At 34.0% G+C, this 72,089-nt stretch overlaps 2 protein-coding genes across 2 annotated transcripts in view; both read left to right on the top strand.

The window, feature by feature from the left end:
* The first annotated feature begins 22,787 nt into the window (after positions 1-22,787).
* LOC140437635 (maltase 1-like) lies at positions 22,788-41,640 on the top strand. The gene is made up of 7 exons (XM_072527257.1): positions 22,788-22,853; positions 22,911-23,437; positions 26,299-26,424; positions 28,048-28,289; positions 32,521-32,722; positions 36,063-36,655; positions 41,492-41,640. The coding sequence occupies exons 2-7, from the start codon at positions 22,940-22,942 to the stop codon at positions 41,556-41,558; spliced, it is 1,728 nt and encodes a 575-aa protein (XP_072383358.1). The 5' UTR covers positions 22,788-22,853; positions 22,911-22,939; the 3' UTR covers positions 41,559-41,640.
* Positions 41,641-64,960: 23,320 nt separating this feature from the next.
* LOC140437634 (maltase A2-like) overlaps positions 64,961-72,089 on the top strand; it is a 21,981-nt gene continuing 14,852 nt past the window's right edge. Inside the window, exons 1-2 of the mRNA XM_072527256.1 lie at positions 64,961-65,326; positions 71,753-72,084. Coding sequence (XP_072383357.1) covers positions 65,164-65,326; positions 71,753-72,084 — 495 coding nt within the window. The 5' untranslated portion in view covers positions 64,961-65,163. The remainder of the gene's footprint in view (positions 65,327-71,752; positions 72,085-72,089) is intronic.

Raw genomic sequence — 72,089 nt, forward strand, 5'->3', positions numbered from 1 at the left:
ACGCCACATTCAATCACTTCTCTATTAGAATACAGTAAACATGAAACCTCAAGCCTTCTCATAAGGCAACACTTCGAAGAAATTATAAGCAAGAACCAATTCCAAAAAATTCTTAATACAGATGTCTCCAAAAGCGAAGCAGGCATTGGATGTGCCGTGACCACATATGATGAAATAGTAAAATCATCTTTTTTACCGAATTTTTGCAGCGTATACATTAGAGAACTTTATGCGACACTAAAAGCTTTTAAAAAACTAAAAACAGATGATAAAAACCAAGCAATATGCACAGACTCCCTGTCGTCACTACACTCGATAAAAAGTCTATACTCTCAGCATCCCTTAGTTCAAGAAATCCATAGGACTTACAGTGCCCTCGCTTTTCAAGGTGTAAATGTCACGATCATCTGGCTACCTTCCTACATCGGCATCCCCGGCAATGAAAACGCAGACCAAGCAGCGAAGTAAGCTTTTTGTGTAAACAGTCAATTCTCAAAAGCCCAACATATTCAAATCCGTAATGACATAAAGCAAATTTTCAAGCAACAACAGTATCATACCTGGCAAACCCACTGGAACACAATCAAGAGTGCATTACATGAGATCCGGCAGACTGTTGAAAAATTTGAACTTGAAACAATCTCTAGAAAAGAAAAAGCTGTCATCCGAAGATTAAGAATAGGGCATACCCGTTTCTCACATGAATACTTAAGGAAGTCCGAGCCGAAGCCCAACTGCCAAATCTGCTCAAGTGTATTAACTGTGAAACACATCCTGATCGAGTGTCTCATAGAGTGCAACATAAACTTAAGTCAAATATCAAAGACGTTTTAAACTCACCCGATCAAGTCTTTAACCTATTCTCCGTTCATAAATTGTTGAGAGCACGAAATGTGCCGCAAACTCATAAAAGGGTCGTAAACCATAGGCGCTCCTGAGGTGTTTATTCATTAAATAATAATAACATAATATTAATAAAAATAAGAATTTAACCATTAACAATTTTGTAAATAAGAATACCTTATTTCTTTGGATATTTCAATACTAATCTTCGCGTTTAATCACTTTACTAGAAAACCTGGAATTCATATCCGAAGGTACTATTCGTTGCAAGATAATTAGGATGGAATTCCCCAGATTTTTAATAATATAATGGGTATGCTTTGGCCACGTGCCTCGTTTGTTCAGTTTATATTCGAAACTTAACTTAAAAGGGTGAAGTCTTTACGAACGAAAACAATTTTTTTGTTTAGTACGTTTTTGATCGCATGTAATTTACGGCTCGTCGGTGTGTCCGCGTCTACGGCAGTAATTAGCGTCTCGAATATTTCTTTTGCGAATTATATACAGTGCGTGAGTGATTTTTTATTCCATATACCTACGAACATATACGTACTTTTCGCTCGTGCTCGTTTTGTTGAATTGTTTGTGATGGCTTCATCATCAACATCATCAAGTTTTACACCGGTACTGTTGCGTACAGTCAGTAAGTCTGTCTATTCACCAAGAGAGAAGACTATTCCTGAATGTCCTGAATGTTCACATGACCAGTCCTGAATGTTCACCATGCTCTGGTTTCTCAGAATCCCACAAACACTGTTCGCAACATAGTCGAAAGTTGTGCCAACATGACTGGCGTAGGAGAGTCAACTATATATATATAGGTTCCTATCAGAAAGAAAAAAGGCATTGGCAGTGAAAAAGGATTTGTTAAGCATGGTTTGTTGGAATTTTAGTCCAAAAGCACAAAAGACTATCACGAGGAGATGACAGCTGATGTTTTCGAAGAGTATTTTGAGCAGATGATTGAACACATACCACCAAATTCAATTATAGTATTAGATAATGCACCTTATCATTATTTCACGACTATTAGAAAGACTTCCAACGACTGCGTGGAAGAAACAGGATATTCTTGACTGACTGCGGAATAAGTATCTGCCTTACGAAGATGGAATGATAAAAGCAGAACTTCTAAAAATTGCCCGGCAACACAAATCTAAGTTCAAGGAATACGTAGTTGAAAAAATGGCGGAAAGGCGAAACATTACAGTCCTTAGACTTCCACCCTACCACCGCGAAATAAATCCAATTGAACTCATTTGGGCACAAATGAAAAGTTATGTGGCTAGAAAAAATACGTTATATAAAATACAAGCTGTACGTGAATTGTTATACGAGTCTTTACAACATATTACAGAACAAAACTGGAAAGATGCAGTAAGGCATGTAATAGAAGAAGAACAAAAAATGTGGGATCTTGATAACATTAATGCGACCGTAGAGACACAACCGCTAATTATTAACCCTCAAGATGACTCGGATTCCGAAGTTGATCCTATTTATTTTGAATTTGAATAGTTTTCTAATCGTAATTATATAAGGTAAGTAATAATAGTTGTAATCGTAAGGTATTAAAAGGGAAAGGCGCAAAATGTCGCCTGTCAAAATGTTCAATGTGTTATAAATGTATCCATTTTTTTTTCTAATCCTGAGAAAACTAAACAGCATTTTTGAAAAATTTAAAGGCAGAATGAAATATTTTTTAGGATAAATAAAAATGCATGTTTCTTTTGCATGCCATATTTTCAATTAAAAATTATACTATATTTTCTCTTTTATTTTCACCCCTGTTACATAACATATTAAAATAAATATTGTAGAAGTTTTCAGGGACTTTCTGCCCTGATTAATAATGTAATCTTTCATTCTGCGTTTAAATTTTTCAAAAATATTTATTAGTCTTCTCCGGATTCGAAAATAATGGATACATTTAAAACACATTGGAAATTTTGCCGGGCGACATTTGGCGCCTTTTTCCTTAATTAAATAAATGTATCTTTTACAAATGGCAAGAAACTTTTTATTTTTGAATAAAATAAATAAGTTTTATTAAAAAATACAATTTACATAAGTACAATTTAAAAAATATATTTATTTAGTTCAAATAAATGTTTTAATCATATACTCTACGACACTGGCCGTTCATCTCCAACCATTCAAAATACCCCCATAATAGGATTATAAGGTATTGTATTCCTTCAGATATAAGGTGGGAAAGTCGAAAACGTCTTAAACCGTCAGTTTTAGGTTGGTTTTTACTATTATATCGTATTACCTATCCTCTCTGTATTTCAGTTTTCTAATTAGGGTTAAACTTGTAGTGAGCTATCAACAAATTGTGAACCGACTGTAATTGGTTTCTTGAAAGACTAACTGAATGTCTGAATTCAACAGAATATGACCCCTTGTTTTCCATATTTACCTTTAACTTATAACTTAGTGATAAAACTGTTGTGTTATTTAGTCATAGGTTCTAAACTTATAGATTAAATGTAGCAATTAGTAACATGTGCTTAATGTAATTATTATTGTACACGATATTGTTTGTGTCAATGGTCATTGCAGTCGAGACCCATTAGTTTAAATAAAAAAAAATAATTTTAAGGACTGTTTTTCACCCATTAGTTTCCAAGATTAGAAAGAAAAACAAATTGTTTTTTATTGCATAGTCTGTATAGTCATTCATTTATCAAGTTAAAAGAAAATAAAAGTCCTTAGTTTTTTCATACCAAAATTTTGCGTATAGGCAACTATGGGATTTTTTAGAAAACAAAAATGTTCTTATTTAATTTTTAATTACTGTGAAATTGTTCAAAGCAATTTGGATGTAGATGGATTTTACACTCCTGTGTATAAGTGGTAAAATAGAGACATAAAATGTGTTAGTGTTGTTAGAAATCTACATAATTTTCAAGAGAAAACTCAGGTTTTGAGAACAAACAAAACCGGAAATAGAGATCAAGTACCATGCCCTCAGGCAATAGCCGATTATAACAAATATATGGGTGTAGTAGATTTATTCGATCAATTATACTAATCGCATGGAAAGTTGGTGAGTAAAAATATTTTACTCCTTTTTAGACGCAGCTAAAGTAAACAGCTATATTTTATATAAGAAGACTGGAAAAAAAAATAACTTAAGTGCTAAGCCTATGACTGCATTACAGTTTCGCAGTGAACTAGCTCATAATTTGATTAGCACTTTTATTTTCAGAGAAAAGTCTGGACCTCCATCAAACTTAACTTTGAATGCTGGTTCACATTTACCCACCAAAGGAACTTATAGGCGCTGTGCCCTTTGTGCTTTATCTAAAAAGAAACAATAGCGCAGCAATTTGATTTGTCAAGTTTGTAACATTGCTCCATGCAAAGACTGTCTGGCAACCTACCAGAGTAGATGAAAAGTTATTAGATAATAAATTTAAAATATTCCTGTATTAATTTTTTTAAATTTTTAAGATAAAGTATTTTTTTTATTAATTTTTATAATTCTTTTTACTGGTCGCTATATATACTATTGCCCATTAAGTATTAGTTGGTTGTCAAAATGAACACTGGTAGTTATATCTACCACCCTTTCCAGCCCTTCTAACAAAGAAAATTTTTTTGAAACATTTTTTGTCTGGTTAATGATGCATAATGAATTATTTTTACTATTCAAAAGTATATTTTTACAAAAAAAAAATTGTTTTGCCCGTTAAAGGTTTAAGACTTATAAAATTAATGGGAAAACCCCCGTAGTTGGCTGTATACCATCGTTTAATCTCTTTCTCTCGTTTAGTCTTAATATCTATTATGCTACTTTCTTCAACACCTATTAATGCATCAAATAAAGCAATTTTGTCTGTCAAGTTACTAAAAAGCTAACATAAAATAATGTAATTACTTTATTGTCGTACCTCGTATAATTAAAAATTAACATTTATAATCAAACCGTTGATTAGAATTGACTCTGGACTTGTTTTTCTGGTTTAAAAACAAAATGCTCGGAAATTTGTCTAAATATCGAAATCGATAGCTTTGGAAACGTTCAATTTACTTTAGAAATATCGTCACATTAATTCGATGCAACAGCATGGGCAGTGATTTTGAATAATGGTATTTCGAAGCCTGACACCCAGCGACACCGAAAAGACAATAAAGAAGATATTTTATATCTTGATATCTGAATATATAATCATGAAAGAGAATGTCCAATGGCGGAGAAGGTGTATGGCAGCAGTATTTTTAGGTGTTTTAAAATTTGATTTTAATTAAACATATCAGTCATATCATATTTAACAACATAGAGACAATCGTCTCAATCGAAGTAAACAAAAAAGGAAGAGGAAATGAAAAGATAAACGAATACCTGCATTTCTATAGTGGCGTAGAAAAGAGCGAACGAGCTAAAAGGGGAGTGTCTATAGCAATACATCAGAAACTGAAAAAATGTATTAAATCATGGCAAGAAATAGATGAAAGAATTATCCTCATGGAAATTAAGAAAAATGGCCATGAAATAGTGGTAATTGGAACATATGCACCGACGGATGACTCAAGGGTTGACAGCAAGGAAGAGTACTTTAACAAGTTAACAACTGTTCTAGCCACAATTAATAAGAAGAAAGAAATTTGGATCTTAGGTGATCTTAATGCAAGAACCGGAAAGAGCTCCAACAGTGAAATAATAGGGAGATATGGAGAAGACATTCTGAACGACTGGACGATTAATGGTCAAAGATTAATAGATTTTTGCGAGGCACATTCTTTGAAAATATTAAATGGTTTCTTCCCCCATAAGAATATACATAAATTTACATGGACGCAGCCTACCAGGAATTTAAAATCAATAATTGACTATTTCATTCATCGTAAAGATTCTAAACTAAAAACGAAGGACGTGAAGGTGTTTAGAGGGCCAGAATGTGGAAGTGACCACCATATGATTATTGCAAAAGTAATGGTGACATTTAAGAGAGAACAATCAAGTCACAAAAATGATGAAGTAACAGACATAGGAACAACCATAGAAAACATAAAATATAACCTGGAAAGCTTTAAAAGATTCGACAAAGTTCTTATATAAAATTAGAATAGCTCAGAAAATAAAAAATATAGAAACAAAGGACTTAGACCCTGAAAGTCTGTATGAGGTTATTAAAAAATATATTTATGAAGCGGCAAATGAAGCACTGGGAAAAGTTGAAAATCGGAAAAAAGAAAAACCTGAATGGTTGTCAACGGAACTAGAAGAGAAAGTTCTCAAGAAAAAACAAGCATATCACATATGGCTTCAATCCAAAGATCCTCAAGACAGAGAAATATACGCTAAATGGAATAGAGAAGTTAAAAAAGACGTGGATAAGGCGAAAAATATAAACTGGGAGGCTAAGTGTGATGAACTGGACAGATTTATGGGTGGAACAAAAGTGGCTCAAGCTTGGAAAACATTAAAACAGTTTAGGAAAAATGAGAAAAATGAAGACAACACTTATGAGAGACAACTCATAAAGTTAAATGAATGGGAAGAACATTATACGAAACTGCTGAAAGAGGATAGAGTAGAGTACAGATGGGAAAAGATAAGGGAATTAATAGACAACAGAGACGAAAGACAGGAAATCCCTATAATAACATTATCTGAATTGACGGAAACCTTAAAAGAGGTTAAAAACGGAAAAGCCGCAGGGCCTGGAGACATTCCCATAGAGCTGGTTAAATATGGGCCGACTGCACTTTTAGAATTAATAGTAGACCTTTTTAATAAATGTATGTGTGGAGACCAGGAAATTCCTAGAGATTGGAATAAATCTTATATAAGCTCCATATATAAGAGAGGGAATAAAAGAGACTGTTCCAATTATAGAGGTATTAGTGTGACGAGCTCTGTGGGCCGGTTGTACGGCAGAATATTAAAGAAGAGGGTTGAAAGACAGATACAAGATATTGAAGAACAAAGCGGCTTTCGTACCGGGAGATCCTGCCTTGATAATATATTTATCCTACGACAAATAATTGAAAAGCGTGTCGAAAGAAGTAGAGAGACCCATTTGGTATTTATAGACCTTGAGAAAGCATATGATAGTGTCCCGTTAAAGAAAATGTTTGAGGTCCTCGGTCCTCAAAAGGTCCGGATTGGATTCGACGTATATCCGAGCGATATATAAATTGTACGAAAATGCAGTTAGTTGTGTAAAAATTGTAACCAGAACCTCAAATGAATTTAAAGTCACTAAAGGCCTAAAGCAAGGATGCTGTTTGTCACCGACACTCTTTAAAATATACGTCCAAGAAGCATTGAGGAATTGGAGAAATAAATGTAGATTTATGGGCATCGAAGTGGGACAAGAAACTCTGTATACATTGTTGTTTGCAGATGATCAGGTGGTGGTTGCAACCGATGAGGAAGATATAAATTATATGAATCGAAAATTATTTGAGGAATATGCCAAATGGGGGCTTACTGTAAACATAAGCAAAACAGAATATTTAAAAATTGGAGGAAATACCACAGATCTGAGGCTTGAAAACGCAGTCATAAAAGGCTGCAACCAGTATAAATATCTAGGAAGCATCATATCAGCAGATGGCAGAGTTAAGATAGATGTACAAAACCGAATAACCCAAGGGAAAAAATGCATCCGAATACTGAATTCATTACTGTGGTCTAATAAAATAAAGATGCATACCAAACTTCGCGTATACAGAGCAATTGTAGAACCAATTACCACATATGGTGCCGAATGTTGGACGATAACAAAGAATGAACGAGATAAAGTAGACGTTGTGGAAATGGATTATCTTAGAAGGTCATGTCGAGTATCGAGAATGGAAAGAATCAGGAATGAGGAAATACGAAACCGTACAGGAATTAGAGATACTCTTTCAGATAAAATACAAGGAAGGCAATTACAATGGTATGGTCACGTGATGAGAATGGAGGAGGAGCGGTGGCCAAAGAAAGCCTTAATGTATGTTCCGCCAGAAAGAAGGAAAAGGGGAAGACCACCAAATTCCTGGAGAAGAGAAATTACAAAAACAATGCAATCTAGAGGCTTAGAAGAGGGAGATTGGAGAGATAGGAAAAGATGGAGGCTGAAATGCGAGAAGCGGCAATCGCCGTAGGACCCCCGTTATATGATGATGATGAGACAATCGTCTCTTGTTGCTGATGAAGGGAAATGGTATATTAATCGGATAAGGAAGGGTGCACCCAAATACGCTATAAAAATTTATGGATGCTTAAATCTTGTAGTCCTTTCAAATGCAGATAATACCAATAAAAAAATTAAAATAAAGACAAAATAAAATACCAACTAAAGATTATTATTATATAATTTCTAATCATTCATATATAAATTTAATATCAACACAAACCCATTTAATACAACGCATTTAATGCATCAAATGCGCCATTATTTTAGAAATAAGAAATTGTCAGTTAATGACCTTACTTTCATTCTTAGATCATATATTCAGGAAAGGGATTAAATGTTATTTAAAATAAAATTAAAATTAGAATCCGTAATTGTAGGGGAGGCTAATCTAACACGGCATACTTGGGTAAAAGGCACATTACCGGTTGTGTCACGCCAAACATTCTGATATAACAGTATGTTTATAATGAGTTGAGTAAATAGTTTTTCTTCACTTCTGTGAATGTTACGTTTTCTGATATTTTAAAGGTATGTATCCCAACAACATAGTATGAATTGTGTTTTAACAGAGATCTGTATCGTTTGTTGTTTAGTCAAAAAATGGGGTTATGTGAAAACAATGTATTCTGAATAAAGTGACACATGCCTATGTTGGGTAAAATGGCATATATACAATGCTTGTATAGATGTATGCCATTTTAGGATGATTTATGGCTTAAATATTATGTATAAATAATTACTATTTAAATGGGAATAAGCCACACTTAAAGGTTAAAGTACGTTTATTAACTTTTCAATTTCCAGATCCGAAATCGTTCTCAAAATACAAACATTAGTAAAATTTACAATTTTAATGGTAGTCAGTCTTTTAATAAGTGATCAGTCCAATATATCTACCTAGGCCAAATTCTGAAACTTGACAAGGAGAACTAAAGTGCGAAAATCACAACAAGAGCAATGTTAGATATACAACTGTCAAATATAAAGAGGGACGACTGGATAAGATCAAAACCAAAAGTGAAGAATATCACGACAAAAACTATCAAACTTGGATAAGATAAAATTATCAAGAGAAAGACCACAGATGAGATGAGTAGATGACATTAAAAACGATTTTTTGAGTGTAAATTAAAACGTCAAGACACAATATTACAAAATGTTCATTACAATCGTTGGGAGCGGTTTAAATCCCATTTAAAAATATTTGTGTTTAAAAATATCACCAAACATGCCACAATAAAATATTTTTTACATCATTAAATATTTATATATTTTTTGTCGTCGAAATATTACATGTTCAATGTAAATTGATATCGTACCACCGCTGATATTGTCCCCTAGGGCCAACGTAAGCCCATCTCCACCCATTCTAAACTTCAGCGAAGAAGTTCGCTCGTCTGCAATTAAAACAAAAAGAGATTAAAAATGATTTTCCCAAGAGACGAAGAACTTTTGACAACCCGTCATTTAGTTGATTACCTTGCACTTTAGCAATTTATTACCGGTGTAAAACACAAATTAAAAACACTGACCTCCCACAAACAGTCTCCAACGCGGCCAAAGGCTAATGGAATTACTTTGTTTATTTTTCGGTTAATTTTTGGAAAGTGCTGTGATGATTTTATTTATAATTCTTTTTGACGAAACACTTCGGCGCTGTGGTGGCGTAGGATTTAAGTATTACAACCGAGGAGACCTTGTTACACTACATAATATTTGTTCTTCGATACTTATATAGTGCAACAGTCACTCGTTTACAAGGTCGTTATAATAGTCCAATTCCCAATGTAGTCTAATAAGCATGTTATTAATCGGTTCTTATCCTAGACCAACACCTTATCATAATATAATATATCGTAAGAGAGAATATTTTGCCGGCAATATTTTCGACTGGTATGAAAGTTTGTTGACTGGCAATGTTCGTGAATTAAGTTTTGACAGTCAAATCAAGATCTAATCTAACGAAATAATCTTTATTTATTTGTTAATCCTTTGCGGCTCATTGGTTTCGCCGTGAAACCACCAATTTCATCACACCAATGTGCTCAACTGACCCACTGGATCCACTAAGTGGCCATACTAGCAGTGCCATTTATATTTCAATAGACGAACCTAGAAGTCAAAATGTTTTAGTTTCATGTATAGTGAGAATTTTTTTGGTATGATGGCGGTAGTGTCACAACACGTAAATCATATGTTTGGAGTTCTTACAATTTTGACTGTTTTTTGATAAAAAATAGCAAAAATAATTACGGGTAAGTTATTTATCATGTTGACATAGACCTGTACTCACTCTTTAGGATATAATATGTGACCAAAAATGTGTTTTTGTATCATTTTTGGTTACACCAAAAATACGGTTTCACAGTGAATCCAGTGGACAACTACAGTTTCTTTATTTCAGGTACCATGCAATGTAAGAAGTGGAGTTATAAGCAACTAGAAATGTTGTTAAAAGTGGAAATAAATCTATGAGTGTTATACTTGTCCCACCAAAGATTTTGAGAACAACTGAAAGCAGCGAAGATGAAGAGGGCAGTGACTATGATGAGAAAACACGCAAGATGCCAATAAAACTAATAAAAACGAGTGATCCGAAAAGAAAACGGACGGTAGATGAACCTGCTAAAAATACTAAGAAAACATCTAAAATGGCAGAAAAGAAAAATATATCAAAAAATCCAGGTCTTATTTGGAATAAACAATTTATTCCAAATACTCTTATTCCTTTCAATATAGAAGATGGAATATCTGTTGAGAGTACAATAGAATATCCTTATGAAATTTTTTTGCTCTTGATAAATGAAAATATACTGCAACATTTAGTGTTTCAAATGAATTTGTATGCGACCCAAGAAGGTAAACCGTTCATCTAAACATGAAATTTCACAATTTTTAGCTGTAAATATCCTTATGGGTAGCAAGTCATCACCTAGCTACAGAGATTAGTGGTCTTCACAGGATATTGTGAGAGATAACTATATTTCGAAAATAATGAACAGAAACAGGTTTAGTTGGTTACTTGGGCATATACATTTGAATGATAATTCCCTTCAGCCTGATAGAGGAACTCCTTATTACGATAAACTTTATAAAATACGTCCGATTTTAGAAGAGCTACTGGAATCTTTTCAGCAATACTACAAGCCAGAAGAGCATCAGTCTATCGATGAAAGTATGATTCGTTTCAAGGGCCGTTCCACTTTGAAGCAGTATATGCCCAAAAAACAAACCCATAAAAAGAGGGTACAAACTTTGGGTACGTGCTGATGCTGTGACTGGTTATGTGCACGAGTTATGTGCACGATATACACTGGCAAAGTAGACAACGTAAAGGTGGAAACTGGTTTAGGTAAACGTATTGTAAAAGATCTCACAAAAACTCTTGTTAGCAAGGAACACAAGGTTTATTTTGACAACTCTATTTTTCGTCGGTATCTCTTATAAAATATTTATTGGCGAAAAATATTTACGCATGTGGTACAGTACGAGCTGATCGTGCTAATTTACCACAAGATATTGTAGATGAAAAACAGATGGACCGAGGGGAAACAGATTGGCGGCAGGCTTCCAATAAAATGGTCTTCACTAGGTGGAAAGATAAGAAAGGGATCAATTTTTTGTCCAACTTTCATGATCCTATTGAAATGGTATCTGTCGAAAAAAAAAAGAAGAACGGTTCCAAAGAAACTGTCGCTGCACCAACAGTTGTAAAAGACTACAACAAATATATGGGTGAAGTGGATAAGTCGGATATGCTGAAGAGTCTATACGAAATAAATAGAAAAAGTAAGAAATGGTGGCATCCCATTTTTTCCATTTACTTGATTTAGCAGTAACTAATGCGTTTATCATATTTAAATGTAGAAGTCCAGGATGTGCAGTATCATTCAAAGAATTCCGATTAGCCGTTGTTACAAGTCTTATTGGTGCTAATACAGATACCCCAAAAAAACCCCAACATGCAGCAAATAGTTTCAAAATATATGTACCTATTGAAGTTAGACACGATAGAGTGGCTCATTTGGAAGTTTTGAAGTTGCGGTACTAGCAGCTAATCAACAGAGTAAGAAAGCGGAACATACCATTTCTTAACAACTAATTAGAATAGTGTAATCCGACTTGAAACCACACATTACAGTTTTTCTTTTTTATACAAAAAATATTCCTACAATTTGCTTGACCTTTGTTTTAAAAACACTCACATTATTATCTTAAAAATATTTACATTCTGATCGATATACCAAAGCATTATAATAATAATCTACTAGCACTAGTGGTTTGTTTATTTTTTATAAGTTGTTTTTCACTAGATTTTTTTCTAGGTGACTTTAGGTAATACTTATTAATCTTATCTGGTAAATTTGTTATGACATTTTAAGAATATTCTGAATTTTATCTAGTACTAAACCAAATTATCAGTTAAAGCAATACTTGAATAAATGAATATTTTAATGTTTTGATAATAAAGTATTTTGTTATATAGATCATAGATGTACGATTTTTTTTTAAATATGTCAATCATAAGGTATCTGAGACTTATCCAAACTCTTTCAATTTTAAGTCAGCTATTATTATTATCTCTTCCTTTATCTCTATGTGCGGTGAACTCTTTGTAGACGTTTCTCCATAAACTTCTTCCTTTTTTTGGGTTATACATCTTCCCTAGAGTCACCCACAAGTCTCATTTGGTCTTGTCCTCCCAATATTTTCAGCAACTTAGTAATTCTGCGTATTGGGTGATTATAATTTCGACATTAAACATACCCCAATTTTCTTCACCTGTTCTTTTATATTGGCATCGATTTTGTCACTCCACTCCTCCATACAAGTATTCCCATTTCAACCACATGCACTTTTTATTCTTATTGCTTTTTATATATATATTTGGGGATTCTACAGTATTCACTGCCTTCCCTCGCTCAACCGTTTCCATCTCTCTCTGTTGTTCCATTCTCCATCGTTTAGGCCTCCCTTACTCATGGCGTCGTCTACTTCGTTCCTCCGGGATTTTCGATGTCGTCCTCTTTTCCTCCTTCCTATGGGGCTCCATTCGGTTATTCTCTTTATCCATCTGCTGTCGCTAGTTCTTCTTACATGTCCATACCACTTTAATCTTATTTGTTCTATATATGTTAGTATGTCTGTTTCTATTGATGTTCTTTGCTTTATTTCGTCATTACTTCTCCTATCCATTCTTGTTACTCTGCAGCATCTTCGCAGGCATTCCATCTCTGTTGCTACTATCTTACTGCTGTTTTTCTTGTTTATGATCCAATTTTCAGCCCCATATGTCATAATACTTCGCACTAATGTTTTATAAATCTGCGTTTTTGTCTTCATATTTAGGTGTCTATCCCACCATACTGAGTTTAGTTGTCGGATTGCTCTTCTTGTTTGTCCTAATCTTTGTGTAATTTCTTCCTCTGTTGTTGCCTTTTTCGTGATTATAAACCCCAGGTATTTGAATTTATCCTTTTCTTTGATTGTTACGTTGTCATCAATCTGTAGATCTTCTATGTCTTCTTCACTTGTAGATAGGTACTCTGTTTTCGCGAGATTAATATCTAGGCCAGCCTTGGTATATTCTTCTTGTAGTTTCTTCATCATGTAGCTGAGGTCGTCTTGGTCTTGTCCAATTATTGCTTTTTAACTACCCAAAATTTAGTTATAATTAAGCTGATCTTTCTAACTTATATACGTTAATCAGGTACTTAATATAGAAGTGGAAGAATAAATCATGGAAGATGAAAGACATAAACAGATGAGAGGGAAGAGAAACGCTTCTTGAAGTTAAAAACACACATAAAAAACTAGCCCGAATACACTCAAATGCAACAAAATCGATCCATGACATATTTCCCATTTATTGCGAGTGTTAAAACTTAGGACTTATTGTATGGTATATATAATTTTAGAAAAACCCTCGTATAAGAACGATTATTAATATCTAAACAATATTTTTAAATTTTTAATGACTTTTCTTATAAACAATAGGAATTTATGTTTTTGTCAAAAATTTAAGTTCAATGTATGGCAAGAAATTAATTTGTTATTGTGCAGACCAATTTGGGATTAAAATGTTTGTGAATTCAGAATTTTTAATTGTATTAAAATTACATTAACACCAACGGATGCCCCAAGAGCCGGGGCTTAAATACTAGATGGTCATAACCAATATTATGCCAATATCTAGGTACTAGATGTAAGTCATTGTGCTGCTCAAAGCGCCATTGAGTCGTTCAATCAAAGCGGTAACTAGACTAGTTCAAGATCAGGCCATATAAGAGCAACATTTACACATGATAATCGATTTTTGGTTTCTTTATGTTTAAGAAATAGACATCTAACTTGAATTGAGCTGGCAAATCACTTGAATGAAGTCCAGAATGTGGATGTAAGTAGATGGACAGTTCGTCGGCGTCTTTATGAAGCCAATTTATTTATTATTTGTCAGTGGAACGCTGTAGAGCTCAACTTGTTTTTGCAGAGGAACATGAAAATTGAAATTGTGAAGATTGGAGTAATGTTTTAATCGGATGAGTCCAAATTTTGCTTGAGGTTACCAGACGGTAAAAGAATTTGGAGAAGATAGGATGAATATTTTGCCCAACGCAATATTGCCGAGAGAATCACCCATCGGAGAGATTTAGTTATGGTTTGGGCTAATTTTATTTTTATGTATTATAACGCGCGTCTCTACCGTGCTACAATCGTCAATGAATACTTAGAAGACATCGGGATGGTCCGTATGAATTGGCCAGCGACAAAATCTAAATACCAACATTTATGCTATATTATTTTTGCCTATATTCTTTGTATAATATTTAGAATGATTAACGGATATTAAGTTCTGCTACTTAGGATCACTGGTAGACTACAAAAATAACACATCTAACGAGATAAAAAAAAGAATATGCGTGGCTAACCGCTGTTATTTTGGCCTGGGCCCTTAACTAAGAGCGAGAAGTATGTCAATAGCAACAAAGTGCAAACTTTATAAAACAATAATACGCCCAGTGCTCACATACGGATCGGAAACATGGGCAATGACGACCCGAGATGAAGAGTTACTGCTAGTCTTTGAAAGAAAAGTATTGAGGACCATATATGGCGGAGTAAACGAACAGGGTCTGTGGAGAAGGCGATATAACTTTGAACTCTATAGACTTTTTGGTGATGCAGATATTGTGAAGACCATCAAAATAAACCGCCTAAGGTGGGTGGGCCATGTTATGCGGATGGATGAGAGTGATCCCACTAAAATAACTATGCTATACAGGCCGGTCGGAAGAAGAAGAAGGGGGTAACCTAAACTCAGATATCTGGACGATGTACAGGAAGATCTGAGGGAGATTGGAGTGAGGGGCTGGAAAAGACAGACACTCGATAGGGAAGGATAGAAGAATGGTTTGAAGCCGGCCAAGGCTCACGAAGGGCTGTAGCGCCAACTGATGATAAACGTATATTAAGTGTGTCTTCTAATAGTACTCTTATTGTATTTGACCTACTATCCTTGACCTTGATTTGAATTGTCTACTCGGCATAAACAGTGGGTGATCAAATTATTAGAGTCACCCCATAAAATTTTACTTTTCGTTTGATAATAGTACGTAAACGAGCTATAAAACATATTTAAGATTTAGAACCTTATAAAGGTTACAAACATTAAAAAAATTGGTAATTATATGAAAACACCTAAAATGAGTACTCCTGTGCCATATTGCTATTAAGATCTCGATAAATTGAGGCTTTGTGGTTATAATTGTATTAGAAATTTTTTTCTTCAACAGCTTCCAAAGATGTTCTATTGGATTTAGATCTAGCGAATTGCCACTCCAGTTAAGCACCTTTATCTAATTGTTAGCAAGGAATTTTTAAACAGTTTTTGCCTTGTGACAAGGTGCCGAGTCATGCATAAACGTAAATGCTCCCATGTCTTTTCCTCACAAAATCGTGGACAAAGTGATCAAATGTAAACTACATAAAAGAAAAACAATGTTAAGTCATGTTATTTACCTGATTCTAATCATCAATGGTCTAATTTTTTTAGTTTTTAGCCCACTGAAGCCTTTTTTCTTCGTAGCTGGTGTGACTAGCGGTTTTTTTTTGTTTGGTTGAAAACCCTAGATCCTTTATTCACCGACGAACTGTCATTGGTGAAATATTGATGCCAGACTCTTGCATTATTTTCGTTAAAATCCTTCGAGGTTGTTTTCTGTTTTCCAAGACAATATCTCAAATTTTTCTTTCATCTTGTGGTATTGTAATTTTTTTTCGACAACGTTTTTGTTTGCGCCGCGCGGCCAAATCCAAATAGTCTTCAAGTTTTTTCTTTATACGATCCACAGTTACCATTGAAACTTAAAAAATAATGCTATTTTGCTGTTAGAGTGATTAGTGTTCAATAATAAAGTTTTTATTTCTGCTATTTTCTTTCGTAATATGTCTTTGGCTTTTCCCATGATCTTCTGGTACCACTCGTGAAATGAACATGCAATGTTTGATAAATTTCCAAAAAATAGTATACGACTGTCAGAATATCACTAGAAAGCAATCGAAACTGTGTTATAACATCAAGAATAAAAAATAATATGTACTTTCATAAAGTGTTACCAAGATAATGGAAACAAATGCATTAAGATATCATACTGCTCAGTTATATACCTACCATTTTTGTAAAAAAAATTTAATTTTACTGGGTGGCTCTAATAATTTGATCTCCCACTGTATTTCTAATTTATTTTTACCTTATTTTCGCTTTGTCATAGCTGCTAATATTTTTAGACTATTTATCCTGGCATATCAAATTATACTGTCTGGTTTCAAGGTCTGGTCTTTGTTTCAAGACGTGTATTATCTATTCTATTCCGTTTCAGCTCTATAAGTTTCAGCTGTCATGTAAATATTTTTTGTTTCTTCCTTCCTCTCCGTTGCTTTCTCCCTCTATCTCCATTTCTCTCTATATCTTTACACCTTCTCTCCAGTGTTTTCTGAACCTTTCTTTATTTTTACTTTATGATATTGAATACATACAACTTCTCTGAATACGAAAGTGTAAGGATTTGGTCTGTGTTAGCTTTAGTAGAATAAAAATCATCTTATTTTAGTTTGATTCGATAAGTCAGGTTGGATAGTTCAACAAAAATATTCTATTGGTTTTGATTTTCACGTTTTTATATTTATATTATATTACACCATTAAATATAAATAACTAATAATGTTTTTTCTTAAACTCTAGGGTCAACAAAGGAATTATATATTGGTTGGATGTTCTATATTTATCTAATATTCCATGATATTTGAACTAGATTAGTAAAAAATATTTGTTTTTATATTTACATTACCTTACATTAAATCAATAATATTATTTCTATACAGGGTAAGTTCGCTCATTACAACATAATTATAAAACTGCATAGATTTTTACTGTTCTATTATTATATCCTGCTTGCTTTCAACAAAATACAATATTTTGACTAATTCAGCCTAAAGTTTCTCCTATTGTTACTTGGAAATTCTTTATTTAGGCCAAACAAATCGTAGAATCCAAAATAAGATTTATGAACATTCTCCATTCCAACACCATCTTCATATAGGTCACAACATTGATTTTAAAAACTCCAGAACCATAGCCCCCATCCGCTTCTATAAACCAAGAATTATCCAAGAAGCCATAGAAGTCGAAAAACACCAAATTTTCTCAACAAAAGGGATGGTACAAATGTTTATATGGAAAGGCTGTATAACCGCCAAGATTGTTGACAAGATTATGTCATGCCAACAAAATTGGAGGTTGGACAGCGTACAGATTCTTGATAAATCGATTTTTTCTGTTTTTCCTCTCGGAAGCCGAGGGTTAAGAGTGGTAAACTAATTTGTATCTTTTTTGAGGTCCCAAAATTGACATTTTCGGCAAAATTCAGCTTGTTATTATGATTTGTTAAGGTTCAGTGGCATTTTCGTCTCTGACGACTGGAGCATTTTGGTAGTAAAGACTTTATTTCTTTTGTAAGTTGTGGGAGTTTTTATTTGTTCATAATATATTGGATTGCATACATAAGCCTCGATAGACACTGGTCTTCCGTACTGTACGATTACATTCGAAGGCAAGTATATTGCGATAAAAAAACTATGAACTTTAATAACGCTATATTGCAATGACACAAAAATTTTATACTCGAAAATGATTAATGGCAAATCTAAATTATCAGTTAGTTTCAAAACTAATGTTGTAATACTAGTAAGATAGTCTGTTTAATCAAAAAAATGTATTTTGAAAGCTATCGATATGGGATTCGAAATTTAATAAATACAATAAACTTTATCAACAAAATATTTGAATTAAACAGCACCAGACTAAATCAAACGTCATACAAAACAGTTACATAAAAATATCAAAAATAAGGTCTGCATCCATTTAACTGCTTTTTTAATAATTTGTCCAACTTCTATATTGTTGTTTATCTATGCTGGTAGATTCTCTTTATTTATAGATTTATTCTAATTACATAATATGATTTTTAAATATTTGTTATGTCTAATTGATAGGTAAATGTTTTGAGTTAATGGTTGGAAGACATAACACCTTATGAATATTCAATTCAAGCCGTTCATATCATTCACTATACAGAGTAATTCTACTAGAGAACGAAATAAAGATTTATGCGTAAAAATAAAATTTTCTAACTTAAAGTTTCTGTCGTATATATATATATATATATATATATATATATATATATATATATATATTTATATATATATATATATATATATATATATATGTATATACATGTATATATGAAAGTAGACGATTACATTTTCTTTTCCTTCAATTCAAATTCCACCATTGTTCTACACGTGTTTCGAGTTATTCAACTCTCATCAGGAAACACATATATCAGACTATCAAACGATAGCCCCTATCCGCATCTATAAATGAAGAATTTTTCGAGAAGCCCTAGAGATTGAAAAACGACTGAACTGTCTCAACAAAAGAGATGACGGCAGTCGGTTATTTCCCTTGCCTCTATCTGTAGGTTTCCTTAGTTTTCTATCCACTCTTACTTCCATATTCCTGTTTTGAAAGACCTTTTTAATAGTTTTTATAATATTCAAAATAACTTTACTATTCTACGAAAGGTAAATTACATTCTTCAACCTTCCTTAGCGAAATAATTTCTTCAATTCAATCAGATAGAGAATTTTTATTTGCTTTAGGACGTATGCTGCATTGGTATACGACCTTTTAGTACAAGAACACCTTGTTCATCTGCTAAGTAAAAATATTTTCTGAACAATCTGGTTTAAATTGATACATTTTTGGTAACTGAACTAAGACACAATTAAAAATAGTGAACTAGCAGCATTTTATTTTAAACCGAATCACATTAAAATTATTACCTGATTGATATTATGCTTTGTTCACTGAAAACAGCCCCAACTGTCTAGTAAATTTAATAATTATTTTTGCAAAGTTAGTTACATTTTAGCAAAATACAAGTGGCTCGAAATTACTATACAACCCAGCACATGTGCTAATTGCCAATAGTAATTATTTTAAGAAAAATTAACAAATATTCACACGCAGAGGTTATGAATAAAATAAAACTGCATCAATTAAAATAAAGGTATAACTGTTTTTTTATATAGTATGTATAACTTTATAGCCGTTTATAGCTTAGTATCTAAAAATAAACAGCTTTTAATCAAAATTAATGAATATTATTTATACTATTCACGAATATTTTACTTTTTAAAGAAAAAAAAACGAATTAATTATTTATTATAATTATTTAAATCGGATCCAGTGACGTAATATTAAAAATGGAGAACGATATTTTGTGGCATAGCTTTAAAAGCAAATGGCAAGTATTATACCAATCGAAATCGCCGAGAATCGGTTATAATTAAGGTAAATATTTTGAGGTTTCTGAACTGAAAGTGGCAATGATCGAATTTTTTCAAATAGCACCCTATCCTATTTAAAATATCTTTCCAAAATGATTTAATTGCGATATATATTTGAAATTGAAAAAGGTCAAATTATCTCAATAAAAGATGACTGCATACGGTTACCTTCGACTTGGAGACCTCTCGTAAAGAAAATACTGTCCGCTCCACCCGTCAATCTGAGTCCTACTCTCAGAAATGTTCGCGCCAACCGCTGCGGTGATCCCCGCGCCAAAGCCCACGCCTACCACCACCCAAACCACGTCACCATCGATAGTATAAATAAACCGTTCTCCGTTCCCAGTGGCAGTAGTGAATTAATTGTTGATCAGTGTAGTAGTGTCTGGGGGCTCGAGAGACTGAGATTTTTTTTTTTTTATACTTGTAATTTTTCGGGGTCACTTAAAATACTTTGACACTTACATTAGAACTCTAATCTAGCTCCGTAGCGAAGTCCTCGTCTTCCGGTTCCGGGTCATCACTTCCAGCTGTCACAACACTCCTCTACATCCTCTGCACTGCACTCGGAACATCCGGGAATGCTTACGATGATATTTCTGATTTTTTCGACCGTTACCTCGTCATTTTTCTCCTCTCTCCCTTCCTCTTCTTTTTAGTGCTGCTTCTCTTAGTTCTCTTTCTGTAACTCCTTCTTTGTTGAAATTCACCACTATATAGGAGCAATCTTTTAAATTAATTTTTTTGTGATGAGCGACAATGCCTTCTTCATTTTCATTTTCTAACAACATTTTCCTAATCAATTGCCTCCTGTAATGAAGCTTCATTGTTTCAATAATCGACTGATCCTTCGGCTGCAACAAACTCGTTACGTTTAGTGGCAAAAACATTGCTCGAAATCTTCCATCTTCTCTTTTTAGCAGGTTTTCAGGGGGATGGGTGGATGCATTGTCAAGAAGTTGCACCTTGCTGCCTTCTTTTCCCAATGTCTTTTGATGTTTTTTGACTTCAGGTATGAACACTTCATCAAACTACTTTATAAATAAAGCAGCAGTCATCCAAGCCTTTTGTTTTGTCCACCGGAAGTTTTTTTACATTCTTAAATGCACTGGGATTTTTGGATTTTTCTATCATGAGTAGGGGTAATCTATGATTTCTGATTGCGTTAGCACAATTAAGGGTAGTCACGCGCTCTTTGCTTACTTTGTGATCAGGAGCACTTGATTCTCTTTTGGAAGCCAATGTAGTTTTTGGCAAGGCTTTCCAGTTTAGGCCCGTTTCATCAGCATTGTATACAAACTCAGGGTCATAAGAATCTGATTCAACTTTAAAAGTTTCAATGAAGTTTTTAGCAGCTTTAGGGTTAGCTGAAAGCTTCTCTCCACTTAGTCCAACTCCCGGATTCCGTGCCTGGCATTAAAATTTCGTAGTCACCCATTACTTGCTTTAAATGAACCCACAATGTCCATTTTCTCGGCAAAAAGCATAGCTTTTTCACAAATAATAGGGCCTAAAAGGGGGTTCTCCAATGATCGCTGCTGCAAGAACCACTTAAACACCACTTCTTTATTTTTAGCTGTTTTCATACTCTTTCATCGAACTTTCGTCTTCATTCTCGAGAACGGATACAAAGTTAACAATAGAGAATTTATTTTTGTTAATGTCAGATAGTGTTAACGTTCACACTTTGCACACATCGGTAAATGTTTACCCGACACACCTTTGTCCAACTGTTCGATAATTTTAATTTTATCGGCCAACGATAATACCATACGTTTCCTCTGAACTTCCACATCGTAGTTCACTGAACGCAATTATCAAAACACTAAGGAACACGGACAAGTCAACACATCAATCCACTCTACTGCAAGTTGAAGAAGCACTAAACGACTGATTATGTAGCTGGTGCCGCGAGCTTGGGTGATCGCTCCCCCTCCCTATAGCCCAACCAGAGTGCAATAAGTCTCGGAACTGGTAAAGGAGATGCTTAAGTCGTCAGATCGGTAGAGGCAGTTCAGAGATATGTGAGGAGAACGTTGAAGAGAAAGAAACAAGAAGAAAGGCAATCCGAAGGGAGGCAGTGTAACCAGGAGCAAGCAATAAGATAAGGCAGAATGAGAAGCGGCGAGATAAACATGAACAGGGAGGAACAGAGGGAGAGAAAAATTCGATTGTAGTGAAAAAGTGCTAGAATGCATGGGGATTGTGCGTGAATGAGAAATCGGGTGAATGCCTTGCCGATGTTGCGTCTCTATCAGGGCGATCCGGCTGGTAATTCACCGCTGGGAAGGGTGTTTTTTAGCAGGTAGGTCTTTGGCATTCACGGTGATGATGGCCGAACACCTGCGCGCGGTCTCGGATATTATCGTGGCCAACTAGAGGAATCCCGCATAACCGAGGCTGGAAAACGGTTCTGCCCACCTTCTAGGACCAAGGTATGTTTTGAACATTTGAACCACTCCCCCTCATAAAAGACGAAAAAAAAAATTTCGTGCATACTAAAACTTATGTCACTGATATGCCAGAAAACACTTTCCCTAGATGAAATATTTAAAAATTTATTAATTTAAAATATAATATAAAATTAATTTAAAAAAAAATAATAATTTAAATTTTATGGGGTTATAATGAATGTACCAAAATGGTACTAGTTCGCATTTTTTAAATTTATGTCGCTGGTGTATCAGTAAATTTTATCGGGTTTAGAAATTATATCGAGGAAGACCGTTTAGATACTCACCATATACAAGAATACATTTAAAATGTATTTATTAACTTTGTACATCAGATCAACTAAAAATTAAATTCGCAAAATTCTACCTCTACTTCATCGCATCGTTAATTCACCCTGTATAAAGGACTAATCTTTATCATAATGCATAAAATCGATGATTTGTATAATTTCAACTTGAAATAATTATTTGTCAATTTTACTGTCACAGTAAAAAGTGTTGTAAGTAGGTATGTATGCTCGTAGTATCATTTTAACAAGATAATCATAGCTGTATTACGGTTTAGTTTTTTAGAACGCATATAAAATCGGGAAGATGTGGAAATTAACAATTTTCTTCTGCCTTTCGATTTACTGTTTAGAATCAAGTAAGGCATATCAGTTATCGACCGACGATGATTGGTGGAAGACAGCTACATTTTATCAAATATATCCAAAATCCTTTAAAGATTCTGATGGTAACGGAATAGGTGATCTACAAGGTGTAATCGAAAAGTTGGATTATATTAAAGATCTAGGAGTCACTGGCGTTTGGTTGTCTCCTATTTTTAAATCTCCGCAAGCTGATAACGGGTACGATATAAGTGACTATAGAGATATTGACCCACAGTTTGGAACCCTGGAAATATTTTTAGAACTCCTGAAAGAAGCACATCAACGAGGGTTAAAAGTGATTCTGGACTACGTTCCTAATCATACGAGCGAGCAGCACGAATGGTTTAAAAAATCTGAAAATGGAGAAAAGCCTTATGATGAATACTATATTTGGAAAGATGGAAAAAATGGATCAAAAACGGAACCTCCAAATAATTGGGTAAGTTCTTTTTTATTTGGACAAAAGAATGCTAGACATACATATATATTTTGCAATATTTGTGTTTCTTCACCTTTTTCTTTTACTTTACTACAAGGAATAAGATTTATCTCAATACTTTTCACAAGAGTATTCTGCACAGCTGAGAAAAAGTGAAGTAAGTAATAGTAGTAGAATTTTGAGAAAACTCTACTTGTAGTTTAGAAGGATGCTGATATTTTCAATATGATGATATTTCGGTTGTTAATTGTTTATTCTTCAAGTACATCTATATTTTATGCAAATAAAAATGTTTAATCTATAATTTTAGTTTTTAATGCAAAAAAAAGTTAAAAATACAAAATTATGTCGTGCATACGGCACTCTTCCTTAGTAATGTCAATGCCTATATTTGCCATATGTACTGCTTTACATATTTAATAATTTGTTGAAAGAACACTGCATTTAGTTATTTTTTAATCTAATAACTTTAGAAAAATAAACTTAATATAACCTTTGATTGACGTTAATAAACAATATACAGTTTTAGGAATGAATTAACATATTTTCTAAAAAATGTAACCAATCTTTTTACATAAGTAGATGAAATGTGACGATAGGTTTAGTCTTTTGGCTGAGATGTATAAATAGAAAAGTCCAAAATTGTTTTCGATTTTCTGGCAGTACTTCGTTTAATGACTGATGGATATTTTTCTTCTTAGCTTATGAAAATCCACATGGAGCAGTGTGATGGCTGGGCAGTTTAATCTCTTTCGTTGATTTTTTTTTAAGAAGTCCAGTTATTGGTAAAGGCTCATTACACCATAGTTTGCCTTGCACAACAAGTGGTAATTGCATCGTTCAGCTTCAATATTAACTATGTCGCTTAAGTAAAAACGTGATGGTGATTTTAGCTTTTGTTTGGTCCAGTGGTAGAAATCAAAATGTTGCATTTTGTACACATTGACATTGTAACATTTTTTTAAATAGTTAATATATTAAATTATTTCTAATCCCGTTACCTCCGTTGCTGATACGCCCATGGTCGTATTCGCAAATAGGTTGTTAAATTTTATTGGAAACTACCGAAATATTACGGAAGAATCTACCTACTTATTTAAATACGCCGGTTTGGTTAATCCTTAGTTAATCTCTTTCCGGTTTCGCGTCTGTTTCTTTGGATAAATTTGGTAAACATCGTCGAAGGCACGTTATAGTAATTTTCTGAGAGAACGTAATTCAGAAAGTTTTATGTTTCTTACGTGTCCAATTGCTAGTATCGTTCTTTACTTCGAACCTTTCGAACTTTTTATTTTCTTAGAAATACATACAGGCTGAGCTGTCATTTTTAAGTGGGGAATATGCCACCTATTTTTGGGGAAGCTTATAAAATTTTAAGAGAGGAATGCCACTTCTAATTAAGCGATCTTAGAAGGAAGTGCGTATACATTTATATATTTGAGTTCGTTTAATCTAATATCATATTGGATTAAATATTGGTATAAAGTAATGAGTCCACCTAATATATTTATTATTTGTTTATATAGTGTGTTGACCAAATTTATTTAATAATTAACTGTTGGTATCTTTCCTTGGATTTGGTCTCAGAACCAAAATATTTTTCCTTATCTTTTTTCTTTTCTAAGGTTTCTTAATTTTCTCCTTAAACCCCAAAAAATTAAGTGGCGCCCTATTTCTATCTTATCTTACCTTTGGTAATTTTATCCATCTATCTTTCTGCATATTTCCGTATCTTTTCTAATATATCTTATCCTGCACTATCTTTACTTATTTCGTCCGTTGGACCCATTGCCGGTTCCAAAAGCTAGTTTCGAACCCACAACTCGCTCTCCACCAACTATCTGGCTGCCATCCGCAGTGTCTCTATTGGTGACATCCAAAAAAGGTTTCCGAGGTTACAACATTTCCAGATTTAGATTTTTTCACTGCATAAACAAAGTCTTCAATACCAGTTTTCTTTTGAGCCTTTAATGATTGGTCTACTTGATGGTGAAAACTGTCTGCACTCACAAATGAATGACCAGGTTGGAAAGAAATAGTTTAAAACTATTTCATTAGCTGCAATGTCATCAGAGTTTATTATATACATTAAAAATTTGTAAACGCACCAGTTATTGTTTTGGAAAGAGCAGTTATCTAATCAAAGAACATGTTTTTCAACATCTCTGTATTGTTTTAAAAACATGTACAACGCACTAAAATTGTCTTCTTTATTGCAGACTGAAATTCTCTTATGCCACAGCATGGAGTGAACTTTTTCTTTACTTTCACTCCTTACAGGTGCAAAGATTTTATTATAGGCTACCAAACGCTTTACAAATAATACTTTTTTGAACATGTCAACTCTTGGCAACATGATAACCTGCATGTCACTTGAAAAACATATTACATTATTTGTTCTTTCCTCATACTAAAGACCATATATTGACACTACCCGAACTACAATACGTTCAGTTAGTTACCAGAATATGATTTATTTACAACTCTTATTCTCAACGTTTTGCTGCTAAATTTATGTCTTTCTTTTTAAGGTCTTCCTTCATGCTTTGATATGTATTTCAACGCTAATATCTAAATACTCTGGTATCTTATAGTAGGCCAAACGTGGGCAAACATTAAATTATTACTAACAAATATACCACTAAAGACACGAGACCCATTACAAATATCTGGTTAATATTTTGATTTTAAACAATATGTCTTTTGCTGCTTGTATGGTATTGAAAAAAAATTTTGCTGAAACAATGATTATTTAAAAAAAAAAATTGATGAAATAAATTCAACGTGTCTGTGCAGCTTTTTAGATAGTTGTACTTTAAAGCTACATAATATATAAACTAATAAGGCTAACAATTTTACAGCTTGGCGTTTTTGGACATTCTGCTTGGACTTGGAGCGAAAAAAGACAACAATTTTATTACCACAAATTTCTTAAAGAACAACCTGATTTGGATTATCGTAATCCATTGGTCAGAAAGGAAATGAAAGTAAGTATTATTTTTTCTTTCCCATATTTACAAACATGCATACATTATATTAATAATCTGTCATCTTTCATAATCAGAACCAAAAAAAGTCGCAGTGAGAAACCGTGTCAGACTCGGCCTAATAAAGCGATACCCAAATTTTTACAGAGAGTATCTATCATAAATTTTTTTGACGGCAGCACTCTGACTATAGACTAACAGGATGCTACAAAAGATTATAAAAATTGTAACATAGTTGGTGTTTATTTAAGAGTGTCGGCGCAAAATTTCGGGTCAATGCTTTTTAAATGCATTCATTTTTTTTTTCGAATCCTGAGGAAGCTAATACGTATTTTTGAAAAATTTAAACGCAGAATGAAAGATTACATTATTACCGAGGGCAGAAAGTCCCTGAAAATTTCTATCACGTATATTTTAGTAAGTTACAGTGGTGAAAAAAAAAGAGAAAATTAAGTGTGATTTTTAAGTCCAAATATCTCATTCAAAAGAAACTTTTTGTTTATTCTAAGGAACTTTCGGCCCTCGGTAATAATGTATTCTTTCATTCTGCGTTTAAATTTTTCAAAAATATGTATTAGTTTTTTTAGGATTTGAAAAAAATGAATGCATTTAAAAAGAATTGGCCCGAAATTATGCGCCTACGCTCTAAGATAAACATCCTGCAGTGCAGTAATTTTTACAAATCAGAATCACCATCATCAGAATTTTACATCACTATTTACAGAATGTAACGTGTTAACACGAAGTGTTATCGTGTTATGTTAGACTGGCGAAGGACTGACGTGGACTGACGAAGCCACATTTTGTTTAAACAGCACCAAAAAACGCTTTTAGAAAATCCGCGTTGAGAAAAGAACATCATACACAAGTGCCACATAAAATTAGTGTGTGGGCTGAGATTGTTGAAAATCAAATAGTAGTCCCATATTTTTTCGATGGAAATTTGAATGTAGACGTTCACTTAGACTTTTCACGTTGTGATCTTATCTCCTCAGCAGTCATGTTTCCTAATGACGATGATCTGAATGTACCGTAAAATAACATGTTGCTTAAGATGGTACACTGCTTCATTTTAGGAATGTTGTGTTCAAATATCTTCAAGACATATTTCCAAATCGATGGATAGATAGAAGAGAATTTATTGGCCACCTCGTTGTCCAGATTTAATTTCTTTATACTATTAGCTGTGGGGTTATTTAAAAGCAAAGTATACGGAAGTATACCGGATAATGTCGCTAAGACAACAAGAGGACATATTTTTTTAAACATCATTCAGAATGTCACTGATGGATTCGATTATCAAATTGGCCACTATTAGATAGATAACAGTGTTCGTCTTGAATATTTGATTTAATAAAATGTCTTTCTTCTAATACTTCTCTTTCTTAACCATGGTCTCCATTATTATATTTCGTGGTTCGATCTTTTATCCTTCAGTCGGGCATTGTGTCCCGGGATACAATGCCCGACTTCCACTTTTAGGATACACTGTATTTAATATAATGGTTTTAGTAATTAGAAAATAATATCGACCAACATCCTAATTGAGCTACGAAAAACGTATTCTTATCGCTCACTTTTTAGCGCGTAACATAGGATTTGTATTATATCTTATTTTTTTAGGACGTTTTATCATTTTGGTTAGACACTCATAACGTGGATGGTGTCAGGATGGATGCAATCGCTAGCCTAGTAGAAGATTCTGCATTTCTTGATGAACCTAAATCCAATATACCTGGTGTACCTGACTTTCAGTACGATTATCTAACTCACATTTATACAGAAAATCAACCAGGGTGTTACGAAGTGATTTATGAATGGAGAAGTCATCTGGAATCTATTTCAAAGAAAAAAGAAAGTACAAGGTACATAAGTTGTGAATAATTCCCTTTGTTTTGTTGTACCGTTACTATCCCTACAATGATCATACAAACAATACAAAAAAACAAAAAAAATCTATGTCGATGAAAACATTTATTATAGAAAATAGTTCACATGTCTCAGATGTGGTGTATCATGTAATTATGGAAAAAAGTTCAATCTTTATGAAAACTTTTGAAACAGTAGTGTAAACCCTATTCTGAACACTTGACGAACTTCTTCTTCTTAAATACTCTTCTGAAGATTACTTGGTTGTCTTCTTTGATTTGAGTTTAAAGAGCCTTGATTACATAAACAATATGCGTTATTTACTATAATTTTTGGCAAAGATAAATTGTTGCCTTTGCGACTTTTTTGACTTTTCTGTATAATTGCTAGGCATTTATTATGGACCTATCAATCGAACGATAAAAAACCAGTAAATACGATTTCCTAGAGTGCATTTTCATTTTATATCTCCTTGTCAATCTATCTAGTAAGTCGACGCTCTCATATGTCTATTATACTATTTGACTAAATTAGGGCATTATATTTCAATTAGCTTCTTTTCTTCTGTGTCGAAACCTTTCACCTGAGATAAAGGCAATTTTCCTGTCAATATTTTATTGTCTTTCCACGCAACTGAAGAAATTTCTACCCCATCAACATCAGTTACATATTCTTGAGAAACGCCTCGATCGTTCTTCATCAACTCTTTATCATTACGTAGTTTACAGTTGGGAGTTCGCCCTCTTCAAATTGTTCCTACAGAAAGAAGTTCATATTGTCCAGATAAGTAACAAGAGATTTTGAGGTGTAGTAATCGTCAAAATATACTCTATCTCCCTCTCAAATTACGTGGTGCAATTGTCCTTAATCGAACCACCACATTAGCACTGGGACTTTAAATCTGACTCTTCTGATTTTCTGTATTTGGGAGTATTTTCGTTTTTCGATAGTGAAAATCTCAAATTTATACAAGAAACCATCTGTTGAACAAAGTACAAATAGTTTTTATCCCTATTTATGAAGTTTCGCGGGAAGATATTGTTTTATGTAGTATCTACCTTTAGTAGCATCCAACTGTTTGTCACCCCAAAGGTACTGTTGTAATGAGATCTTTCATTTAACTCATCGACAATGTGTCGCCTGATTAATATAATCTATCATGTTCAGGCTGCTCTCTAGGCTCAATTCTGAGATTCTATGAAAATACAGGTAACTTGTATTCTTCACAAACTTATTACTCGTCATCATCATCGTCATCCAGCCCCATTTTCACATCCATTGTTGGATATAGGCCTCCTCCAAACGTCTCCAGTTCTCTCTATATCTAGCTGCTGCAACCAAGTTTGTTTATATTCTCCTTAGGTCGTCGGTCCATCGGGTGGGTGGTCTGCCTCGACTTTGCTTGTCGGCTCTTGGTCTCCACTCCAATAATCTCTTCGTCTATCTTCCGTCTTCCATTCTAGCAACATGTCCAGCCCACCTCCACTTTTGTTTATTGATTCGCAGTATAATATCGTCTACGCCAGTTCGTCGGCGTATCTCCTCATTTGTCACGCTATCTTTCAAGGTCAGGCCCAGCATTGATCTGTTTTTAATCATAACATTACTTATTTTATCAAACCCAAGTGAAGTTACCAATAGTTTCTGACGTCGGACATGTACACAGTATCACCACGTGCAACACAAGTGGACAGACGGTTATTGAATGATAATTTTGGCTCTAGCTGATGATATTTTGATAGAGATAATACAGGCATTGACAAAAATTCACATAAAACGATATGTTTCCATTCTACGAATAATTTATTTAAAAAAAAAAATCCACAAGGAAAATAATTTCTGTAGCTGGCTGTATACCACGTATAACAAAAAGAGGTTAGTCTTTGTATGTGGGTATATTTTATTTTATAAAAACCCTTAAAAGGGCAACATTAAAAACACGAACGTTTTCGGAACAACCGTTCCATCATCAGGTTAAAATACCTAAAATAAGTATAAACCATTTAATTACAGCAAATGTGGTTTAAAATTTTGACTAAGGTTAAAAAACAAAATGGTTATACTTACAGGTTACCATGCCTGAGCCACCAAAATATTTGGGTAAAAACCCTTTAAAATGCAATGTGTTACCAAAGAGTGTACATGATGTTGATAATATTATATGATGTTTAATATTTTAATTAGATTTTACTTCAGGTAACATACACCCATGCTTAAGTGAGTTCCAGTGTCCGGAGAGTAAACCTCTTCAAACGGACTTCAGCTGGCAACTGAGTATAAGATACCCATGAGCGGTGTCAAAAACAAAATGTCAGTGAACCATGAAACAATGTTAGTTAAACATTATATTACTACAGCCAAAAGATTAAAAAAGCTTTGATGATGTTAAAATGATAACAGCAATCCAGGTGTTGGGATTTAAAAATTTTTCTATAATTATTTAATATTGGATATAAAAGATGTAAATTACTGGTGTTGTTGAAGGTCATGTTTAAGAGAATGACGTATGTATTAGGCAGCCTATGTTACTCTATATCGTATGGAGTGTGGTCTAAAAGGTGTAATTTGTGACGAATTAGCTGAAATATATGGAAATGTCCTTTTATATTGCTTACATCTAGGACAAGGAAAAATAAATAAATAGTATATATTTGTAGCTAATGTAAGACTTCGTATTTAGATGAAATTGTTTAATACTGCTTGTATCTTAAGAATTTTTAATATAAGTGGGTCCAATAGATTGAGAAAAGTGATTGAAAATCTTCCGGCTGAAGGAATTAAAGTTATAATATATGTGATTAAATTTAAAAATTTGAAAAGGCTGAGATCCTCAGAGACTTGGCAGGAATAAAAGTAAATGAAATGACTAAAGAATAAAGGAGAGTGGGTTAAAGGAAAATGAATGAGTTGATCAACAAAATTAGAGATGATAGAGGTCCTTCATGCTTAAAGCATCTAGCACCCTGAACAAAATATATTTTGGTTATATTAAATTCGATACATAAAAGCCTGAAATTTTAATTTGTGAGTATGGTGTACTAAGATGTTGACTAAGAGAGGGGGAGCATGGTTGATTAAGGGTTTAGGTAAAGTGGGAGAAAGTGAATTCTGATGAATTGCTGGATTGTGTTTAAATGGTTACTGAGTTTAGAACTAATGAGTGGGTGGTAGATATATGAAAAGACAGAGAACTAGCAAAAGAAAAAAGAATGGACAGGAATATGATGTAAACGTGAAGATTGTAAAATAATGAAATAGTGAGGTATAATAGTTATGATGTTAACAATAGGGGGCTGAAAAATTCTTTTGGAGGGAGTGTTGTGACAGTAGTGTAGAGAGAATGGTTGTTTTAAAAGCAACAATTGTTGAGAATTATTAAGGTGTTAGCGTTTAAAGAGGAAGGTCAGATAAAGAAGATGGGGTAAATTTGAGAAGTGTGGGTTATGAGAAGAGTTGTCGGTGTAAGGGTTGAAAGTCACGGTTGAAAGATACATGGCGATTAACGCAGTTGGGGCTTCTTTGCTTTTCCTTGACTATTTCCAAGTCTTCATATAGATCTAATTTTAGAAAATTTTTTTGGGGTATATTATGTAACAAAGAGACGTCTTCTGGTATGTTAAGGGTATGTTTATGTTGTGCAAGATGTTGTGAGAAGGTGGAAGTGTTCTCTTTTTTAGTGTGTTCTAGGGAACGGGAAGTTAGTGATCTACAGGTTCTACCTATATATGTAGCATCACAATCAGAGCACTGTAATTTGTAAACACCACTACGATCCATGTAGTTGATGCAATCTTTTGAATTGGTTAAACATTGTCCTAGATTGTTCAGGACTTTAAAAGAAATGTGGGTATTCTCAACAGATCTTTTTAGGATATATCTGATATCTCCAGAGAGACGTTCTTGAAGGTAAGGTAAGGAAGCATAATGAGGTTTAATGGTCAAGTCTCTGGGGTTGCATTTTAAAGGGTTTTTACCCAAATATTTTGGTGGCTCAGGCATGGTAACCTGTAAGTATAACCATTTTGTTTTTTAACCTTAGTCAAAATTTTAAACCACATTTGCTGTAATTAAATGGTTTATACTTATTTTAGGTATTTTAACCTGATGCTGGAACGGTTGTTCCGAAAACGTTCGTGTTTTTAATGTTGCCCTTTTAAGGGTTTTTATAAAATAAAATATACCCACATACAAAGACTAATCTCTTTTTTTTTTTTAATTTATTTTTAGAATATGCATGGCTGAAGATGGGGCGAATTTCACAGTTACTTTGCCTTATTATGGTAATCTTGATGGATCTGTATTAGGAGCTCACTTCCCCTTTAATTTCTTCTTTCTCCCACTGAACACCACAACTAACGGAGAGGAAATAGCGAGTATAATAAACGAATGGTTAATTAGACTTCCAAAAATATATACTTTAAACTGGGTGGTAAGTATACATCATCATAAAAAGAAGTATAATTAGAGGATAGAAAAAAAACGAGAAATGTTAAAATAGTGGTTAATACTGTAATAAATACATATATGTCTTGGTTTCTTAGAAAATCAGTTTTTTAGCTAAGAAACCGGCTACGTAGCAAAGTGCCGTTTCTTCGACTATTGAAATTTATTGTTCCCGTACTTTTTTCCAGACGGAAATCTCAGATTTTTCTGTAAAATTCAGCTTTAGAGACAATTTTTGAATGTTTTAGTCTATAAAGCTAAAATCTTCAGTTTCTTAGACTAGCGTCGTTATTGACCCGCCTCTTTTCTCTAAAGCTGAAACCGGATCAGTTTTATAGAAGTTTTGAAAGATATTTGTCTAAAAATATTTTTCAAATCGTTTGTCATTTTTTCCTTGTTATTAATAGTTTAAAGCCATGAAAAGTATATTGAAATATAATTTTAAATCGTACAAAACTCGTTATACATTCAAATCTATTAATTTAAAATTACTTAAAATTAAAAATGTATAGTCGTATTTAAGTAAATATTTGGATTGTTTTTTATTTTGTGTGACAAAAAAAATTGATTTGATCATAGAGTAATTAAAAGAACTGAATAAAAGACTGTACCTGGTGTCGTAAAAACTAGCTTCTCTGTTGTACATCACATACAACAGCTCTATTCCCATTCAAAACGTACCACATACCCAAATGTACCTCTACGCAGATGACACTGCCCTTATGTTAGGAGAGCACAAACTCTTTTAAACTGCGTCGGAGAATGGTGTATCAAGTGGAGAGTCACGCTAAATACTGCAAAAACACAAACAATTGTATTTCGCAGCCCAAAATCGTCACCAGGCATTATTCGCAATCGCCACGACCAAACGCCCCCGTATTTGATGGGAGAAAGACTCATTACTAGCCCAACAGCTTCCTACTTGGGTGTTTTATTCACTAAAACACTTAATTAGGAACCTGATCTATGGGCAACTTTAGATAGGGTCAGGAACCGAGCCCGTCTCCTAGTTCCACTTTCAGGGACGTTTGGAAAAACAAACAACAAGACTCTCACACACACTTACAAAACATTCATTCGACCCGTTATTGAGTATAAGTCAAACTTATATTGCCTTCTTAAAGGTTATCAAAAGAGTAGACTGATAGCTGCGGAGCGCAGAATTCTGCGTACAACGTACAGAAAACGCTGGTACTTCCCCTCCCGTGAAATCCACCAAACAGCAATCATCACCCCCATTATCGAGAGAATAAAAACTCTCAACAGGAACTTTACTCTTAAAACTATCAACGGCCCCCCATCCATCATGCAAAACACCCTAAAAAGTTCCTGTTCTTTCCACGGTCCCGTATCCACCCGGAAGCCCCAAAACAAACATCTTCATTTCCCGTCTATTCTAATGCAGGTTTGCATTGACGAACTTCCGGAAGAATACGCTGACATTCTTGAGGCCACTCCACTGGCCTATCGCTCCTACACCTAACCCTATCAAATCCCTTTCCCTACCCCGGACAGGGGGAGATTGGTTTTTTGCGGTTTTCCCCGAATAGACAGCCGCCTAAACCGTCTATCGAATTCCGACGAGGCCTGGCCGTTAGCGGGGGCAACCGATAACAGAATTTTAGTGCAATACACTAGTTCTGAAGACGATTGCAAACGCAAAAACGGCTGCAGGAACAATGGTTACTAGAGAACACGGTTTCGGTTTCTGTCGATTCGGACTCTTACACATTCACACTACATACAACTCACACACACACACACACACAAATCCAACAGTGAAAGGGGTCCTTTTTCTGCTACCGAAACATCCTCATCACCGGGACCTCCGACCATCTGCAGCCCCCGTTACTTATACGGGAACTGTGGATGGCCGGAGAAAATCTAAGTGATTCGACGGATTCTGTAACAACGAAATGGTAGCGTCCGTCACTGTTGGATTTACACACACACATTCACACTGAGCGAAATGCGACAGGTCGACTCTTGAAAGCCGAGGCGACTCCACTCACGAGCACAGTCGGTCACAAAATTACAGTGCAATACACTGGTTTTGGGGCCGAGTTAAGTTCGAGACTGCACAGGACCAATGGTCACTAGAGACCCGGCCTCATTGTATCTAGCTCTAAAAACACACACAAACACACATCAAACTGTAAAGAACACCGATCCAGTCAAACTTTCACCCCTGGCTCCCTGGCTCGATAGTGGCTCCACACAACCCCCAGGAGAAGAAAGAAGAAGAATGCTACACACACCGGTGGTTTTTGGGTCTGTTTGTTATTGTACTCCAACTAATAATATCCAACTCAAGCCTGAAGAGGGTCAACCGACCCTAAACGGGTACAAATGTTTATCTCATCCTTATGAAATAAAGCTCCCTTACCTATCCCTAGAGAATGAACATGACTAACTGACTGTTGTAAAAACTGAGATACATTAATTGACTATTAAAAGAAGAAAACTTAAGTACTAAGGACATGTGATGAGAGGGCAAAAATACTTATTATTGCAACTGTTACGCAAGGCAAAATTCGATGAAAGCGAAATGTGGAAAGGTGAACAATGTCGTGGCTTAAGAACTTAAGGGAATGGTTTGAATGCAGTAGTGTAGAACTGTTTAAAGTAGCAGTCAACAGGGTCCACATGGCTATGATGATTTCTAACCTTCGATAGAAGATGGAACTTGAAGAAGAAGAAGAAGATCACCGACATCCTTTGGAGATCGGTAAACTCATCACCGTAGATAGGTAATCTCCTCAGCAGTATTTTTGGTCAAAGGCGCTGATTTCTAATGTGGAAGATTGCCTGTTATATACCTATTACATTTCTTGTTTAATTGGTAATCTATTAAAAATTAAGAAATCATTTTAGGCGGATGGCTTTAAAATTTAACTTATATCGGGTGTCTCCTGGTGAGTGGCCTATTCGACGTATCTGTCAATCTAAATGGATTTCAAATTTGAAAATTCAACTACATAGGCTTTTAATAGTGAACTTTTTAATGAACATATTTGTTAGCATGTGCTGGACTATACGTGTCAACTACTAACACGTTTTAAAACTGCTTCTATCTTTTATAAATAAAGTTATGTAATTTGTTTTGTAGAAGGCGACGTATTATGTACCAAAAGGCATAAAAGTCTGTATTTTCTCTTTAAAAGATTGTTCTTTGTTTACATTACGATGTATTACTTGTAGCTCATTTAAAATTCAAAACATGTTGTGAATTAAGAGCAGACTTTTAGAAAGAAAAGACGTATATGAAAAAGATACTACTCCCCATAATAGTATTGTATAAATAACAGATTTGTTTTTTTTTTCAGCTGGGTAACCACGATCAGCACAGAGTTGCTTCAAAAGTAGGCAAAGAAAAAGTTGACGCCTTAAATATGCTAACAGCAGTTTTACCCGGCGTACAAATAACTTACAACGGCGAGGAAATCGGTATGGAGGATGGAGAAGTGACTTGCGAACAAGGCGATGATTTGACCAGTAATTGTACACTTTATCCTTCTGTAAGTCGAGATTTTGAAAGAACTCCTTTTCAATGGGACAACAGCGAATTTGCCGGATTTACTAACGGCACATCTACTTGGTTGCCTGTTAGTCGCAACAAAGATAATTGCAATGTTGCCGATCAACTTAAAGACGACAGAAGTCATTTGAATATTTATAAAAGTTTACAAAAATTAAGACAGACATTAAACAGCAGATCCGAAATTGAAGTGAGTGCCCAAGGAAACGATAAAAATATATTGGCAGTAGTAAGGTTTAACAAAGTTAATGGAGCAAACTCTAATTTGGTTGAATTTATTTGCAATTTGGGAAACTCAACAGCTGATGTTTCTTTATTTGACAATAACAATATTGCATTTAAAGTACTTATAAGCAGTAAAAATTCGAAACGAAAGCCTGGGTAAGTATTTTTTACTTTGTTTCTAAATATTATCTAGTTTTCTGACCGATTGAGTGCACACATTCTTATCCTCTAAATTTCTTATAAAATTTCGTAACACTAGGCGAAAATAGCAAAGAGACGCGAGTTGTGTGGGCGCAGTGGCAAAATTCGGAAAAGCTTATCGGTTACTTATGTGCAGTGTTGTAACGTTGTTGTATAAATATGGAAAATGCGCAGAAAATACAAGTTCTAAATTATCAAACGCAAGAAGTAATTTATAATGTTATAAAATGTTTATTAAATGAAACATAAAATGGACTGAAGTTGTTGGTAAAAGTCATTAAGTTGATGATGAAGAGACAGTATTTTCTCCTCCCCCAACAAACAAACGACGGCATTGTACAAAAAAGGGTTTACGTATGTGAAACTATTACTATAATTTCAGTGTATGAGGACTATATTACATAGGGCTGGTTCAAAATAAATGAGGATGTGTAGTAAAGGTTTATACAGATAATAGCAAATCAAGTCTATAAAAAGTATTACCAATACTGCTGTTGCACGCACACTCGCGGTATTTATTGGCTTTTACTTGTAGTTGTTTTTCGTACGGGGCAGCTGTCTTTACCGGTTTCGCAACAGGTGTCTTGCGGTACTAATAGTCAGCTTACGACATAGAACACATTTGCGTTTATTGTCTCTACGATTTAAAAGAAGATTCGCAATATTTTTCGTGCAACTATCAAAGAGAGAGAGAGAGAAAATGTGTGTTACTAGCGGCAGTCAACAGCAATGAGAATACGTCTGTTACTAGCGATAGTTAATAGGAAAGAGAGCGTCTTTTTCGTTTGCTATTTTCAACTGTCTGTATTTCTAGAGGAGTGGGGTTGAAGTGGGAGTAGAAAGTGTTGGTGTACGGTAATAATTGTAAAATTGTGGTAAGATGATAGTAATTAATTCAGCAAGAAAATTATATGATTTTTCGCATGTGAAAAATTGAACAGGCATTAAAAATTAAAAGGGATGCATTTGATGAAAGTTTACTTCAGCGCAATATCATTAATTTCCACATTTTCACAGAGAAACCAGCAGACGGAAAACAGTTGATCGTTAAAGACGTTAAAAAAGGATTTAGTAATTTTAGTTTTCTCTGGAAAAATAAAACAGAAATCGTCGTATATCAATGGAAAAGCACGATAAAAAACTTATTAGATTATTTACCTCGAATACAAAATAATAGTCTTTAACGATGAAACCTATTTGCAGTCTAAGTACACTAAGAAATAGAATTAGAGTAATGCAAATGTGATATCCGGACAGTTATTTTCTAGAATATTTATATTGTTCCACCTCTTTTTAGCGCAATTGAATTTTCTGGTATAGCCAGAAGAAAACTTACGAACGTACGTAAGGCGTAGAGAATCTCTTTCCTAATGCCAACCATAATGTAGCTTCGCCTATTTTTTTTTTTTTTATTTTAAACTGTTTGTCCTTGTGTAGTGTAATGTAATGTACAATTTTATGTTTATAACATTCCATGTTTGTTGGAGGGGCAAAAATTGACGAAATGCCCCTGAAGATGCTCTAGGAAGCGAAAGTACTTGGGCAAGATTTAATTAATAAACTGTGCTCAATATCTGCCTTTTATTGGATCAAAGTACTATTATGTAAAAATAAAATTAAAAACACAGTCAAGATTTCATTTCACGTACAAATCGTCTATGTATCTGTTGATACTTATTTCGCTTTAATAAAGCTCATCAGAACAGTTATTCATAGGCGTTCTCAACGTGAAAATTAATCTTTTCTGTCTTTGGGAAGCAACGATAAAATGGCTTCGAAACGGACGCAATAGCGACATCTGATATTAAATCCGTAAAATAGTTTCGAAGCACAATTCAGATAACTGCCTTAATCTGGAGCCTTCTAAAAATTGCAAGACATAGCCAGACGTTGATAAAGATGTTAAAAGAGACATTGGGAAATCTAAAATTTGCATTCCACGACATGTCTCCTCAACTAAGCAGAAATCGTTAGCGAATTGGTTTCTTGTACTCATACAGAGTAGATCCGAATAAAAATAAAATTAAAAAGACAGTCCAGATTTCATTTCACGTACAAATCGTCTATGTATCTGTTGATACGTATTTCGCTTTAATAAAGCTTATCAGAACAGTTTGTCTCTTGTAACATCTTTATCAACGTCTGGCTATGTCTTGCAATGTTTAGAAGGCTCCAGATTAAGGCAGTTATCTGAATTGTGTTTCGAAACTATTTTACGGATACTATTATGTAGTTTATTATCAATATACGTCCTAAAATACTCCATATATTTTTATGATTTTCAATTAGTTCTCGGTAACGATGTGTTTTTCTCTTCTTTAAATGCCGTCTCCTTTAAGAAGGTTGGTATCATTACGGCTATCTTCACCTTTGATAGTGCTGCTCTAAATAGCTCAACAGAGTTACAGTTGTACTATTGTCTTATACTGTTTAGCCATGATATTCGTCGTCGGCTTATAATAATAATAGGATACTACTATGGTTTGTTCTTCGGATGCCGGCCAGTTCTTTTTCCTTCCTATATAGATTAAAGTCATCATGCCTTTCCAATAGTACTTCTATTTTCATTCACTTGTTCGAGTATCATTCTTCCTTGGTTTTTTTTTTATTTTCTTTCTATGTCTATGTTTTTGTACAATCTTCTCTTTTCCATCAAATACAGTACCTCATCATTTATCCATGAATTTGTTGTGTTACTATTTTTCTTTCCCTTTAGGATCTCCTTCATTGGATTCAGCAATATGCTTTTAAATGTTTCCCATTTTCTGTTAGAATCTTTTTCTGTATCGATAATATTTATCTTTATTTCTTCGGTAATTTTTTGGACAGCCGAACTCTTACAAATGAATCTTTCAAAAATAAACATTGTATATATTGAATAGTACAACAACCGGATTATACGGATTATAGTAAGTATCTGCATCAGCCAAAGGCTTTATATTTGCTGATTTAATGGAGTTTCGAAACAGATACAATTCATGTGAGAACGGGCCTACGACAGGGAGATGCCCTATCCTGTATTCTATTCAACATCACATTAGAGAAAATAATTAGGGAGTCAAAAGTCAACACCAGAGGAACAATAATAACAAAACGTGTACAAATATTGGCATTTGCAGATGATGTTGATATCATAGCCAGAAGCGAAAGAGAGATGATAGAAGCATTTAATGCGATAGAAAGAGCGGCACAAAACAGTGGCGTAAACATTAATGAAGTAAAAACCAAATATATGAAGGTCAGTAAATCGACAGGCCAAAGAAAGCTACAGAATCTGACAATAGGAGACTATAACATCGAAAGCGTGAAAAATTTTACATACCTAGGTTCACTAGTTACCGCAGATAACAATATCAGTGAAGAAGTTAAGAGAAGAATACATATCGCTAATAAAACATATAATGGACTAATTAAACATCTAAGATCTAACAACATCACAAGAAACACCAAATGCAAAATATACAAGACCCTGATAAAACCGGTCCTTGTATATGGATCAGAGACATGGACACTATCGAAAAGCGATGAAAACCTATTAGGCACATTTGAACGAAAAATCCTTAGACACATATATAAGGGGGTAAAGGAAAATGACATATGGCGCAGAAGATATAACTTTGAACTGTACACAGCATACAACGAACCCGAGATCATAACATCCATAAAGATCGGACGTCTGCGCTGGATGGGCCATGTTGAACGAATGTTGGAGACTGAAACACCAAAACATATTATGAGACAAACACCAGTAGGAAAAAGGTCAAAGGGAAGACCCAAACTTAGATACATGGAACAAGTGGAACAAGATCTGAAAACACTTAAGATTACCAACTGGAAAAACAAAGCAAGGAACAGAACAGAATGGCGGAAAATCCTAGAACAAGCCAGGACCCAGAAAGGGTTGTCGAGCTACTGATGATGATGATGAATGGAGTTTCGAAACCTTTGTCTTATTAAAACATGATCTATCTGGTTTCTAATAACTTTGCCGTCACTATCGGCAGGAGATCTTCGGATGTAGAGTCTACGATTAGGTAATTTAAAGTAAGTGTTTGTAACTACCACACTATTCTCGTGACAGAACTACACCAATATGTGCTGCGTCTCATTTCTTAAACCTAGTCCATCTTACCCAATAATCTTCAACTTTTCTTTTTCCTACGTTTGAAGTATGGTGTGTATCAACGAATGTTATTATTTATGTATTTTTTTCATTTATTCTCATTTGTGAAAAAAGCTTGTTCCAGATTCTACCACCTAATTAACCCCCAATAATCAGATGACCTGTTTTTTGCACTTTTTCGCTATTTTTTAAAATGAGTTTTATTATTATATAGATTTATTATTTTTTCCATTGTTCATTCCTTTGGAGAATAAACGCCTATAATTGTGATATGGCATTTAAAATTGTTGTTGTTAACGCGTTAGTTTATATTATATGTATGTCGTAGCTTTTTATTCTAGATGTCCTTTTATTATTTAAATAGAGCTACCTATACCGCAGCAAACTCACTTTCGTTTTGATCTACTCCATTGTATATCATTATGAATTCCGTCCTACATTTTGGTTTCTCATAGTTTCTTTTTTGTTGCAGTTATAACTTCAATGTTTATCTTACGGTTTTTAATTCGTAGTTTATTTCTTTTTTCTCCGACCCCGATCATTTACACTTATAAGTAGTTGCGCTGTATATAATTTATTACTCAAAATTACTAGACTATACTTTTTTATTACTCATTTATTTAAAATTTTATATTATTTGATTATTAAATCATATATTTTTATTTTAGAGACATTGTTAGCAGCAAAACATTGGTACTGGATCCATACGAAGCCCTTATTCTCGGAGAGGTTTAGTTATTTACGACTAATGCTAGTTTTTAAATTTATTTAGACTGTAAAATTAGTATTTAAATAAAATTATATTAATTAACAATAATTTATATATGTATATCGAAAACAGAAAAAACTATAAGAAAACAAGAAAAACATTAATCATTGGGAAGAAGTAAATCGTTGCTCTAACAAACTAAAACATCAGAATTACAGAAAGGAATGAAATAATTCAACTCATGACTAAGTTCTACAGCGAACTATACAAAGTCGCTGAAACACTTGAAGAAGCAATCAGTTACCAAAAAAATATACTTCCAGTCCTTCCGGACGAAGTAGAATCGACAATTACAAAAATGAAAAGTGGTAAAGCAGCTAGAATAGATAGCGTAACATTACAGCTGCTTAAATTCGCTGACAAAAGAAACCTGGAAAATCTTAGCATATTTAAGAACCTTCTAAGATCAAGATACATACCAGACTACTGAAATATGGCAAATATAATTCGCATTCATAGGAAAGATACCACAGAGGATGTCAAAAACTACAGACCTATAAATCTACTACCAATTATATACAAGATATACACAAAGATCATCAACAACAGATTAACAGATGCATTAGATGCTGCACAGCCAAAAGAGCAAGCTGACTTTAGAAGTGGATTAAGTACTCTGGATCATATCCATACGCTTTGAGAACTAATTAGTAGAGCTAAAGGATAAGAAATACCGCTAGCATTAAGCTTCATAGATTTCGAGAAGATTCTATATATCCCAAGGCAATAATAGAATCTTTGATCAACCAAGGCATTGACACACTGGACATAGAGATTTTAGCAAATATATACAGGCAAGCAAAAGCTTCTTCTTCTTCTTCTTCGTGCGACTAGGATTACTCCTGTTTGTCTGCCTCTTATTCTGTTTCAGTCGTTGTTGGCTGAACATTATCTTTCTACCTTTTTGGCGGCCTTCCAACGGGTCTTCTTCTATACGGCTTGTTGTTTTTACAGATGTTCGCTAATCTATCTGGTCCCATTCGGTTTACATTTTCGTTCCAGTTTTTTTTTCTTGTTTTTATCCACCTGTTAATATTTTGAATTTTGCATTGTTCGCGTATACTTCTGTTGGTTTGTCTGTCTCTTAATGATATGCCCGCTATTGATCTTAATACTTTCATTTCGATATTCTTGATTTGTTGTTTGGTCTTTCTTGTATCGGTCCTTGTTTCCGCTGCATATGTTAGGATTGGTCTTACTGTTGTCTTCTATACTTTCATTTTGCTTTCCCTGGTCAGATATTTGTTTCTCCATATGGTTTCTCGTAGGCAACCACTTACTCTTGCCGCTTTTGATGCTTGCCTTGTAGTCTCTGTTCTTATATCCCTGTCACTAGTGATCTCTACTCCTAAACTTAAACGCTAAAGAAAGAGATAACAGTAAAGCTCTAAGTCACTTAACCTTCCATTACTCGCGACAATTTTCTGTTATCGAATACTCGCGTACGTAGCAGAAGACCGGGTCCGAAAAAATGGGTTAGTAATATTTTTTAAATTTATTTTTTTGAAAATTGTGTACAATTATATTATTTAATGACTATATGATCATATAATTTTGTAGATATCTGTTTGTTTCAACATTATATTACTTTAATGAAAAGTTAACTAATTTTGTTAAAAAAATACATTGAATATTGTTAAGTTTGTTTACTAGGAACTTCAATACACAAAAAAATCAAAAATAAAGAGTAATTGTAACAAAAAAAAATAAGAAGTATTAACTAAAATTTTCATAACGTGAATTACACAATGATGTAACATGTTCCAAATACAGATATTTTGTGCATATTTGGCAGTAATATTTTGTTTTTCTATTTTTTCGCCAATGACAAACAGCACAGCGACCTTGAGTTCCAGGTGTTATGACTGGTACTTGTTCCGCTGGTAAGCCATATATCCCTCTAAGCCTCATTTTGATGGTTCTGGGTAAACTGGTAGACATAGCCCTTACTTTTTGGTAGTCGCTGGTTAGTAACATCGAGAGTTGAAGTAAAAATTCTTTACGTGGTGTTTTAGATTCTTTATTTAGACTAGTAAAAACTACAAAAGTTTATTCCTGCTACATTCAACAAACTAAAAAAAGGAACCATGGCATGGTCTTGTGGCACGGGCGCAATTATATTGGGTATCTATATTGGGTATATCTACCACATCTACTCCGCTCTTCGTCCCATTATATGTAATTATCATCTCAGGTTTATTTGTGGTAGGATCAATATCATCTCCATGGTGCATTGTAGAGATAAGTAGGACGTTTCGATTTTTTTTGGAATATGCGAAACCAAGGTGATTCCTTCATTAAATCCAAACATTCAAGAGCCAATGGACCTGCCGTTATTTTTTATAAATTCTAATGGCAACTGTTTTTTATTTTTTCGAATAGTACCCACTAAAGTTAATTTTTTTGATTTAAGGCTATCAGCTAGAGGCACACTACAAAATCAATTATCTACAGTAATATTCCTATTACTCCCATAAATGTGTGCACAAAGTCTTTCTACTACGTCTTGTGTTGCTGTACTAACTTGATAAGGGCCATTTGGTTGTTTTCTGACGTAAACTTCTAAGTGTCTGGTATAAAATTGTTTTGCACCGGAAATGGCAAAAATTTTTATACCATATTTATTCGGCTTGCTAGGAGTATATTGTCTGAAACTACAATTTTCTCTAAAAGCTTCTAGTTTCTCGTCTATGATAACATAACCAGAATGAGAATATCATTTTTTAATGCTGTTAAAATTTTCCAACAATGTTTGTATTGGAGCCAGTTTATCTACTTGTATTCTTTCATGTCTCATTTGAATGTTATCAAATTGCAGACATTGCAAACGAAATTGAAATCGAGGCTTACCCATTACAAGTCGAAAAGTTTCAATGCCAGTGCCATCTGTTTTCCAGAAATCCTTTAAATTCATGTGATTTGCTTTTCTAATACCAGGAGGATAAAGGATACCAATTAGTGCTTTGATTTCGGCAATGTCGGTAGGTTTCGCTTCTTTGTGTCTACTATAGTCATTTGCAACACACTGAATTTTCATATTTGTACAGTCAACAACTAGATTTAGCATATATTCATCAAAAATACAATTCCAGATGTCAATAGGTGTTGAATGAGTTTTAACAAATTGTTTTATAGCTGGCAATCGTACAAATATATTGGTACTGAGTATTCTTACATTCTTCGGTGGACAATGTTTTTTCCACTTTGTTAATTTATCTTTACTCATAAAGTACGGCTCCCTACAGAAACTAACATTTTCTTCCTCTGTTTTATTGGCTTCAAATTCCTGTTCAGTGTCACCACATTCAGATCGTTCTTCTACATGGTCAATTTCATTTTGTTGATCATCATCTTCATCCGTTTCCTCGTCAGTCGATACTTCCTCAAATAATTTTAATAATCTCTTTTTCTCCTTCTCGTAATCCATATCCATATACCTATAGATATACAAATAGGTATATAAACATTGACAATAATAAAAAGAACTTAAATCGCCTTGCAGAGCAAAACTTTTAATGTCTGATCCAAAGCACAAAAATGTGTCCATAATACTCGCATTCGCATTCGGTGTACCGGACCGTGTTGCTTAATAATAAAATTACAATGCTCTTTTTTACACTACACATAGACTGCAACGATAAGTGACCGACGACTGAAGAGGTACATGAAGCAGAAGCAATTCCAAATCCCCACTACAATCAGAGTTACTGAAAATTATTTACAGGGCCAATCTCATACACCGTGAGCGAGTAACGGAAGGTTAAAGGTTTGTAACCGTTGCAAATATTTAAAAGAAAATCATTATAAATTTCGATTATTTTTTTTTTAAATAAATCTACTAAGCCCATCTATCTGTCAAGTACTGGTAGCCGACTCAAGGATTCTTCTGTAATTCCCAAATATATCCGGTAGATGAGCCCATTCATCAACTTGTCACTCACGCCCAGATTCAGAGAGCGCAAGAATAGCGTCTCCCTCTTTTCTCTTAATAACGTCCAACCGTTAAGACGTGTTTCCGAAGTGGGTCTCATTTAGAGGTGAGCTAAGAAATCCTTTTCTTGTCCATATTTCAGATAGATATTTATTTTTAGACCCTTATTGGAGAGGCTATAATGCTGATATATTTCTAATACATGTCTCAAGATACTACTGGTATGGAGTTATTCTAGATCCTGGCCCAGTAGCGGTATCTTTTTATGGAATACCTAACCCCTCTTATCTAGGATGGTGGTGGATTTATATAGGATGGGGCCGAATCAATGGTTTCATTTGGTAGACTGATTAAATAAGAAAAGAAACAGAGCAGATTCAGGTTGTACCAATTTTTATTATATCTTCCATCAAGAAAACGAGAAATAATTATGAACAAATATGAATGAATGAATAATGAATGAAAATATAGTGAAGTGTTTTAATTTTATTTAAAGGTTTAATTTCTCTATTATTCCTAGTTGATAAATAACTATAACTAATTCTTAATTTAATACGATACAAAGCTTTTTTGTTTATGGTAATGTAAACATGAAATGGTATTTTGGTATCCTTTTGGGATGACATAACTTTTAATGTTTTCTTTTTGTTCATTACTAAGAAATAATAAAGTATAGTTTTCTTGTAAACCTTCGATAAATCTTAATTTTTTTGCTCGTCCCCTTCGAGGATAAACCAGGGGTGGCGTCCAATAATAAATTATAATTTCATATTATCTTATTGTGCTTGGATTTAAGATACGATATAGTTTCTATATGTTTAAAAAAAACCCGCCCAACACTCTTCGACAACGAGCGATTCTGGCCTTGAGTATATCAATGTAGTACGCAATGCTACAGGTTAATGAAGCGATACTTGCTAGGTATAACAAAGAGAGATCGAAAAAGAATAAAATGGATCAGACAGAAAACTAAGGTCACTGATGTAATCCATAGAATTAAACCTTTGAAATGGCAGTGTGTGGGGCATTAATCAAAAAGAATTGACAATAGATGGTCCACTATAATTACACTGTGGTGTCCAAGAGGCGTCAAGAGACCAAGAAGACGTCAAAATTTTAGATGGAGCTATGACATAAGGAAATAAGGCGGTACAACATGGCAAAGAAAAGCGAATATTAAACATGCGTGGACAAAAATGAAGAACGACTATGTAAGAGACCCTGCATCATAATCGGTAGAATACGCTGTCTCTCGCAAAGAGGAAAACAAAAATAGGTATATCGATGGAATACAACCGTAAAACCGTAAATACGTACTTCTATTTGCTCGTCATTAGAAAGCTGCCGACAAGTTATAAAAGGAGCATGGTAACATGTGAAAGAATCACTGAAGGAGCAATGTGTCCAATTTGTGGCAGGAAAATTAGAAAACCTGATGGTTTCCAGAGCAACAACTAACAGAGAAAGATGTAGCTACCTGGGAAAAGGAATGCCAAACGTTAAAACGTTTAAATTTTAAACGTTTAAACGTTTAAACGTTAAAACGATTTATCTGAAGCAGAAAGTCTTCGATCAGTGTGTTCTGCTAGTAATGACCTACGGTGCGGAAATACTGTCCCTGTACAAAACAATGTACAAAAAAAACAATGCAAACAATTGCAAAAGGAGTCATAAAAATAAACATTAATAGCAAAGAAGAACCATACCGCAGAATTTGTGCAATGTTGGGTTAAAATGATCGACTAATTAACTAAAATGAAAAGCTTTGATATCTTAGATAAATAGCTATCTATTTATTTTATGTAATGGCAAAAGTATCAGAAGAAGAAAAAGAATAGTATCGAAAAAAAATTAAATGTGTCAAAATGTCATTGGAAAGTCATCGAAAAACCAAAATAAAAAATATAAAATTCAAATATTTGCAATTTACTTGATAGCTGTTGTACTACAGAAATATGCCAAGATTTCGAACCGGTGGTAGAGTTATAATTATATTTGTTGCTTTAATTTGCATTATAATATTTACCCTAGTTATGGTATTTGCTGTATATAAGAAATAAGCATAAATATGTTGCTGACAAGAGCCAAACATTTTTTTCAAAGATAAAATGAAGAAACGAAAACTGATGATAGTTATAAAATATTTATGTATTTAACAATTATTATAATATACAAGTATGTGATATTTTACTAGTTTAATAAAATAAGAATTTAATTTATATTTATTATTTCGTTGGTACTATACACTGTATCAAGAAAATAAATTAGGACAGATAATGTTGAATTATCCTTAAATGTCAAGGTAATAACCAAACCTACATATTCCAAAAAATGTCCGACATATATGTATCTAACTTAGTTGACAAATGGTGGCATAACAAAAATTCTTCAACTTTAGCTATAGCATTTCCTAATGTTTCTTCCTATTTAGAAATTCCAGGTGAAACTAATTTCTTTCAGTCCAATTTCAATGTTCTCTATTCCCAAACCAAAGTTTATTTCCCTACTTTTGATGATAACAACGCCATTCAACTTCAGAAACAACTTGCCAGATTTGATAAGCCATATAAGATTTTCACAGATGGGTCAAAATCCATTTCAATTGGTTGTGCGGTATGTATCCAAAACGATCAAGTCTACATTATGTTTAAATTAAACCAACAATGTTCCATTCATTTCTCAGAACTGCTTGCAATATATCAAGTTCTGAAATGGACTATTGAGAAGAAAATGTCTGATCAACAAATAGTAATCCTGTGGGATTCAAAATCTGCGTTGTCTGCTTTAAATAATTCGCATAAGCATATAGACAAAAACAGTATTATCGTCAAAATTTTAGAAAATCAGTTTAAGTTTCTTAAAAAAAAATTTAGTCTCTTTTATTTGGGGAAGGGGACATGCTGGTATCTCGGTTAATACCAAAGCAGATTATTTTGCTATCTGTAACAGAAGTTACAACCTTTATACAAAAATTCACCTAGTTTTACCTACTGCGCCTTTTGCTGCAAGAAGTAATCCCAATCGAAGAGTATATTCAATGTTTTTTAGATGCCTTCGTAATCGTGCTACTGTGAAAGTCTATCTTCATAGATTTAACTTAAGTGAAACAGAACTCTGCGATTGTAATGGTAATACTGACGGTATCAATCATTGGATATTCGGATGCACATATAATGATGCTGCTATGAAGCATCTATTGGAAAATCTGAGTCAATTCTGAGTCAACCTCTTCCTCAGAGCCAATTTTATATATGACTGGGGATATTTAAAAAGGACTAAAAAAATTTAGGATGGAATGTGTAATGTGAATGTATAAATCTAGCTTTGTTCCCTCTGTCTATCCTTATGTTATAGATTTACCTCCTAGCCGTTGCCGGTCTTGTTTTATAATAAAGTCGTTATGAAAGGCACCTGAAAACTATCCCTACATTATTTTTAATCCCTTGTTGGTACTAAATATTCACTTTAAGTTGGTTAGGGCCCTGAGTGTAACGAATGAAAGTATGGTCTCTTGTAAATGTGCCGATTTTTGTGATACTGATGTTTACAATATGTTTTAATTTACCTCTAGGCGAAGTACTATTTTGTTAACAAATGCAATTGGTCAATACATCAATAACAAATTTAAGTATTGAAATACATTATTTCAGCTGAATGGATCTTCTTCTTATGGTGCTCTATCCATTTAGTGGATGTTGGCGACAATTCTGGCATACTCCTCTCGGTCTTGTGTCTCTCTAAAGAGTGCATGGGCATCGAGGTTTGTCCAATCTCTTATCTTTTTAAGCCATAAGTATTTCTTTCTTATTAAGCTTTAAGACCTGGTACTTGAAATTTCGAAATATATGACCCAGATAAGCAGTTTTTCTTCTTTTTATTATTGGCAGCAATTCTCGTTCTCAGCCCATTCGATTTAATAATTCTTAACATTTTTTGTGTGATATATCCAGGGAATTTTAAGTAGTCTTCGAAATACCCACATTTCAAAGGCCCCCAATCGGTTAATCACATTGGCCTTTATGATCCAGGTTTCTATACCATATAGAAGTATGGAGTAAACGTAATATTTTACAAAGCGATATCGAAGCGTTAAGTTAAGGCTGCTGTTCCTTAGCAAGGTTATCATATTAATACATGCTGTTATGGCTTGCTCAATCCTGCTACGTATCTCTATGTCTGGATCTAGATCTTCAGTTATCCAACTACCGAGATATCTGAACTTGGGGACCTTTTGGATGTTCTTATTGTTTACTCTTATATTCAATTGCATATTTCGTGTTCTGCTAACCACTATTACCTTCGTCTTGTTTATATTAATCTTCAAGGCCAGTCGTTCTCCTTCAGTGTTTATTCTATCTATTAGTCGTTGTAGCGCTTCTTGGCTATCAGGCTATTATGATTGTATCATCAGCATAGCGAAGATTACTAATAGTCTGTCCGTTGATTTTGATTCCATCTTCAGTGTCACTTAAGGTTCTATCGAAAATCGTTTCAGAATAAAGATTAAAAAGAAGGGGTGACAGAACACAACCCTGTCGTACACCTTTTTCAATTGAGAAATATGATGTAGATTCCAGTCCTACACTCACAGATGCCACTTGATTCACATAAAGGTTCTTTATGATTTTAAGGTCATTCTCATCTATCGAACTTTCCTAGAGCAATCTTACTAATTCGAAATGATTAACACAATCGAACGCTTTGTGGTAATCTATAAAGCATAGGAAGACAACTTTTTGCTGATCTTTGCATTTTTGAAGTAGGACAGTTGCTATAAAGTGCTTCTTTTGTGCCAAATCCTTGTCTGAAACCGAACTGTGTGGGACGAATGTCTCTTTCATATCTGTTATATATTCTTGTGTAAATTATCTTTAAGAAGAGTTTTAGGACCTGGCTCTATAAGCTGATCATTTGGAATTGGTCGCAACTATTAGCGTTTGGCTTTTTTGGGATTGGTATAAAGTTTGTTTGAAGCCAATCCTGTGGTATTTGACTGGATCCATAAATCAGTCATAAAAAAGATCTATTATAGGTGCTTTTCCCCATTTGCCCTGTTTGATTGCACTTACAACTTCTGACTTCAATATTTTGGGGGAGGGTTCACTTTTATATTCTCTTTCAGAGTTTCTTCCAGTGTTGTCTGAGTATAGTTGCTGTGTGTAGTTTCTCCAATGTTGAAGTAGATGATTGGGATCAATAATTAATTTGTTGTCCTTCACAATACTGTTAAAACTACAAGGTTTTGTATGACCTGTCACTTCTTTAACGAGTTTATGTATGTGACATACATAAGTCTACATAATGGCTTCGGTCTGGTCTATACATTTTATTATCCAAAGTTGTTCACTGACCTAACGCGTAATATCAAAAAAAAATTTCGATTGTATGTTTTTAATTATTTTATACACTGCGTAAAATATTATCAAAATTAAACAAACTATATTTGTAAAGTTTGAGTATTTTGTTTTTACGTTTCAAGTATTTTTCGAAATACGACAAAGAGCACTATAAACAAGGGAGTTACGATAATACAAAATGACACGTAAACTATGTAAAAGTTCCAAGCAGTTTAAAAATTAAAAAAAAAAGGTTTTTAAACCAAGTAAAGGTATTGATTATATTGTTAATTCATATCTTCTTTAAAAATCTAAAGTGATAAGAAGGTTAATAAAGATTACAGTAGAAAATAAAAATACTATCAATCATAGGACAATACTTGATATGTAAAATTATAGTTTATAAACAAAACCATCATCATGATTTGTCATTGAAATTTTCATAATTTCTATTTGGAAAACAGCTTGCTTAATAGGAATGTAAATACAAAGCAATAATACAGGACTATAGCACTAAAGTACTGCTTAAAGAGCTAAACTGAAGTACTATGGAAAATAAGCAGAAATAAGCTTAAAGTTATAACAGGCTTCCTAACTGGAAATGCGTTAATCAAGGGACATCTGTGTAAAATGAAACTCTTTCATGAAGACCTAAGCCGCAAACTCTGTAGCAGAGGACCTAAAATAGTCAACCATATTTTTCATGACTGCCAGTAATGGGACTTGCAGACTACTGAGTGACTTAAAAATCAAATCGGTACCCATCCCTACAAACTGGTTGTGTTCCAGAATCCTGGAATGTATATCATGAGCGAATGGAATTGGCGGCCTAGAACTTGTTTCAACTGAGGTACTGATCAAACAGGATAAAATCCAGAGCGTATATTGTACTTAGAAAATATATTAGACACATCGTTCTTTTAGATTTCTCCACGGAAGATGTGATCGCAGCTCAAATCACTATATGGGAAAAAGTGGGCAGACGCTCTCAGATCCTTCTTTTATTACAGTAAAAAATACTGTAGGAGGAGAAACACTGTAGAAGGAAGCAACTACAGATGTTCATCGGCTATGATGCTAACTCACATCACATATGGTATGGGAAAACAAAAGGGCCGATGAAAGAAATAAGAACATTTTCATATACATTTTAAGAGAAGCATCATATTAAATAATAAAGGTAATGAACCTCTCTTTATCAACACCTATCAGGACGTTACTGATATAAAGATAAGTACTAAACAAATTGTTAAGTGGTATGTGTAGAAAGAAATGTCGAATTTAAATTACCGACACATTGACTTTACCTTCTTCTTCTTCTTTAAGTCTTCTTCTTCAAGTGCCATCTCCGCGGCGGAGGTCGGCAATCATCATAGCAATTCGGACTTTTGAGACGGCTGCTCTGAAAAGTTCATTTGATGTACATCCGTACCACTCTCTCAGGTTGCGCAGCCATGACATTCTACGCCTCCCTATGCTTCTCTTTCCCTGGATCTTTCCCTGCATAATCAGTTGGAGCAAGGTGTATATCTCTCCACGTGTAATATGTCCGAGATATTCCAATTTTCTTGTTTTAATTATATTTAAAACTTCTATTTCTTTATTCATCCTTCTCAGAACCTTTGTTTGTGATGTGTTCTGTCCACGATATTTTCAGAATTCTTCTATACACCTACAGCTCGAATAATTCCAGTTTTTTCATTGATGTCGCATTCAAGGTCCAAGATTCCATTCCATAAAATAAAGTCGAAAAAATATAGCACCTCGCCAACCTAATTCTTAGTTCCAATTTTAAATCCCTTGTACATAACACTCTTCTCATTTTGTTGAAATTTGCTCTAGCCTTTTCTATTCTGATTTTGATCTCTTGAGTGTAATCATTTGTGGAGTTAATCGTTGTTCCTAGATATGCATATTTGTCCACTTGTTCGACTTTGGTTCCGTTTATTAGAAGATTCTCGTTATTTCTTTGAGGTTTCGATATTCTCATAAATTTCGTCTTCTTGACATTCATTGTTAGACCATACTCTTCTCTATACTCCGCTATTCTGGTCACCAGTCTCTGAAGCTCTTCAATATTTTCGGCTAAGATCACAGTGTCGTCCGCGTATCTAATGTTGTTAATGGGAACTCCATTTACCTTTATTCCGGCTGTTTCACTTCTTTAAGTGCCGCCTCCCAATCTAAGGTTGGATATCATTATCACTATCTTTATTTTATTTACCGCTGCTCTAAAAAATTATATTGAATTTAATTTAAACCAAATCCAAAGTTGTTTTAACCATTACACTCTTTTTCTATGATGCTATATAGGCATAGGCTATAGAGATCCGTAATGTAAAAATTTAGAAAGATATCGAACTAGGTTCGATATCCTTCGATATCCACGAACAGATTTGGATATTTAAGAGGCAAGTGATCAAATCAAAAAGCAATTCTCACATCATACTAGTATAACTGCCTAATCAGAACTAAGACAAATAACAGACAAACGCCTGGTGGAACAGAAAAAAGCAAGGAGGCTATCGAATAAAACCAAAGAACTGAAAAACTGGGAAACATGCAGAAAAACTTCTTCTTGTTGTTCTTCTTATGTAGATATGACTCTGTCTGTTTTTCAATGTGCCTCCAGTAAGTCGTCGTTCCATCGTTCTCGTGGTCTTCCTACTGATCGTCTTCCTAAGGGAAGTATTAACTACTCTATTTGTTGTCATTTGGCTTATATGATCGTTCCATTCTACTCTTCTATTTCTTACCCAGTTCTTGATGTTCTTCACCTTGCATCTAAGTCGTATGTCTGTAGTTCTAGCTCTGTCCCATAGTGTCTTACCATCAATTTTTTTTAAGTGTTTTCCTTTTAACAGGACACTGTCACCTCAAAAGACACATGAATAAAATCGGACTGACAGTGCGGATTGCAGATTTTTTCAGGCTGAAGACGAGACGGAACACTATACAGCTTCCTAGTGTTTTATATTATAAGGTTCAATACAACTGAGCATTATCAACTTTAGCACTACGACTTTCTAAAAGTCTATAATAGATAAAAGACACAATAAACATTGTTAAAAAACTGAGCTGGGGACAATCTTAACCTAGGGATGAGCCATAATAAACCTTTTAGGTTTAGTGGAAGGATGGTTAAGTACCCACTCATATTCATATACATATAATACAAATAGACTGACGGCTGCAATGCATACCCGTTCCCTCTGTGCGACAGAGACAACTGACGCAAAGCAGTCCCTGCATATTTTTCTAATTTGCCAGGTTTATTGACCACGTGACCTAAATGACCAATGAGAAGGTCACGTGGTCGATTAATTTTGCCCATTAGAAAGAGATGCAGGGACTAATTTGCGTCAGTTTTCTCTGTCGCACTAGGGAAACGCGACTGTATGGCAGCAGTCAGTCTATTTGTGTTATATGTCTATGGCTTTTCCAGTTTTTAAGATTGTAGTGTTTTTCTTAAGTTTTCTTTTTAGTTATGGTTGGTCATATTATAAGTACGTTTCTTGGTAGTGAATCAGTTTGAAATCAGGAAGAATATTTTGATAGCCGTATTAAGTAATTCTCACTGAAGAAATAATTACTGCTGTTATGATTTTGCTTTTTTTGGGCCAATAGGGGAGATATAGAACTGAATGATTTCCTGTAGCTTTGCTGTTATCTAATACAACACTAATAAGAACAGGTAAGGATTAAGTACCAAACTTGATGCAATTCTACTTTTACATGAAATTTATCACTCTCTTACACCTGTCGTAACACTAGTTGTTACTTCCTCATACACGTATCTCACAATCTTTGCATTTTCACGGAAAACTCCTTTCTTATTGAGTATCCTCCAGAGAATATTTCGAGGAACTCTATTATCAGCTTCTTCAAGGTCAATGAATTTGATACTTTTGCTGTCTTTTTAGCAACTGTATAGTTTTGAAGACATGTATTTCCCAAGATCGTATTAGGATTTCCCTTCAGATTCCAGCTTTTTTTTACAACTTTTTGCTGAATAGACCTTCCTTCTCATTTTTTAGTGTCCATCGCTTAATTTTTTGTGGTGTGGTTGTTTCCGATATTTTGGTTAAGGGTCACAGTGGCTCACAGTCTCACTTGTAGTCCTTATATTTAGATAATCTATTTGGAAGTAATTTTGTCCACTTTTGTAAGTAATATGTTGACTTCACTTTTTGAGAAAACAATCGCCATATTTAACGCTGTTGCTTATTCCACCATACCATCTCCAGCTCCATTTCTAGTTCCAAAGCCTAGTCTTTTATGTATTGCTTCATGTCTTGGATTGGCTCACATATGCCTTAAAATCACCTACTATAACTTTCTCCTCTGATGGAGTATCACTCAGTATATCTCCTAATTGATCATAGAAAGCTTTTCTTTAATTTTCACTCAGCTCTGTTTGGGCTTTCACAGTTTATACGCACAAAATTCGTTATTAAGTACAAATTTCAATGACATTATTCTATCACCCTTTCTTACGAACTTCCAGTACATTATCTTTCATTTCACTATCAGCAATTATACCAACCCTACTCCTGGTGTTACTTCTCCCTACATACTACAATTTCTATGCTTCATCCTGTTATTTCGCCCTTTGTCCTTTCCACCTAGTCTGTTCAATGCAAGTAATTTGTACACTTCTTCTTTTTAGCACATCGACTAACTTCACACTCTTATCTATAAAACCTTCAAGATTCTAAGACCCTTTCCTAATTTTCTAACCAGTAATGGATTTCCCCTAAAATAGTTCTCGACCAACATACAAATAATAAAACCAAAGTGCAGTATTAACTCTTCTTTCTTCTTAAAGTGCTCTCTCCTCAATGGAGGTTGGCTACTACAATTTTAAACTCTTCTCTATCTTCAGCTGTTCTTATTAGCTGTTCAAAATTTAGCCCTGTCCATTGTCGGATGTTTCTGAGCCACGATAGTCTTTTCCTTCCTAGGCCTCTCTTTCCCTCGATTTTTCCTTTCACTATAAGTTGGGCATATTGGTACTTATTATTTCTCAATATGAGGCCTAGGTATGATGTTTTTCTAACTTTTACTGTGTTAAAAAGTTCTCTTTCCTTGCCTATTCTATGCAGCACTTCTTCGTTTGAGGTATGTGATGTCCATGAAATTTTGAGTATTCTCCGGTAGATCCACATTTCAAAGGCCTCCAATTTATTTACGGTTGATGTTTTAAGGGTCCACGTTTCAACTGCATATAGAAGAGTCGACCAGACGTAGCATTTTGATAAACGTAGTCGAATTTCGAGTTTTATTCGAGAATCACAAAGCAGTTTTTTTATTTTTTCGAAAGATTTTCTGGCCTGTTCTATTCTCGATCTTATTTCTAGATCAGGATTTAGGCTGCTATCGATCCAACATCCCAGGTACTTAAATCTATTGACCTGTTCTAAAATGTGACCATTTATTGTGCAAGGTTGAGGTACGTTTTGGTTTTTTCGGATTGACATCACTTTGATTTTTTAATGTTTATTTTCATACCAAATTGCTCACAGGTCGAGTTGGTCTTGTCGATGAGTCGTTGTAGACCTAGGTCGGAATCCACAATTAACACTGTATCATCGGCGTATCTGATACTGTTGATATTTACGCCGTTCACATTGACTCCATCCTTGGAATCCTCCAATGCTTCTTTAAATAGAAACTCGGAGTAAAGATTAAACAGCAGAGGCGACAGGACACATCCTTGTCTTACTCCCCTCCTAATTTCTACTTCTGCGGATATGAAACCTTTGATCCTAACTCTGGCGTTTTGGTTCCAGTACAAGTTTTTTAAGAATTTGATGTCTTTTCCATCTAAACCGACTTCTTGCAAACGTTCTAATAGTAGGTCGTGTCTTACTCTATCAAATGCTTTTTCGAAGTCTATAAAGCATATAAATATATCTTTCTGTTGGTCGTAGCATTTTTGGGCGAGAACTAGTAAACTGAACAGGGCTTCTCTCGTTCCCATGCCGGCTCTGAATCCAAACTAATCGTCTCCAATGATTGTTTCGCACTTTCTATAGATACGATTATGTACGATTTTTAGTAGGACTTTTACTGCATGACTCATAAGGCTTATCAGACGGAACACATTGCAGTGTTGTGGGTTTGGCTATTAACTCACGCCCGCTTAAATTTTTCTGTACTTGCCAGAATCTCTATTGTAAGGACTGTGTAACGTTATAAACGTCACATCTCTATTAATTTATACTTAAATAATTATTTTGATAAAATCTCACCAGCTCCAGGGGGTCATGTAAGATGCCCCCATTTTCAGTTTTTATTAATTAACGAAGTTAACAGTCTATTGCATTTACCTTTATAAATACCATGAGGATTGTTTTTTAATACTGATGTCCTTCCAATGTTTTTCTGTGACCATACAATGTTTTTAACCACTTTTTATTAAACTGATGATGGACTGATTCAATTCCGAAAAGATCTTCTTTAAAATAAAAGTTTTGAGCTTTTAATAAGCATTTTTTATACCTTAATACACACGAACACCACGTGCTTTGTATTCAACAGGTATACTAGCCACTCCTGGATATCTTTACTTCATGGTTTTGTTCCAGTTTCACTTTTGATAATTATTTTATTTATTAATTTATTAATTCCTTTAACTTCAGTTTCTCTTTTTACTATTTTTTATTTAAAAAGTAGTTGGCGCCCTTTCTTTCTCCCTCTGTCTTTCTTTTCTTTTTCTTTCTGTCCCTTAGAATAAATATTCGCCCTCTCTATTTTTGTCCGGTGGACTAGATATTCTGTTCCATGTTGACAAAAGTTATTTCTATCAAAGGCTTACGTCCTTTGTCGTCTGTGCTAACTTCATTTCAATCTCCCACTTTCTGTCAGTCAACTTTTCTAACGTCGTGGGAATATAATTTTTTGCCTCTTTTTGAAATTTATAAAAGAACGCAAACATTATATTCATGATGGTCTACAAAATTCTCTTGCGTTTATTGACATTCCAATTTTATTGACCAGTTTGAAATATTTATTGACCACATGTGAGTTTATTGGCTGAATTAATCAAATAATGAAAATTTATTAACCAATGGAGGACCTATCCTAAATTTTTAACAAATTATCAAAATTTATTGACCATTGGAAGACCTAACATCTACAACAAACAAGCAGCCCATCGAAGTCATAAGTATCACTAATAATTGTTAAGCTTTGGCAAGGTGGATTATTGTTTTTTTTTTTAATAAATATGTTTGGTTAAAATTTGTCTAAAAGTTCAGGTTCAATCCCTAGTTTAAGACAAGACGAACTCACACTTGAGATACTGAGCTAAGCAAGGCATAGACGATAAGCTTCCATGGTTGATTGAGGTATTATTTTTATAATAGTACTTAAATTCTCTTTGGTAGTCTTATTGTTACAACTGTCCTATAAGCCAATGTATTGTTGCCCGTATTCCGTGACTAGAAGGCACGTAAATCAGATACTTTAAATGAATGTCAAATTCTGGCGCATGCCACTTAAAATCCATAAATATCAACGTCAATTGTTGATAAGTGTAATAAAAATATTGCTATTTCATTTCATAATTTTAAGTAGCATATTTCGGGAAATTTTAATAACCTTTAACATGTAAGTCAAAACATTTTTGTATTTTTTTACGTAATGAATGCGTTGTATTTTTAAATTATTTTTAAATTAAAGTTTGTTATATAATTTACTTATGAGAACAAATCCGCAAATGAATATATTTTGTTTTGATTCACGATAAGACCAGAAAAAGATAGACCATCTCATAAAAAAGAAAATATTCTGATTGCTAAAACTATTATAGTTTGTTATGGAGAAATTATATATAATAAAAGAAGCTCAACGTATTATTAAGCTAGTAGGTTACTTATTGAATGTGTTAAATTAGTTCAACAAAACGCTAATAAAACCAGCATGTTCATCATCATTTGTAGAAACAATGAAGTATAAATAGTATTTTATAAATATCAGTAAAATATTCAAAAAAAAAAAATATCAGTCGGCGTGGTGACTGGAACCATGCCAGTTACCACGCCGACTGGCATGGTGCAGTGAACGGCTCAAATGGAACCTTGAATCGAATACAATTGTCTTGTAACGGATCCAGATTCTGTTTAGGTATGCGTAATGGCGGTTCAAGTCTAAAAAGGCGACGTGTGAAAGGCCATATTCTTTTTTAGTGAGATTTCGTATAGAAGAAAGTAACCTTTGATGTTCATCATTGAACATCATTGATGATATTTAATTTGGTGATATTTAACGAATGTATTAATGGACATCCAACACCAAGTGAATGGAAAACAGCATATATGACCCCAATATATAAAAAAGGTGACAGGAGAAATTGTAAAAACTATAGAGGGATATCGGTCACAAGCTTAATGAGTCGACTATACGGTCGAATACTACGGGACCTGATAGAGGAATATTATCAATCGTCTGAAGACGAAGAACAAGGAGGATTTAGAGCAGGTCGTTCATGTACAGATAACATCTTCTGTCTTAAACAAATTATAGAAAAGAAAATTGTGACAAATAAAGAGTTACATATGACTTTTGTAGATCTTGAGAAGGCATATGACACAGTCCCGCTAAATAAACTATGGGAAGTCCTGGGCACATCAAACATACATCAAACTTGGTTAGTGCTCTCAAAGATCTATATTATGGTTCAAACTCCCAAATGAAATTCGGAAACCTCTTAGCTGAAAAATTTGCAGTTACTAAGGGTCTCAGACAAGGATGTTGTATCTCTCCGACTCTATTTAAGATTTATATCTCTGCAGCTCTGAAACAATGGAAAAGGAAAGTCAAAGGAATGGGTATACAATTGAACGATCAGGATTACATATATACTTTACAGTTTGCAGATGATCAGGTGGTGATCTCAAATGACAAAGATGACATGGAATACATGCTTAGAAAACTAATTGAAGAATACCAGAAATGGGGATTAAATATCAATTTAGAAAAGACAAAATACCTCTCAATTGGAGCTGAAGCAGAACAACTCGATATCGATGACAATCAAAAAATAAATCCATGCAACGAATATAAATACCTGGACATCATCTTCGACCGTAGTGGAAAAGACGAACGAGAAATAAAACATCGAATTGTACAAGCACGAAAAGCTATAGCATGTTTGAACGGAGTTCTATGGAGTAAAGAAATATCAAAGAAAAGAAAATGGAACATCTATGAGACAATGGTTAAAACTAGCCTACTTTATGGAGTTGAGACATGGAGAATAACCGAAAAATATAAGAAAAAGGTCGAAGCCACAGAAATGGATGCCATCAGAAGATCGATGAGAATATCAAGAGCCGACAGAATACGGAATGAAGTGATAAAACAACAAATGGGTATAGAGGGCACTATAGTTGAGGATATTGAGAGAAAACAGCTCATATGGTATGGGCATGTGAACCGAATGGGGGACGAAAGATTACCTAAAAAAATGATGATGTGGCAACCCCCAGAGAAGAGGAAACGAGGAAGACCACCACAGAGCTGGAACCTGGGAGTTAGGAAAGCGATTAGCGCTCGAAATCTGGACGAAGACCTAACTCAAGACAGAATACAGTGGCGTTTGGGAGTCGGACAACGTCGTAAGACGTTATAAAAAACCGAATATATATATATATATATATATATATATATATATATATATATATATATATATATATATATATATCTAACTAATGGTTACCCTCGAGAGGGAGTTCTTTTATATGTCAATAAAAATTAAATTTCTTTTCTGCCACCTATATAAACTATATGAAATACTTAACCTGCGCCACATAGAAAAGACGACTCAAAAACCATCTACAGCAAGCAACCCAAACAAGTGTCTTGGCTTAAGTTAGCATACTAATACCTAGATTTTTCAACCTATACATTCATTATCAACCACAACCAACTTTTACTACATACTTCATAAACACATACGATTTAGACATCATAGCGCAAGTTTCAAGTTTTGAAGAGGGGGAACAAAAATTGGATGCTGCCCTGAATATAATGTACGATTATTAGAAAGAAAATTTTTTAAGACCAAATTTAACTAAATCTCCGGTCTGCGCTTTCGACCTTTAGTCATGATAGGCTAAAAAAACATCATCTGGGATAACACTACGCTAGAGCACATTAAAAAAACGACACACCTTGGAGTCACACTAGACTGCTCGTTAATATACAGGTTCAATTTCGAAAAAAAAACCTGAAAGAAGGTTAATGCCAGAAACAACGTTTTAAGGAACATTTTAAGGAAGCAATAGTAAATGAGGGGCCAGACTGACAATACTAAGATCAACAGTGCAGGTGCTACGCTTCTCAACGGTGAAATAAGCATGTCCGGTATGGAATAGATCTGAGTCCGCCAAGAAAATTGACTCTAGCAAGACGGAAATGCGAATACTCATTACCGGCTGCATGAAACCAACCCCTCTGAATAAACTCTATAAATCTGTAGGCCTCATGGATTCCGACTCTCGTAAAACGGTAGATGAATTCACTTTAAAGATCAAAATAAACCTTCGACAACTACCACCTCCTTTTTGGCCACGACCCGTATCCTAACAGACTAAAATCAATTTCTTAGCGCCTTGCTAGATGAACCACCAGCTTGCTACTCACTAACAAAAACTCCAGAAAGCTAAAAATCGACTAGGGGAAGGAAAACGGCTTAAAGACTGAAGTAGCACCGACTAAGTTAATCAAATGAGGTCTGCTAAACAGAAATGATAGAAGGTGTGACTTCAGAGCAGTACAGAACATGAACTCGACGAGTTATGGACAGAAAATGAACTATAATTGGACAGTGCAATACTGTTCTCAGAAACTATAATTGTTTGGACACGAAAAAGTAAAAGTGAAGTATCTGTTTCTATTGAGATGCTTCAAATTTTATAAAAAGGCCACTCAGAAAGAAAGTACAGAAATTATTTCGGGATAGTCCATTGCTACAAGACTAAGCTAGCAAATTACTCATTCTGTTGAAAGTCTTTCTAGAAAGTATTGGTTAATGCAACAGGAACTTTAAAAAAAATAACAGATAATTACTCTGCTCTTAAAAAAGATACATATAAGTGGAGACACAAATAATAAACCGTCCAAACTCATAAGCCATTGAAAATTCTGACCATTCGCCGAATTCCTCTCAGGGAACCCTTCGCTTTTATTTTATTGCTTCGCTTTATTTTTTGTTTGTCTTAAAATAAAGTTAAAATTTTACGATCCGAAAATGCTAAAAAGTTCATATCAAAACCAAAACAAAATAATATCATAAAACGCAACCATATTTATTTTTTTTTACATAAAATGTTGGAAATCAAATTGGGAATTACCTGAATCCCGCTCACATTTTCTATAAATTATTGCATATTATTATTTTTGTAATAAAAATGCACTACTTTTGATTATGTTTGTTAATCTTAATTTGTTTACATGTTTCCGCTATGGGTTTTTCTGGTATTAACACGAAAATTGTTTTTAATAAATCTTAATTATTTCAGCTTTTTAATAATCTTACAAGGCGATCTAATTTATCCCCTTCTATTAGGTTAATTATCCCTGCGTGGATATAATCTACCCATGCATTTTTCAATACTAGAATTCTTACTGGCTTTTAGTATGTCGTCTTTTAATCTGAATATAATAAAATATAAAAAGAAAAATAGAAAGCAGACAAAACACGAGGCATGAGAAATATGTAAACACATGATACAAGAAGTCGCTAATGGTACTATGCAAAAAAAATAAAGAGAATAATTGCAAAACAGTGATTTGATGAATAATGTCGTAATATAACAAAAAGAAAAAATATGTAATGCATACCGATGATTACAACAATGGCATAGAACACGACGAGTAGCAGCAGAATATAAATATAGAAGAGTAATTACGCGAGATAAGAGAATTAACTAAAACAAAAGAAATCAGAAAAACAGAAAATAATTTAAACAAAGAGCAATAACCTGCAAAGACAAAAAATGAAACAAGAAAATGGTGGTACACTATGGTGGAATTGCATTGGATCAAACGGATATGAGATAAATAAACCCTCATTCAGTAGGTGAAATGAAAGATGTAGTTACTAGACTGAAAAATCATAAGTCACCTGATTAGACGACATTGGCGCAGATTTAATAAAAAAAGGCGAAGACCTCCTACTAAATGCCATACTGTTGTCGGGCCAACGACAACAGTAGAAAGTCAACTGAAAAGTACAGGGTAAAAGATCAGTAGGAAGATGCCAGAACTTATGGCTGATGATCTCATGAGGAGATGGTTCGACCGCTCATCCGCAGAAATCTTTCGCGCAGCAGTTTCCAAAACTACAATTGCCATTTGGATCGCCAACCTTCGAAAGGACACGGCGCCATGAGAAGAAGAGCTTATGAAGCGGTCGACACAATCTCAAGGAACAAAAAAGATAGTCCATTGTGGTGGATAAATGACATCGCTAATGCAGTACATAAAAAGAAACAAGCATATCCAAAGTGGCTCTAAACAAATGACCCAGATAATAGAGAACATATGCAAGATCAGAAGAAATGAGAAAAATTTAGTAACTAAAACGAAAAATATTACCTGAAAAAATAAGTGCGAAGAGATCAACAAAATCAAGACAATTATGGGTAAAGGTAAAAAAACTGAGAACAACCAGAAAAGAAGCGAGTAGAATAGATCTAATAGAATAAAGATCGTGGATCGAACATAACTCACAATGTCTCACAACTGAAACAAGACCGCAATTCACGAATACCATTACAAGAACATGTGTGGAATACGATGAAATAACAGTAAAGAAAATAAAAGTAGACTCTAAAATCATACGGACCACAAGATATACCGGACGAATTACTAAAAACCAGCCCAATTATCATTGGAATTATTATTTTATTAAAGACTTGCTACCGCAGTGGACAAAAGGACATCCATAAAAAAGAAGATAGAAAAAAGAAGACAGAAAAAACAACAGGGAGCTAAGTGTCATAAATTCACTCTTAAGACTCTATGGAAAAATAATAAAAAATAAAATTGAAAAGAGATGACAGACGTAGAAGAACAAAATGATTTTTGTGTAGACAGATCCTGTACAGACAGTACATTTTTTAAAGCAAAATATTAAGAAAAGATTAGCCCACAACCTTTCACCCATATAGTATTTATAGATCTGACAAAGGCATACGATATTGTACCACTTTTAAGGCTCTGGATAACAATAGAAAAGCAGGGAATAAACAGGAAAAATATAAAAGCAATAGAACAGTTTTACAAAAATATTACACTAAACATTACAACTGGAAACAAATTAACTAGCGAAATTTCTATAAAGTGCTATAATATGGGTATCCCAATTAAAGACGAGAGATTGTACAAGAGATACTTCGCTGACGACCAATCCATTCTAGCTGAAGACGAGAGTGATATAGACTATATTCTTAGAAAACTAGAAAAGGAGTACACCAAGTGGGCCTCATAATGAATATATAAAAACGAGTGGGTACCTAGTTGCAGAAGAAAATTCATAAAAACCAGATCCGAAAAAATACAATTTGTCACAGATATGATTTGAGAATATTCTTTGCTGCTATTTTGAAAGCTACAATAATTTAAGTTTACCATGCAAAGATTAGGAAGTTATGTATTCGTATATCACAAATCTCAAAATTTGTTATATAATTATCAATGCCTGATTTACTAGTTAAATTAAATATTGTATACTCTGTAATTCTACATATACAACTATAATAAATAATTAATGAACAAAAATCAAAATTGTCCTTAGATCTTAGGCACACCTCGATATTAAAATCTTCTTCTATAGCCACCAAATATCGCCAACCGCCAAAAAAGATAGTCCACTAACTTTTCCAGCTGTTTCAAAAAGCCCTGAGTATTAATTCCTAAAGGCGTATATATTGTGACAATTATATATATATATATATATATATATATATATATATATATATATATATATATATATATATATATATATATATATATCGTAACACCCTGTATAACGTTCAACTATTTATTGTTCAAGGCTAAACTTATATAAGTATCTCCACTTAAAAAAAATTCAGTGTCAATTGCTTGGAAGATCACTAATATAGACCTGCTTAAAATTAACAAATAGTTTTCGACCCTAAACCACTTATCAAATTAATAGTCAACAACGTCAAAGATAAAATTTCTTAATTTTTTAAACAATATACTGGATGGATATAAATAAAGTTTCAAAAGCTCAACCACTGCGTAAATTTTTAGATAAAGTGTAAAATTATGTTCAGGTGCAGTTTATTACTTTCAGCTTTATTAGCTGCGAGCATAGTTCATGCACGAAGCGTGGGGGAAGACAATGATTGGTGGAAAACGGCTACGTTTTACCAAATTTATCCAAAATCATTTAAGGACAGTGATGGAGATGGAATAGGAGATTTGGAAGGTAAGCACATTTAAGATTTTGTGTACATATAGAGCAATGAATGCTCTTTTTTTGGAGCGTTTGAAGTGTCAGCATACGATATATAAATATGTAACTGAAAATTAATGAATATTCCAAATTTTTATTTTGAATTTGAATAGAGGGTATTAACTGTTTTATTAATGTATTAGAGAATGTGCACTTAGCTGTACCCCACAATTTTTATCCTTCATAAAACTTCTTGATCAACGCAGTTGATTGCTTAGTTATTTATGGAATAGTTGAATTTAAACCTTAAGTGGTCGCTAGAATATTTTTTACAGAAGTGGTCGCTTGGCGTGCTTTGTACGCCAGACAAAAATAATGAAGTATTTAAGTTAACACTCTACATTTCCTAAATATATAGGAATAAATAAACACATATTTTATGTAAAAAATTACTTCTTCTTCAAGTGCCATCTCCGCGGCGGAGGTCAGCAATCATCATAGCTATTCGGACTTTTCAGACAGCTGCTCTGAAAAGTTCATTTGATGTACATCTGTACCACTCTCTCAGGTTGCGCAGCCATGATATTCTACGCCTCCCTATGCTTCTCTTTCCTTGGATCTTTCCCTGCATAATCAGTTGGAGCAAGGTGTATTTCTCTCCACGTGTAATATGTCCGAGATATTCTAATTTTCTTGTTTTTATTGTATTTAAAATTTCCATTTCTTTGTTCATCCTCCCCAGAACTTTTTTGTTTGTGACGTGTTCTGTCCATGATATTTTCAGAATTCTTCTGTACACCCACAGCTCGAATGATTCCAGTTTTTTTATTAATGTCGCATTCAAGGTCCAAGATTCCATTCCATAAAATAAAGTCGAAAAAACATAGCACCTCGCCAATCTAACTCTTAGTTCCAGTTTTAAATCCCTGGTACATACCACTCTTCTCATTTTGTTGAAATTTGCTCTAGCCTTTTCTATTCTTATTTTGATCTCCTGATTGTAATCATTTGTGAAGTTAATTATTGTTCCCAGGTATGCATCTTTGTTCACTTGTTCGACGTTGGTTCCGTTTATTAGAAGATTCTCGTTATTTCTTTGAGTTTTCGATATTTTCATGAATTTTGTCTTTGTACACCATACTCTTTTCCATACTCTGCTATTCTGGTCACCAGTCTCTGAAGATCTTCAATGTTTTCGGCAAAGATCACAGTGTCGTCCGCATATCTAATGTTGTTAATGGGAACTCCATTTACCTTTATTCCAGCTGTTTCACCCTTAAGAGCTTTTTCAGGACCTTTTCGGAGTAGGCATTAAAAAGAATTGGCGACAATACGCATCCCTGTCTCACTCCACATCTAATTTCAATTTCTTCTTACAGCTGTTCGTAAGTTCGCATGTTTCCGTCGCAACTTGTAAACGTAGGTACTTTTCTTCTTCTGCGTTCATTTGACGATCACATACTCTTTTAAATACTTCTTTATCACCTTCCTGCTCTGAAGTGAAATCATGGTCACTGTATTCAATAAATTCATCGGACGCATCAATACCACCCATGTCTTAATTATCAGATTCTTCTATTATTTTTTTGGCTATCTCCTCTAACTCATCGCTAGTAAGTTTTTTCCAATAATTGTATGGTAATTTAGACCTAAAATAAATAATTACAGCATAATAAACTATACTTTTACTTAATTATTTGCTCCGATAACCAACAAATTATTGTTACTTACATAGCCGCTTGGCGTACTTTATGCACCACTTAGTAACACGCATTGTTTTGTATAAAACTTAAGAGGTCGCTGGTTAAATGATAATAGATAAATAATTATAAAGTAAAAATGTAATATTTTGTTTGTGAATAAATTAGCGACAAATAGCAAACACAACTATAAATAAATTAAGAAATTAACTGGTCTTACTCATTATTGATGTTTGTACAAAGAATATAGACTTACCCTTTGAAATATTGGAGTCGTAGCCAAGGAAATCTCGTTGGTACCGCGTCGGGGCGCTCGCCGACGCTCGATGGCAAGAACCTGTCACACTCACTAGGTCCGTTTGGTTCGCTGTCTCGAGATGAAGTGTCTTGAGATTGCAGGTCAGAAAAGAATCTTTTCGCCGTTGGGTAGAAGAGGGTACATCAATAAATCACCCTATTGTATTGTGATTTAGAATGCGATAATTTAAGTTAATTGAGACCGTAATACGAAACCGTACACTTGTGTGCACATTTGTGACACAGAATACAAAAGAGAAGTCAAATTCTCCGTACTTAAAACATAATACATGAGATGGCCAGTTTAACAATTTTACAGGAAGCAATATATTTTTTTATATATATTTTTTACAGGCCAATTACAGTACCGTAACAGAAAAATATTAATAATAAGAATATGAAAAGAAATAGTATATACTTTCCCAAACACGCATCAACAATGACGTCAATTCTCGTACTAAATTTGTAGTGAGGAAGATTTACACTAAAGTCTAATATAGAAGAATGTGTGGTAGGAGGATACAGGAATGACCTTGTCTATTAAACATCTGGATTTAAAGTTATGACCTTTTAAATAAGAATAGCGTACTTTTTACGTCGTAGCGATCACTTAAGGTTTAAAGTAGTTTCGAAAACAGTTTAAAATATCATTTCTAAAGAAGATGTTGTAGCCGACAGGTTGTAGCTGACAGGTGACGAGAAGAAGATTTGATCGATTTTTCAGATTGTCTTAGTAACTGAACGCTTGATGAGAGGCCATGTAAAGGACATTCACCAGTTTGCCGCTTATGTGTAGCAATGGATCGACTTCTGTAGCGGTAGTAGTCTGTATTAATAACAGTGATATGCTAGGTACTTTCGATGGTTTGGATATAATCTCAGAATGAGTGTAAGGTCTTTATGGCATACCACCTTCTTTAACTTTTTTATTTCGATGTATTGATACATCAAAAGCAGACCAATAATAACGAAGATACGATATAGTACCATGTTCGTTTCTACTCTGTTATCCTGTATCAAATTTCCCTTCGTTTGACACCTTGTACGTTAAAATCTGATCAATAAAAAAAAGATACGACATAGTCTCTAGTCTCTTTGGCAATGCTGCCATATTTTTTTAATGAAAACCATACTTGCCATCTCCTTTTTTTTTTTTAACAAGTACTCTTACGTCATGATCCGACGAGCTGTCGGGCCTACACCACAAAAAGAAGCAAAATGAGCAGATTGGACCTTAGCGATTTTAATCATAAGATAATAAGAAATATATAGAAATAACATGGGTACCCTCCACCAAATAACTGGAACTGTTGCTAAAAATATTTTTGGTTCTGTTTTTTGTTTTTTCTTTTAATTTAAGGAACATGCTGAATTTTTTGTATAATTTTATGTAGTGTAATTTTTCTTTCTTTTTTAATATTTTAGTGTTACACTCACATAAATTTTAGTTAGATAATAACAACTGAATATATATACAATTTTGCTTTTGCTCCTTTTACGTTTATGTCTTATAATTTTTCCTCGACAATTGTCTTTCCAACAGATCAGATCTGACACATCATGTACTGAATACCTTTTTAATCATATCTCTATTTCAATGTTAATTTTAAGTTTTTAATGGTCTAATCTTCTTCTTCTTTTTATGGCGCTACAGCCCTTTGTCGGTCTTGGTCTACTTAACAACATTTTTCCATTCTGTTTGTAAGATATTTTCCTTTGCCACTACCTGATGTTCAAGGTTTTAATATCTTCCTCTACATTGTCTATCCACCTTTTAGTGGCCTTCCTCTTGTCTTATTTCCTTGGGGTTTCCACCTCTGGTTTACTTTCACAGCTCGGTTATCTGGCATTTTTTCTAAGTGGTCAAGTTAGTTTAGTCTTTGTAACATTACATACCTAATGATATCTGTGCTCTGCATTAATTCATCCAGCTCATAGTTCGTTTGTGTTCTCCACGAACGATCGCTACAATGGATTGGTCCAAATATCTACAATATTCTGCGATCTACAATATGTACAATATTCTCAATTGATTGATATCAGTCGTTGAAAGGGTCGATATTTCAGATTCATATGTGACCATTGGTCTAATTACTGTTTTGTAGATTTTAAGCTTATACTCACGATTCAGTAACTTAGTAGGTATGGTTGTCTACTTTCAGATTCTTAGGTCGATTCGACTTTGGGCACTCCATATATTTTGTTTTCCTCTCATTTATATGTAGACCAAATGCAGCGGATTTACGTTTCAAATCACTTTGTCACTTAATGCCCTTCTATTGCGGCTTATTATGGGAACATCCATCCACACATGCGCATATTTGAGTAGATCTTATATTAATACAATTGTTCACATCTAGTTTTCTGATAATAGCTTCAAAGGTTAGAATAAAAAGTGTTGTTGATAAGTCATCACCTGGCTTAACGCCATATTTCAGTATCGTTGGAAAAGTTCGTAACGTTTTTAATTTTTGCTATATGTCCTAGGTATTCTAACTTTTGAGGTTTGATTGTCATCAGAATTTCTTATTTCTTCCCAATTCTGCGGTAGATTTCCATATTTGTAAATCAGTAGACCCAGGATAACTCCGATGTACCGATTTATAGCTTTAACGTCCATGACTCTAACTATTAGAGCAGAACTGTGAATATATAGCATTTTAGTAGACGACATTTAGTTTTAATTATGTGTTGGTTTTCAAAATTGCGTTCCACCCTGAAGAATGCTGTTTTTGCTTATACTATTTGTTGTTTTGGAAAAAATACCCTCTACGATTATTTGCAGGCAACAGACCAGATGACAGCCAACCAATAGGAAAAGGAGACAATCCTTCCATATTGACAGTAGAAGTTGTATGCGCTTTAAAAGAAACAAAGAACAACAAAGTTCCTGGAACTACTAGAGATCAATTGCCATTTAGCAATTGATCGATCGCTTCCGTTCCTCGTCTGTGTCGAGTATTGATCGACCGGCTCTGTCCCACCTCTAGCCTCGGCTGAGTAGTCATCAATCGTTCTCTTGGTTTTTAGGTATTGACCAAAATCATCGGTTTCCCATCCTAGTGCCGCTAATATTCCTTTTTCAGCGGAATCTACGTAGGACCACAACCCCGTTGATTTTATTTACAAATGCTTGCCTTTTGTATAGAAGTAAATTATACACATTGTATATAAGTAAATTTTATTTTTGTAACTTATTTGAATATATTTTTATTTGGAATATTCTTGCGTTTTACGGAGTCTGGTGTCTAAAGCACCTACCCGTCCTACTATTTTTAATAATAGTGCTAAAACGACATTAACTGAATATCTACCAATTTAAGTAATGGATTCGACCGCTACTTGATGGAAATTTATTTTATATAACAATAGAACACTGAAAACTTTGGTTATCAAAATTTCCACAAAATTTATTACAAAATCTTATCACTACAGCTGTTTCGGCAGAGTGCCTTTCTCAAGTGATCTATTTTTGGTATGTGTTTATACTTTATAGTCTCTAACGAAATAGGTTGAGGAGGGAAGAACTGTTTGTCTCAAGTTGGTCATTCAGGATTAGGTATGTGTTTTTTTAATTTGTTAATGTCTATAGATTCTAATAAAGATAGCTTAAGGCCTTTATTTTGGATGTGAAGAATTTGAAATTCGTCATTAAAAGAATGATTATGATCTAGAAGGTGAAGTGCGTATGTAGAATCTGTTTTTCTATTATTAAAATCCCTTTTATGTTCTGCTATATGTTTTTTAAAAGTTGTACCAGTTTGACCGATGTAAGATTTTGGACAGTCGCCACATTTAAGTTTGTATATACTACTGTGTAAGTGCTTTTCATTTTGGTTGTTTTGGTTTTTAATATATTCATAAGTTGTTGTTTGTTCTAAAAGCTGGTGTTATACCTTTCTTTTTAGGTATTTAGCTATGTTTTGGCAAACTGGCAGCCTATCATAGCATATTACATAGAATAACTGAAATTCCGCTGCCAGAATACAACTTTGAGACAGAATTGAATATCATTAAGCAAATGCCAGTAAACATGGGTACAACTAACAAACAATTAATAAAATTTTAAATCAAAAACTACACAAGAAAGCCCTGAAATTAGTATTTCCACCAACAGAGAAGAAACCCAGTACCTTCTGCTCGATTACATATACAGGCAAAATATCAACAAGCTGCCGAAGCAGCTGTAGTGATAAGATTTTATAATAAATTTTGTGGAGTTTTGAAAACATAGTTATCAGTGTTATATGATTATCTACCAAATTACAGTGGCATTTTATATTAGCTTTTTCATATATTTTTTGCATTTGAGCTGACAACATTGCCATATTTTAAAATACTTTGTCACAGCGTTTTCATAATTTTATTATCTTCAGCTTAAACTGCTTTACTATTTAGCATCTGTAATATTTATTTGTGCCACGATGTAGTGTTACCTTTTATTAACATTTTGTGTTTGTAGGAATTATCCAAAAACTAGATTATTTACAAGATCTTGGAGTCACGGGAATATGGCTATCACCAATCTATAAATCGCCACTGGTTGATGAAGGATACGACATCAGCGATTTTAGAGATATTAATCCACTATTTGGTGACTTAAAAACTTTCGTTAGGCTTGTAGAAGGAGCGCATTCCCGAGGATTAAAGGTTGTTTTAGATTATGTACCCAATCATACCAGCGATCAGCACGAGTGGTTTAAAAAATCCGAAAATGGCGAAGAAGGTTATGAGGACTATTTTCTTTGGGTAGATGGCAAGGATGGATTAAAAACAGAACCGCCAAATAATTGGGTAAA

This window comes from Diabrotica undecimpunctata, chromosome 3 (assembly GCF_040954645.1).
Source record: "Diabrotica undecimpunctata isolate CICGRU chromosome 3, icDiaUnde3, whole genome shotgun sequence".
Lineage (NCBI taxonomy): Eukaryota > Metazoa > Arthropoda > Insecta > Coleoptera > Chrysomelidae > Diabrotica > Diabrotica undecimpunctata.

Bases quoted from the DNA above. Each gene is read 5' to 3' on its own strand.
- LOC140437635 (XM_072527257.1), top strand. From the start codon at position 22,940: ATGTGGAAATTAACAATTTTCTTCTGCCTTTCGATTTACTGTTTAGAA. The intron at 28,290-32,520 runs GTACATAAGTTG...ATTTATTTTTAG, and splicing joins AAGAAAAAAGAAAGTACAAG to AATATGCATGGCTGAAGATG. The intron at 32,723-36,062 runs GTAAGTATACAT...TTTTTTTTTCAG, and splicing joins TATATACTTTAAACTGGGTG to CTGGGTAACCACGATCAGCA.